The sequence below is a fragment of the Phyllostomus hastatus genome, unplaced genomic scaffold (genome assembly GCF_019186645.2).
Source record: "Phyllostomus hastatus isolate PE091 unplaced genomic scaffold, TTU_PhHast_1.1 phas_contig_37, whole genome shotgun sequence".
Lineage (NCBI taxonomy): Eukaryota > Metazoa > Chordata > Mammalia > Chiroptera > Phyllostomidae > Phyllostomus > Phyllostomus hastatus.
In genome coordinates this window covers 6870534-6942622 of record NW_025333867.1, presented here as the reverse complement: position 1 = coordinate 6942622, position 72089 = coordinate 6870534, and positions in this window count along the sequence as shown.

Sequence of the window (72089 nt, the reverse complement as noted above, 5' to 3'; positions counted from 1 at the left end):
AACAGGTCACCTGCTGAAACATCCCCAGGTGCCTTTCAGTAAGATAAAGTGCAAATTAAATAGATATTTCCTGCTGCCTTGTCATTACAAGGATCGGGTGGGATAGAATACAGAAACTATGTGTTTGTTTTTTTCCCCCTGGTGACATTCTTTTGTTGAAGCTTCTAGAAAAGAGCATGCACCACTGAAAAAAGACTGAAGATATGAAAAATGGTATTCAGATCTCTCTTTTGGAAATGCTACAGTCTTGACAATCTGATAAAAAAAAAAACAACTAAGAAGAGGGGAAGACAGAAGAGAAGGAGAGAAAGAAGTAAGGGCAGCAGTACTCTGAATTTAGAAACCTGGCCTTGTTATCTGGATTTGATTTGGCCCGAGAATGCAAGCATCAGATAAAAATATCAAGTCACACAGTATAGGACAGATCCACGGCTTCTCCCCTGCCCCGGGCTGCACATGCGTAGTGCGGGCCTCTTTGGTCTGGAAGCGTAGAGAGCAGCATTCCCCAGCAGAAGGCCAGAGTGAGAAAGGGCCTGTGTTTGATGTATGAGCTTTGGCTTGCCATTGTGAGTCACCCCAGAACTAGCTGCAGGCAAAACAAAAATCTTTTGTGATTAATTAGAAAAACTGGACAATTATGAATTGACTGCACACAGCCAGGGTATGGGAGTATAAATAGTAATGACTCTGGTGGAGCCTGATGAGCACTGCATGTTTATGTGAGATCACTGGAGAAAAGCTAAATTTCAGCATGTTATCTGCTTCAGTAGGATGGTGTCTGACTTTGACAATTTGGGGGTCTTGATCAAGATTCTGGTTGACACCTTCCAAAGGGATTCTAGTTCAGCTTTGTTCAATACCCCTCAAAACACTGATCTCTGTGCCAAATTGATTGTTCTTTTTTTTTTAATCGACCCCAAACATATCCTTTCAGCAGCTGTGTGAAATTGCTCACATCTTTTGTTAACCTCCCTGCTAGCACAGTTGTTGGCTGGTTATTTTGCCCTTCTGGGACGTTTGCCTGCACCATTACACCTTCAGAGGATTTGAACACAGATACCATTTTTATTCTGAGGCCCTTGTAAGTTTTATCTTCAAGGAAAAAAAGGGCTGCTATGAATGAGCCGTTTTATCACAGAAAGAAGAGATCAGAATATTATAGTGCATTTTTGGGTTAATGATTTATTCTGTTTGGGGAAGGTAAAGTGGGAGGGTTTACACACCATGAAGTTGATAAGACGTTAAGAAACCTCTGCGTGTAAACACTATATATTTTAGTAAGACATAATGTTGCTTTATTCCTCACAACACACTGAATGACCACATTTGGTGGAGCTAGAAAAGATTATTTCTTTTAAAGGAAGTTCACAATGAAAAATAATTAAACCCTGACAGTGCCTGCAAATGTCAAAATACAAATTTCCTCCAGTGATCATTTTTTAACTACCAGGGTAAGCAACTTTCCCTTTGTCCTGGGGCAACAGTGTGTAGCACAACAAAATGCCATCTTGCTGTTCTCTCCCCAGCACCTACCACACTTTGATAAAACATCTTCCAGACCTTTGAAATTTGGTTTCTGCCAGGCAATTAACTGTCTTAACGTGCATTCTTCACATCCAAGTGCCTTTTCTGGCTCTCTGTTTGCACTCGCCAGCATTCACATTGTTTTCTATTATTATTCAAGCAGTGCCGCCTCAGTAGTAAACCCATTGACCATTCAATCAGTGCAGTAGCTGCTGCGGATAATTAAAAGTTCCCAACCTCTTGCCCCAAGGCCAGGCTAGAGCCAGTCAGAGAGGAGCCAGGTCTTGGCTGCTCGGGGACCAATCGATCAGCTGATTAACCCTTCTTAGTGATTGGTTAGAGCTGATTGCATCTCCAGGAAAGAAATCTCCTCTGGCCCTCAGGCACAAAAGGCTGCTATACAGTCAGGGGGGCTGAGAGAGCAGCCTCAGCAGTCAGTGTCCACATACAAAGTAGGGGGAAGGAAAGAGAGCTCCTAATACACCATTTTCAAGATTTTATCTCCCCACCACTGTTTTCTCCTGGACTATCTCTGATTTTATTTCTAGAGAGGAAAGCTGTTTCAGTTCCAGGAATGATGGAAAAGATTCCCAACATAGTGGTTACTACTATTTAGCTCTCAAAAAGGTGATTCTTTTCAATCACAGTGTCCCAAGTGTCTCCTTGCAAAGTGCATGAGGTCAGAAAACACTGAAGACACACCCATAATAAATGGGACTCTCTCTCTTAGAAGATTACTTTGGGGCCAGTGAACTCTGGCAGGGTTTGTATATGACCGCTAGTAAATATTTACCTTTGAGTATGGATATATAATCTGTTTTCAATTGTGCTTGCCACTTGGCACAGTGAGTAAAAGATACTGTATGGGAACAGAGGCATTCAAAAAAAATGACTGCCCTGTGTTGTCTTTGAAGGGAGTAGCTCAGATGCTATCAGACAGGTGTGGTGGACAGGACCATAATGAATGAGCAGCTCCCCTGGTCCCAGTTTCCTTAAAGACTGATTTATGCAGATTGGTAGGAGAGCCCTGTAAGGAGAATCTACTGCGAAAGCACTGGCTCTACAGGTCCCAGGCTTATCATCCTATCTGTGGCAGAGCAGAGAAAAGCTGAATTTTGCAAGCAGACAAGGCAAATACTATCTTTGCCCCCATCTTCAAGAAGGCCAAGCTCTACTGACGTCAAAGGCAGGTGGCATGTGGGCTCAGGCCATATGTCAGATGCTTTAGTGGAAAATGTGGTGGTCAGGTTGAGAAACAAATGTTTTCCAGAATGCTCACGATTTGCCCTTATTTGGGGATACTTATCGGTAGAACAGCAAGAACAGAAACTGTTGAGATATTTCCAGGAATCCAAACATCGTTCACCTTACAGTGAAGTGGTGGTAACATATGGTGGATTCTAAGGGGGCCAGTTATATGAGAGGTGGCTTTGTTCCATGAGCCCTTCTCACAGTTGGGATTAGGGACTAGCCCTTGGTAAGCTGTCATGGGCACTGTGGACAGTGAGCTCTCCACCTTGAGGGGGTCAGCCTCTTCACAGAGGCTGAGGGTGAGCAGGTGGAAATAAAATAGAAAAGAGCTTCAAGTTCCTGAAAGGAAGGAAAAATATTGTAGAAACACCAGGAATGATAGTTATATATACATCACTCTCAGAAGGACCAAAATAATCAATAATGATATAATCCTGGATATATTTATTAACATCTCAATGGCCTCAGTTTTCTTGTCTTAAAGTAAGTTTATTAGATCTCTCTTTCTCTCTCACACACACAGTTTTGAAAAATTGACTAACAGCTATTTATTCTTAAAAAACACACACTTCTGAAATCAAAGCAGAATTTGCAAAACTTATGTGTAAACCAGAGCTGTATGCCGTTAGAGGAAAAGAAAACACTAGCAAACCTAGGAGGCATGGGACAATAGCATGGGCCCTGTTAATGCATTCATTATTGGGTAAAAACTTGTTACATGACACTTCTAAATATAATATGGAAAATAATACAAATGCCTACTCTTGGTCTGCTGGAAGCTTCCAGTCTGACTTGTATAATTAATATTACTTATTAAAATGCCCATGAGGGTACTTGAAATTTAAAAGGTTTTGAATAAAGTGTTTCTACTTGAAATAATTTATAGTTTTCTACATAAGATTTCTGCACACAGAGAGGAAAGGTATAAAATAGGTCTTAGAAGAGAAATGAGCAAGGCAGTACTCATTAATTTTTTGTGGTTGGATAAAATGAACTATATTTGGGAAACTGGGTCATTTATGATACATAGTGTAACTTAAAATCCATTGACATACCTCTATGGTTTTGATATTATTGTTCAGAAATTCCCCCATGGCAGTGTTCATTGTGCATGATTTTTGCATTATTCCATAAGGGAATATAGGATTACATACTATAAAAGCAAAATGTAAAACTGGATTTCAATCAGGACACGCAATACTTAAGTGGATGGTTATTTGGTGCCCTCCCATCTTGAGGAAGTTAAACACAGCATGCAGTGGTTTCTGAGTTCCGAAGTCAGGTCTCAAACAGTGTCCATAGTGAGTGCACATTGAGTATCAGACTAAAAACAGGTAGGATTCCTGGGGTGGAAGCACTGTAACTGGAAACTCAGATTAGCCATTTTCTCTGTGGTGAAACGGAGACCACAAAATACAACTACTCATGCATTAGATTGCCTCACAGCCCCATCTTTTTTTCAGGATATGTTCACTTTTCAAAGACAGCTGACAAAAATCACTGATTATATTTGGGCTATTAAGTGAATGCAATAGATTTTCTTTTAGTGATTCTGCTTATAATTTTTTATTTTGACTTTTGATTAGAAATGCCCTAAAGGTTAGTAACTTGTCTATGGATATTGGAGGAGTTTTTAAACATGTGCAACAGACACAAGTTCAGCCTGCCTTGCCTCATTCTTTCTTTTTTTCTCTTTTTGAGAGATTTATAGAGCACCTAAGAATCAGCACAACCAAATATCAAAGTTCACCTTATACGGAAATCTGTGAAAACAAAAAAGCTTACTTGCTTATCTTTTTTCAGTGCCAAGTTTATGCTCACATTGATTAATTCAATAGACAAGAAATGCAACCAGTCAAGTGACTGATGTTTGTTAGGAAACTACACACTGTTATCCAATGAAAAATTTTCAAAGCTTCGGAGATGAGACATTGAAAAGAAAGAGTGTACCCTGTGTACATGTTTTCTCTAACACAGGCTGCTTTGGCTTTTGCTGTGTCAGGCTGCTTAGGCATTCCTAATGAGTAAACCATAGTGTTTAACAGTAAAATATGGTTATGGCTCTTAAATGCAGGCTACATTTAACAACCATATATTGATTTTTCTTGTAATTTTATTTCCAAGAACATTTCTGGTTTCTTAATTAGTAGCCCTTTAGAGAGAGATTAAATATTCTCTTTATCAGAGGATTTGACTTTCAATGATACAACTTCTCAGGATAGAGAAAGTTCTAGATTTTTAGTGAGGGTGGAGAGGGAGAGGGTCAGCACTCTGTGCGTGCATTTACCGATGCACACGGACGTGCAGCCCTCCCTCCCTTACTTGGCAACACAATTAAGACAAAATAGTGTTGGTGAACCCGGTGACAAAACTTAACAATTTCCAATTGCACACTAACTCTGTAACGGGAAAGAACTGCTTACCCCATGTTCCTTATTAAACTGAAGTATTTTATTTAATGAGCATGACTCATGCAAGGTGTTCCCATAAATCATCGGCTGGTTTACAAACTCAATAACTAGGCTTCCTGCTCTAACTAGGCTGTGCACACCTTAAATTATTAACACGCCAAGGCCTTAAGGCAGATCTTTGATGATGATGATATAAACACTGTGAAGACAAGGTGCTCTCTCAGCAAAAGATTATTGACTCTAATTACCATTTACCACAGGAAAAAGAAAAGAAAAGACAATAAAATATGAGGAAGAATTGAAATCTAAGATTTAATTTTATGAGGAGCTTTAAACGCCTCCCCCCACAACTTTTCCCCCCTTTTCCTTTCTTTTTTACTTTTTGTTTGTTGCTGTTGTTCCGACCTTACCACACTGCTGCTGTATAACGATAACCCATGGTTGGCTAACCTCAAAAGGATGACAGTTGTTAAGAGGAAAGGAAGGAGGGACGAGAATGGAAGCAGGAGAGACTCTGCAGTTGATACTATGTACATTCTTTGCAATGTGACAGAAAAAGGCCAGGAGGAAGAGACAATTATAATATGCTGGAAAAAATCTCAGCTTTAATTGTTTTTAGGTATATAGGTAGTAAAAGGGATGAAGGACTAATATGCATGACTCCAGTCATTTTGGTTTAGTAAACTAGAACTTCAGGTCAGCTTTTTAAAAGGAGTCATTTGCTCGTATCATGCACTTTGGTTTTTACTGCACCCTCATCATATAGTTGTTGGAAGGATGCAAAGAAATTAAAATGAAAGAGGCTTAAGGGTAAAGACAGCTTGTTAAAAAATAAAAGTCCAGCAAAATGACACATATTTTGTAGTCACATGAATAATATATGTTTCATTTCTGGGTATTTGGAAAGTGGACATATCAGTGGGGAGTGGAAAAAGGGTCTCAGAGAACCTAGAGGAGTGGCTAGGACAGAAAGAGGGATGGAAAAAAGAGAGGCTCAATTTAGTTTCATACTGTCAATGGCTTATTTTTTTGTCTTACCTTGTGGTTTTGCATATTTCTCATTTCAAAGACTGACTGTCTGCTGAGGTAGGCCAAATTGTTGGCTCAGATTTCCCCTTCATTTAATATTTATTTATGGAATCATAGAATGTTGGAGCTGAAAAGGACTTAGAAATTACCAATGCCTTTAATTTACAGATGTGAAAATTTCAGCTGAGATAGGTGAAGTGATTTGGCCAATAATCTTTCTCTCAGGTCTGTAGAGGTCTGAATGAAGGTGGGAACCAACTAGCTCCTCACTCTGTCATAAAGTGGTATCCATTGGAATGTATCTCAGATTCATAGAAATGTGGTGAATAATTGGAAAATTTCCTATTAGTCTTATTCATAAAGTAGATGATACTGATTACTGTACTGGTTACTTTATTTGCCTGGGGGATATCTAAGGCAGGTCTCATAATCCAATAAACATGTTAAAATATGACCAGAATATGGTGGGGAAATTCTGTGATAGATGTTTACAATCTTATTATTTGAAAAACTTTCCTAGGAATTTTAGGATTGTCAGAGTTTTGTTATAGGCTAGATTTGGGGCCACAGAAATTCGTTCCCAAGCACTACTTTCTGTAGTATTTCTTGGAGGTCATGCATTCATCTCATCCACCCATAGAGGCATTCTTAAATTCTTAAGGGTCACCAGTAAAGAAGGCACAAGGAGAAGCCTTCTTCAAAAGGTCTTTTGGTGCACCAGTGCCTGGTTCCCCATCTGTCACAAAGGTGTGTGTTTAGGCTGTCTTACCCTGGGATCAGATCCCACTCCAGAGCAACACTCCGGGGACAAGTCCATCATGCCCTCCTTTTTTGGAGAGAGCAACATGTGAGTCTATGTGTAAAATGAAGGACATGTAATACCTTTTAATAACTGGGGAAAATACCCACAGAGTTACTTCTCTCTCTGGTCATTTTGTCCCCATCAGAGCAGGATCAACCACTGGGGATTGGAAACCAAAGCTCTGATACTCACGATCATCAGGACTACTCCAGGCATTTCCCAGGAGCCAGGGTGGCCTGCTTAAATTCCAATTGGGATTAATTGTCTTCAGGATCTTATTGGAGGCTTCCTAAACCTTTATCAAATAGTGTGTTTTTTTTCCTTGTCAGGAGAAATGTCATGTAAATTTGCCCTTTTTCATTAAATAATGGCTTATCTTCACCCTCCCAGTTGTATTCTACCAGAGTTCTGGAGGTAAGCACGTAAATGTTGACTGTATCCTATGTATAGTGTGTGTATATATATATATATATATATATATATATATACAGTCTTGTAAAAACCTAGGTTTTTTTTTCTTTAGATGACCATGAAATAAATAAAATCCAGACAGAATATCTAAAATGATGTGTGCATATACATATAAAATGTTAGTGTCAATATTCATTGTTAAATGTGAAATTTACACATCAAGACCATTTCATGCTCTTTGCTTTGGGCAGATTATTATGCAAAGAGCCACAATGAAAGCCTGCTTTTAAGGAGGCCTGCCCTGGGGTGGATGCAGGAGGCTCTGCCCAGACTGAGCGTCTGGGCTTTTTGCAGAGAGAGAGTGCCTGGGGCAGAGCCCCTGCTGATTGCTCTCACTGGCCTCACTCCCAGGGGTCGACCCAGGGTTTAGTAGCTTGACTCATCAATCTAACCTGGAGAAGGGGAACTAACAGAGGAATGTGTGTGTGTGTGTGTGTGTGTGTGTGTGTGTGTGTGTACATGAATGAGTGAGCAGGGTTGATTCTGTCTGGAAGCCCAGGAGGGTAGGAGCAGAAGTGGCAGAGTGAGTTTCAGAGTTCAGGAGCCACTGCCACAGAACTCCAGAATAATGTCTCCATACTTCAGGATTGGAGATGAAGCCCAGGCTGCTCCATCTGAAGGTGACAGAATTCTGTGTAAATAAATTTTATTTCATTATTTAACTATTTAAAAATTACATTTATTTCAAAAGCAATGCATACTTCTGCAGTACTGTTCTATGCATATATATGCAGATCATTCTTCAAAGAAAACACCAATTGTGATTATGGTCTACATTCTGTTTTTCCTTTTTTTCTTTGTTTTAAAAAACTTTTTATACAATGGAACATTCAAGCATATACAAAATAAGACAAATAATATACGATCAACTTCCATGTACCCACTGCACAGCTTAAACAATTAGAAACTGATGGCAAACTTTTTTTTGTGTATGTCCAACTCATTCCTGCACCACTATTGTTTTGAGGCAATTCCCAGAGAGCATATCATCACCTTCTACAGTTTTCTATTGCATTCTCTTTCATTAGAAAATACACGTAAAATTTACCATTTTAATCACTTTTAAGTGTACAGTTCAGTGGCATTAAGTACCACTTAATGTGGCTGTGCAATCATTATCACTATCCATCCACAGAACTTTTTCATCTTCCCAAACTGAAACTCTACCCATTACACTTTAATATCCTATTTCCCTCCCCCAGCCCCTGGCAACCACCTACTACTTTCTGTCTCTCCGAATTTGACTCCTCTAGGAGCCTCACATGGGTGGAGTCTTACAGTACTTGTCCTTTGTGGTTGGCTTATTTCCTTTAGCATAATGTCATGAAGTTCATCCATGCTGTTGCATGTGACAGAATTTCCTTCCTTTTTAAGTCCATGAATTCCGTTTTATAACCTGTTTGTTTATTTAGTAAGGAAGCACTGAGAATTTTTTTAACCCTCTTGTTTAAATATCTCCCCCTAATAGGTATTACTGTTTGCTTTTGACTTGTTTGTTTGGGAGGATATAAAATAACTGATTCCAGAAGAGAAAGTCTTCTTTTCTTCTGCCAAAGACATGGGTCACAGAGGGAAGAATGTTAGTGAGTGCTGTGTCCTCAGTAGCTTAAGATCAAAAGCAAAAGATGCTTATCTTTAATGTGTTAATTTGTGGAGTTTTGCATCTACATGTTGCATATACTTTGACTTGCCTCTCTGATATTCTAAATGCATTCTGAGATCAGACATTTTTTATAATACTTCATGATATGTTTCTGTAAGTGTCAGAGATAGACAACCTGAGGATTTAAGGGCACATGATATAGCTAGTATGATCATACTCATAACCTAAAAGAATATTTTTCTTAAGACCCCAAGTTCTGTTAGAATTACCTAATTTATCTTCAAAATACCTCAGAAAGGTTGTGAAGCATGAATCACTTTCCCTGGCTGACAAATAAAGAGGTTATATATTAGCAAAATCAATCAACACCTACAAAATATGAAGCAAAGCATGGCAAGACCCTTCTTTTGGCTCTGAGGGTGCTACATCTATTACCTTAAGGCCTGTTCTGTTCTGGGCATGATCTCTTTCATAAGAGCTAAGACACAAAGAAAACTGTCCTGTGCCTGTCACACAGTAGGCTCTTCCTATTTGTTGAAGGAAAATTAAGAATGAATTAGTCTAAATCATGTGGCAGAGGCATAGACACCATAGAGTGTTCTGAGCCTCTCCAAGCCTGTTTCTTCAGTTTCCCTGTTCTGGTCTCCTTTCCCTTGGTGGCTTGGTGTGTGGGTGAGCTGGCCTACCTTCTTGCCTGTGGGGAGAATGCTGTGGGTGGTGGTGGTGAGGAGCAAAGGGTGGAGTGGCTTTCTGAACCTACACTCATCTTTGCTCTAGTCGCCTTCTTACCAACAGTAGGAACCAGCCTCAGGCTTGATCCTTTTATACAGTTCTGGCTCTGGGCTATAGTAGTGGTGGTATTTATTTATTTATTTATTTATTCAATAAAGTAACTCCCCCCCATCTTTTAAAAAAGATTTTATTTATTGATTTTTTAGAGAGAGGGAAAGAGAAGGAGAAAAGAGAAATATCAATGTGTGGTTGCCTCTCACCTGCCCAATACTGGGGACCTTGCCCACAATCCACACATGTGCCTGACTGGGAATCAAATTGGTGACCCTTTGGTTCTCAGGTTGGCACTCAATCCACTGGGCCACCCCAGCCAGGGCAGTATGTGGGTTCTTGATTTTGTGCAGGAAAAATTTCACAACACAGGTCTAGGTGACTATGAGGGTATGTTTATTAAAGTTGGTGATAGTGAAACATGAAAGGACCTAGGGTAGAAAAAGCAACAAGAGAGCCTAGGCTGGGCTCCCTTAACTCACTTGGAAGTCTGAGAAAAGGGGGCCTTGAGGATGAGTTCAAGGGATTATCCTGGGAGGAGCTGCTGCAGCCCATTGCTTCCCTGGTTGCAAGTCTTGGTGTAGCTTAGAGTTTAGGAGATGAATGCTTGTGGGGGAAAAAGAGAGGGAAGACGATGGGAAAAGGAATGGCGGGGGAGGCTCCCAAGAGGGAGAGTGCAAGCTGGGTCCTTTGTCTTGAGGCTTTTATCTCTCTATTGCAGGCAGGAATTTTAGGGGAGGTCTGGGGTGGGGGTGGGGTTGTGTGGATAAAGGGTTAGGGGAGAGTGTTTCAGCCAAATATTCAACTTTCCAGGTGTAGTCTTTCAAGGTCATAGTCTCCACTGATTGGTCAGTGCCTAGGCATGAGGTTCATTAGTCATTGTAGCTGGTTCTGGCATCATTCACCTGGTTTTGCTGTTTTCTGGGCCTGGAGCTGAAATACAATTGATGCCTAAATGTAATCTTCAGGGAGGTGACCTTCTATATGTGGCTGTAAATTGCTTGGACACTTTGTTCAGCTCTCTGTCTCAGTTTCCCCATCCACTTGTCGTGACTTACAGGTCTGTCTCATTATATCACCATTATATCACACAGAGGTGGAAGTAAGAGGGAGAGTGGGGCTTTGCCCTTCCCAGCTAGCATGGGATTGTAACTGCCCCAAGAGAATGCAAATCCGATGTGGCCCACAAATTGCACCACATCAATGGTGCTCCATGCTCCTGTTGAAGTTACCATTAGAGGGAAAAGCCATAAGGATTGGCCATATCCTCTGAAGTTCTTATCTGGAATACTCAGCTGTTGACCAAATGAATATTTGGTTTTATGGTTTCATTGCCCATATTTAATTTTTGTATAAGAGCCATATCTTACTTACAGTCTCTTTCTAGACTGCTTAACACTTAGCTTAGGAATGCTAATGATTGTATTAAAAAGGGTTTGAGAACACTGACATTCTAAGTTGGAGAAGAAGTTGCATGGCATAAGTAGCTAAGATATTATTTAAGATAGCTGACAAACTAGCAATCTTATTTGCTAAATGTCTCTCACTGAAGCATGCCCAGTAGGCCATAAACTAGACATGATAACTGAGGTTGTTTTTTTTTTTTAAATATCACCAGAGAAGCTTAATCTGAATGTAGCAGTACATAAAACATTTCTGTAATGAGAAATTTGCAACTTAAAGTACAATGCTTTTGTAACTCTGGACCTCTTGGGGGAAAAAAATAAAATGAGTCATTAAGTCCACAGAAGACAATATATACATTCAGCTTTAAATGTGTCCACTAAACAGGCTCTTTTCTCATTGATGTGAATCTTTTCCTTTATCAGAAGAGCATAATCATTCTACTGTAGGAGAGATTATTAAATTGGGGAGTAGGGGGAATCAGTACATACCTGTTTCTGTCTATTTCTATACTGGAAATAATATTTGTGTATTTGCAATATAGTTTACGTGCTCATGCTGTACATATGAATGTATAGGGTATGTCACTGCAGAGATAAAATTTGCTTCTTGAACTTCAGGCTGATTATTGGCTTATAAAAATCAAAGAAAGGCAAGAACGCCAACTCCCACCTTCCCTCCACTAGGTTACATTTATGGGGATTAACTACATTATTCAATGTATTTCTTAAGAATTAAATTAATTATAATGCATTTGGATTCCCTGAGCATTCTCACAATTAATTTGTGCTATTGAGTTATCAAATATCCCTTTCTTAAGGGATTAGCTCATTTCTGATGTTTTGTACTGGTATCCCGAGAAGTAATTTTGGATTAAAAAAATTGAATCTTTTTTTCCAAGGATTTGTTTTTAATCTCCAAAGGAATTCTTGGAACACAGGAATAAAACAGTATAACAGTGGTTAAACCCTTAAGTAAGGATTTCTGATCACCCAATAACGCAAATTTATGAAAATAGGCACAAAGGAAATGCTCTCCTCATCTTGTCTGTGCATACTAAGCACCAAGACAGTGCCTGTTTGAAATTCATAGTTTCTGGTTTACTCTAGACCTATTAAATTCAATTTTTAAAAAATTGTGTTCGGATATCCCTGAAAATACACTGAATTTTTAAAATATCTCAGTTTGAGTTTTAAAAATTCTTTCTATAGTGCCACTTAAGTTTCTTTCTAAAATCAAACCAAATCTTTCAAAGGTGGCATGTGGCAAAGACTTTTATTTAAGGCAAATGGTGAGATTGTTGACCCTTTTAAAAATATTAGTTTCTTGTATTAAAGATTAAAATAAAGTACCATGCTAGATAACTTGTTTACACATATTTATGTACTTATGGTAATCTAGTCAAGGCCTCATTTGCTTGTTAGGATTTGAAGGCCAGTTATTAGAGCTGTGATGTCATTAGCAGGAAACAGTTCATAGCTGAGAAAAATGTAGTTATGGATTAGTTTCAAGAGAACGACAAACCTAGAGAAATGTTTATAGTATTTTAACCAGAAAGATCAGATGATGTGAAAACAATAGTTTGGATCAGTTTTGAGAAAATTGGATTTATATATATATATTTTAAAAATATATTTTATTGATTATGCTATTACAGTTGTCCCATTTCCCCCCTTCACTCCTCTTCACCCTGCACACCCCCTCCCACTCACACCCCCCCTCCCACCTTTAGTTCATGTCCATGGATCATACATATTAGTTCTTTGGCTTCTACTTTTCCTATACTATTCTTACCCCACTATCCCCCACCCTCATCTATTTTCTACCTACCATCTATGCTACTTATTTTCTGTACCTTTTCCCCCTCTGTCCCCCTTCCACTCCCTTGTTGATAACCCTCCATGTCACCTCCATTCCTGTGGTTCTGTTCCTGTTCTGGTTGTTTGCTTAGTTTGTTTTTGTTTTAGGTGTGGTTGTTAATATCTGTGAGTTTACTGTCATTTTAATATACATGGTTTTTATCTTCTTTTTCTTAGATAAGTCCCTTTAACGTTTCATGTAATAATAAGGGCTTGGTGATGGTGAACTCCTTTAACTTGACCTTATCTGAGAAGCACTTTCTCTGTCCTTCCATTCTAAATGAAAGCTTAGCTGGATAGAGCAGTCTTGGATGTAGGTCCTTGCCTTTCATGACTTGGAATACTTCTTTCCAGCCCCTTCTTGACTGTAAGGTCTCTTTTAAGAAATCAGCTGACAGTCTTATGGGCACTCCTTTGTAGGTAACTGTCTCCTTTTGTCTTGTTGCTTTTAAGATTCTCTCATTTTAAATCTTGGGTAATGTAATTATGGTGTGCCTTAGTGTGTTCCTCCTTGGGTCCAACTTCTTTGGGACTCTCTGAGCTTCCTGGACTTCCTGGAAGTCTATTTCCTTTGCCAGATTGGGGAAGTTCTCCTTCATTGTTTGTTCAAATAAGTTTTCAGTTTGTTGCTCTTCCTCTTCTCCTTCTGATACCCCTATAATTTGGATGTTTGAACGTTTAAAGATGTCTTGGAGGTTCCTAGTCTTCTCTTCGTTTTTTTGAATTCTTGTTTCTTCATTCTGTTGTGGTTGAATGTTTCTTTCTTCCTTCTGGTCCACACCGTTGATTTGAGTCCCAGTTTCCTTCCCATCACTATTGGTTCCCTGTACATTTTCCTTTCTTTCACTTAGTATAGCCTTCATTTTTTCATCTAATTTGTGACCAAATTTAACCAATTCTGTGAGCATCCTGATCACCAGTGTTTTGAACTGTGTATCTGATAGGTTGGCTACCTCTTCGTCACTTAGTTGTATTTTTTCTGGGACTTTGATCTGTTCTTTCATTTAGGCCTTTTGGTCTCGGTGCACCTGCTATGTAGTTTGGGGTGGAGTCTTAGGTATTCACCAGGACGGGGTAAGCCATGTCACTGTGTTGTGATGCTGTATGTGGGGAGGTGGTCCAAGAGGGAACAATGGCGCTTGCTGTGCTCTCTGCGGGATTTCAGTCACTTCCTCTGCTACCCACAAGCAAAGTGGGCCCTTCTGGTGCTGCTTCCTGAGTGGGTGGGTTTGTGTACATTCTAGGATCCTGTGGGTCTCTCCTACAAACTCTCCTGTGAGGCTGGGAGTTTCTCCCGGCACCTCAACCCCCACAGGTGTTTTCAGTCAATGGTTTGCGACTTTATTTCCCTGCGCTGGGACCCTGGGTTGCTTGGTCTGTCTTGCTACCCACTTTCGCCTGGTTTATCTACACGCCAATATGGGACTGCCCAGTCCACCAGCTGCTGCTTCGTGGCGAGCCCGCTCGGCCCCGGCTGCCGCTCATCTCCGCCCCTCCTACTGGTCTGGATGAATGATTCTTCTTTAACTTCTTGATTGTCAGACTTCCATAAAGTTTGATTTTCTGTGAGTTCTGGTTGTTTTTCGTTTTTAAATTGTTGTTGTCTTTCTTTTGGTTGTGTGAGGAGGCACAGTGTGTCTACCTACGCCTCCATCTTGGCCAAAAGTGATCTGGATTTATATTTTGATAATTGCACCACTAACTGAAAGTGAACTAAAATTATTATAAAATCAAGTCAAATTTAAATGTTTCAATAAAACATTATTCTGTACTTGGAAACTGTGCATTTATAAAGAGATGATTTTTAATGCAATATATTTCTTTATGTTAAAAAGCACACCTAAATTAAAGGACACTCTTGATATATTGAGAAAAGAGAAGATTTCTTGTTTTTAATCTTTTCAAATTTTATTTTTCAATTCCAGTTGACATACAATATTATATTTTTTCAGGTATACAACATAGTGTTTAGATATTTTTATAGCTTATGAAATGATTATCCTGATAAGTCTAGTATCCATCTGAGACCATACTCTGTTGTTACAATATTATTGTTATCATTATTAAAGGTTTTTTAAAGACTTTTATTTATTTATTTTTAGAGAGAGGGGGAGGGAAGGAGAAAGACAGGGAGAGAAACATTAATGTGTCGTTGCCTGTTGCATGCCCCCAACTGGGGACCTGGCCTGTAACCCAGGCATGTGCCCAGACTGGGAATCAAACCATCAACCCTTTGGTTCACAGGCTGGCACTCAACCCACACCAGCCAGGGGTAGCTATTAAAATATTATTGACTATATTCCCTATGCTAGGTCCTGATAACTACTTTTATAACTGGCATTTTTTTTGGAATTTTTAAATTAAAAAGTTATTTTTCAGTTATAGACAACATCAATATTATTTTGTATTACTTTCAGGTGTGCAGCATAGTGGTTAGACAATTATATACTTTACAAAGTGTACCCCCTGAAATTTCTAGTATTCACCTGTCACCATACATAGTAATAATATCAATTCCCTCCTGTCTGGCAACCACTAATTTGTTCCCTGTGTGTATGAGAGAGTTTCTTTTTCATGCATTTTACTGGGTAATATTTGAAAAGGATATCATTTAATATTCAATTCAATGTGCATTGATTACCATCACAATATAGCAATACATATGTAACACGGGTTTTTTAACATGTGGGCCCACAACAAACTTCAATTATCCATTTTTTTTTTTTGCTTGTTTTAGCTTCCATTTGTCACTACTCTCCTTTCTCACCCAGTGGAGAAGAGCAGTAACTTCTTCTTCTTTTTTTTTAAAGATTTTATTTATTTATTTTTAGAGAGGGAAGGGAGGGGGAAAGAGAGAGAGAGAGAAACATCAATGTGCAGTTGCTGGGGGCCGTGGCCTGCAACCCAAGCATGTGCCCTGACTGGGAATCGAAGCTGCGATGCTTTGGTTCAAGCATTAACTTCTTAGGAGAACAAAAATGCAACCAAATTATGAGTAATTCTTTCATGAACTGACATTCCTATGAATGTTACAGTAAAAGAAATTTAAAATCCCACTAATTTGACCCGAGGCAAGTTGGAGCTGTAAGTTAAAGAGTGGTCCACACTTTCAAGATACTGAAGTGGTTCTTCAACTGTTTTTGTTTTGTGGACATCCATTGTTAGGGGTACACTCTGTCCCATATTATCTGCCCTTCCTCCCAACCTTTTAACAGCTCACTTCCTTCTCTACCTCTTTATGCCCACTGCTATTCCTTCTGTTTTTGATTAGAGTGAAACAGTTCAGAAAAGCTGCCGGCTGGCCTCTGCTGAGAGACTTCCAGGTTTATGTATTGTTACTGAAGGAATGCATGCCTCAATGTTGCTGCAGTTCTTTCACCTGCAAAATGGGCAAAGAAGTGGCTCCTACTTCACAGGGTTAACAAATCTGCTAATATGTGGAAAACTATGAGTAGGACTCAAATTTCAGCAACAGGCCAGAGCAAGCACTCAATTTATTTATTTAATAATTATTTAAGAGTGTACTAAATATTAGGTGTTGCTTGTGGCACTTGGGACCCATCAGTGAGTGACAGAGATGAAGAGTCCTGCCCTTGTGGAGCCAACATTTCAGTGGGTGAAACTGATCATGAACTGTGAACATAATATGAAGTATGTTAGTAGATTATAAGAGTAATGGGGGAAATATGTAGAGTAGAATAAGGAGGATGGAGAGGGCCTCGGTGTGTGGGTGCAGGTTGCAATTTTTTAAATAGGATGGCAGTGGAAGTCCTCGAAGAAGGTCATGTTTGGCAAAGACATGATAGAGATGAGGAATTTAACTATGTGGATATATGAAAAGATACTTTTCTAGGTAGGAAGAGCAGGTAATGTGAAGGCTCTAATGCACAGGTGGCAACCACAAGGCCCGCAGGCTGAATCCGGCCTGGCATCTTGTTTCTACCTGGTGGCACTGCCGAGCTCCTTGCTCCTAGTTAAGGCACAGTTACATTTTTACAGTCCTAAAATTACATTCGGCCCTTTGAAGGCAACTGCAAGGCTGATGTGGCCCCTGGTGAAAATGAGTTTGCCACCCCTGCTCAAATGCCTGATGTTTGGAGAACAGCAAATCACTTGGGCACCTTCCGTGTCAGTTCCATATCTGATTTCATCTCCCACAGTCAGAGGTGGGTGAGCCAGGAGGGGAGCTGTAGCAGATGAAGTCTAAACGTAAGGAAGCCAGATCATATAGGGCCTTGTGAACAACTGTAAGGACTTTGACTTTCACTTTGCAGGGTCTACACAAAAGAATTCCAGGTTTTAAATCACATTTAAAAAAGATTCCTCTGAATACAGTGTTGAAACTAGATTAAGGATTATTATTGCTCATTGCTGCAGCCTTTGATTCTAGGAAAATGGCTCTCCAGGAATAGGGAGCACATAAATATTAAATGAATCGGATAGCAGTTTATTTAGAATAGGTTGTTTCCCCAGTCCACCTATTGCTATAGCTTTGCCTTGGAACATCTAGGTTTTTTCCCCTTTTTCACATTTTTTTACTTTTTCTCACTAGGGTCTTCTAGTCACCCAGTTTCCTTGAATGAAAGGAGGAAACCTCAGTTGTCTTTAGTCAATGCAGTTGACATAAATATGCATATCACTTGGGTAAGAATGGAGAGGAGTGGGGCTGTGGTAATGGGAGATGTGTGCTCTGTCTAAAAGAATACACAGTGAAACTTAAAAAATGCTTAAATCAAAATACATCTGTGGCTGAACAGAGTCAAGCTATATGTTCCTAATGGCTGTTTAATGGCATTTCACCATAGAGGTGCCTGGAAACAAAAGCAGACTGTGGGATAGTCTTCAACTCTGCATAACAAGCATCACAAAAAGTGACCTTGTCTTCTAGTGAACCTTTGTGCCATTTAGAAAAGGCTGCCCTCTCTGGGTCATTGCTGCCCTGAGTCAGTGCTTGGCTTCGGGGGTGGAGAGCAAGCTGTATTTCCATTCTTGCTTACACCTTGGCCAGAGGTTCTTGTGCAGTGCCCAACCTGCCCAGCCCATCATTCAGGACACAACAAAGCTCTAGCAAAACTGCCAGGTTTGTTTTTCTCTCTGCAGCAGCCATGTCTCCTCTTTGCACGGGTGACCTTCTACTTGGTGTACTCAGCTGCTTTATTTCTCTCTGATTCTCCTCTCCTGTCATCAAGGACTTAGCAATTCTCTCTCTGTCTCTAGTCCAAACTCCTTGAAAGAGAATTTTGTTGGTTTGGTTTGTTACCTATTTATACAGATCGTGTTTAGGGCAGCTTGTTAGCTCTTATAAGTCAGGAGCCCATGCTAAACCAATCAGCCCCGTCCAGGGCATGAATGTCACAAATTCTAGCAGAGAATATGCATACCCTGCTGAATAGTACCCTGAATAATGTAATCTTCAAGAGCAGTGTTTTGTTCTGGATTACATCTTGAGTAAAGGGACTTAATTTATAGGAAAATACCTAATAATATTACAGTAGAATTTTCTCTTTGTATACACTAAAAAGGAAACTAAAATGCATAATAATCTAATATAAATAGTGCTTGCATTCACCAGAAGGAAGTCATTTACTGTACAGCTTAATAGTGAATAAATGCAACCAATCAATGGACTCCTTGTGTCATGCCTAGTACTAATTTACTTAGTCACCTTATTTTAGGTCAGTCCCATATCAACTTACTTTGCAAATGTATGTTTCTGTATTTCCATTCTTGCTGTCATTCACATGTCATTATCATCTGTTGTTAAAGTTACCATCATAACTTTCTTACTGGTATCCCAGTTGGAAACTTCCCTCTTTTTAAAACATCTCTGTCACCACCACAATGATATTTCCAGAATACAAATCTGATCACTTGTCACATCACTCTGACTTAAATTCTTTTATTCTTTTATTTTATTTTAATTGTTGTTGTAGTACAATTTTCTGTCTTTTACTCCCATCCCAACCCACCCATCCCGCCTTCCCCTCCTCCCTCCCATTTCCACCTACCCCTAGTTTTTATCCATGTGTCCTTTTACTTGTTCTGGTAAACCCTTCCTCTTTTCCCCTGAACTTCCCCTGAAATTCCCTCTCCCCTCTGAACAGTGTCAGTCTGTTCTCTATTTCAGTGTCTTTGGTTATATTTTGCTTGTGTCTTTGTTTTGTTGTTTAGGTTCCTGTTAAAGGTGAGATCATATGGTATTTGTCTTTCATTGCCTGGCTTATTTTGCTTAGCATAATGCTTTCAAGTTCCATCCATGCTGTTGCAAAGGGTAGGAGCTCCTTCTTTCTTTATGCTGCATAGAATTCCATTGTGTAAAGGTAACATAGTTTTTTGATCCATTCATTTACTGATGGGCATCTAGGTTCCTTCCAACACTTGGCTATTGTAAATTGTGTTGCTATGAACATTGGGGCACATAGGTTCTTTTGGATTGGTGTTTCAGGGTTCTTAGGATATAGTCCCAGCAGTGGAATTGCTGGGTCAAAAGGCAGATCCATTTTTAGTTTTCTGAGAAAATTCCATACTGTTTTCCATAGTGGTTGTACCAGTCTGCAGTCCCACCAACAGTGCACTGGGGTTCCCTTTTCTCCACAACCTCTCTCCAACACTTGTTGTTTGTTGCTTTGTTTATGATGGCCATTCTGACTGGTGTAAAGGGGTATCTCATTGTGGTTTTAGCTTGCATTTCTCTGATAGCTAGCGATATAGAGCATCTTTTCCTGTGTCTCTGGATCCTCTGTGTGTCCTCCTTGGAGAAGTGTCTGTTCAAGTCCTTTGCCCATTTTTTAATTGGGTTGCTTGTCTTCTTAGAGTGGAGTCATGTAAGTTCTTTATGTATTTTGGAGATTAAACCCTTGTCTGAGGTATCATTGGCAAATATGTTTTCCCATACAGTTAGTTCTCTTTTTATTTTAATACTGTTTTTTTTTTAGCTGCGCAGAAGTTTTTTATTTTGTTGAGATCCCATTTGTTTATTCTTTCCTTTATGTCCCTTGTTCTGGGGGACGTATCAATAAAAATGTTGCTGCATGAAATATTTGAGATTTTCCTGCCTATGTTCTCCTCTAGGACTTTAATGGTGACATGGCTTATATTTAAATCTTTTATCCACCTTGAATTTATTTTTGTGTATGGTATAAGTTGGTGCTCAAGTTTCATTTTTTTGCACGTGACTGTCCAGTTCTCCCAACACCATTTGTTGAAGAGACTGTTTTTACTCCATTTTATGTTGCTGCCCCTTTGTCAAATATTAATTAACTGTAGTGACTTAAATTCTTTAGTAACTTTGCTACCTTCAAGGTGAAACCTCAGCCCTGTAGTCTGGTATTCAAGGAGCTTTTCATAATTTAGCCCCTTCTTGACATTCAAGGGTTAATGCTGCTATAATCCTGAGTCTTGGTTAATACCACACATTTCCTTAAACCTCTTAGCCTTGTGATATGATAGCAAGACTTTTCTTTATTTGGCCAACTTGACATAAAATTGCAGTCTTCAGGAAGCAGTCCTTATAAAGTTAGGGGCTCTCTTGTGGGTGCTTTTAGTGTTTCATGTTTCCCTGCATTAAAAACATAACGTGGCTGTGTGGTAATTCTTGGTTTCCATGCTTGTGTCACCATATTGTGGGCTTCTTATTCTCTTTCCGCATTCAAATTTTTTCTTATTACAAGTACTTTAAAAATTTTATTTTTCAATTATAGTTTACAGTCAATATTATTTTGTATTTGTTTCAGATGTACACATAGTAGTTAGACAACCACATACTTTACAATGTGTTCGCCTGTATATTTCAAGTACTTACCTGTCACCATGCATAGTTATTATAATATTATTGACTATATTCCCTGTGCTGTACTTTATATCCCTGGGACTATTTTGTGACTACCAATTTGTAGTTATTAATCCTTCACCTTTTTCTTCCAGCCTCCCAACTCCCCTCCCTTCTGGCAACTATCATTCTGTCTTCTGTGTCTATGAATCTGTTTCTATTTTGTTTGTTTATTTTACTCTTTAGATTCTACATATAAGTGAAATCATATGGTATTTATCTTTCTCTGTCTGACTTATTTCACTTAGCATAGTACCCTCTAGGTCCATCAGTGTTGCAAATGGTAAGATTTTATTCTTTTCTTTTCTTTTTAAAAATATTTAATTTACTTTTTAGAGAAAGGAAGGGAGAGAGAAAGAGAGGAAGAGAAACGTCAATGTGTGATTGTCTCTTGGATGCCACTGACTGGGAACCTGGCTGGCAACATAGGCATGTGCCCTAGACTGGGAATCGAACTGGTGACCCTTTGAGTTCACAGGCTGGACCTCAACCACTGACCCACATGATCCAGGGTGGATTTTACTATTTTCTATGGCCAAGTAATAGTCCATCGTGTAAATGTACCACAGCTTTTACCCACTCATCTACTGATGAGCACTTGGATTGCTTCCATGAGTATTGTGGGCTTCATGAAGACAATGACTCAGAGTACCCACCTCTGTAAATCCTGGATCTTCCATCATGCCTGATGCATAATTGCTGCTCAAATGTAATTTTATTTATGTGTTTATGTATTTCCCTTTTTAATTCTTGTTTATTCAGTTGTCCCAATATTTCCCCCTTTGCCCTCCTTCACCCAGCCCACTCAACTATAACTTTAAATGGAAGTGAATGGAGTAGATCTTGTTCTTAAAGGTTTCTCTCCAAAAAACACTTGAACATTTTGAGTAAAGTTTTTTCCTTTCCACTTTACCTCCAAACCTCTATTTAAGGAAAAAGGGAACACTATTTCTTCCTTTCTCCTCCCTTATCTTACTCTATGAATTGTGTTCTTTAGAGATTTTCTTAATGTTAATTACAAAACCTGATCTGATGATTGAGAACCATTGAAATCTGTGGAAATTTAATAACACAGGTGATTTTTCTTTTCAGTGCTATAGTCTCTCAAGTTTGATTGATCTCAGATCTTAGATATTGAACTTGCTTTAACTTTTTGAAGGAAATTATGTTTGTGAAGTGCTGTTTAGTTTGGCTGAGAGTTAGGGAAGCCTTAACAGCTTTTAGGCCAGGGAGAGAGCCCTGGTTGTGGCCTGGAAGCAGCAGTCGCATCCAGATGGTTCTTGCGCTTTGATCATACTTCCAAGTATGGCCTATCACCTGAATGGAAGAGAGGTTTTGTTTTCCTCTCAGTTGTGTTTTTTAATTTTTTCATTATATCTCCCACACTAACTTTACATGGTTGATTATCTAAACCTTCCCTGTGGTCCTATTTCCTTTTTCTCCCTTCAACAAGCAAATCCTCTCTCATATTAATACTTTAAAGTGTCTACAAGGCTTTCTCTATAATTCAGTTCAAGGCCACCTACTCTGAAGAACTGATGAGCTGTTTGGTCTGATCAGCAGTGTTTCTCTCTTTTCCATACCTCTTAAGAAAGTATTCTACTGATGTGTCACCAATCTAAGATGCTCATTTGTTATTTTACTTTAAGCAGACTCCACATTATAATTTAATGGCAAAGGGATCCCTATTCTACTTGACAAACACTGTGGTGCAAATGATTTAATTTACTAGCTCTAGCATTAGTCTACATATTATTGTACTGATCAGTCATCGCATACTAAAATCACTCATCCTTAATGTAATGATTTGGTATCCCTACAGAGAATTCCAGTCATCAGAATGTCATTAGATACAGTAAAAAATGAAAATTACTATTACACAGCAGTAAACACTATTAACTGTTAGTTAAAATAGCATTTAATTTAGTCATGAAAGAGTTTACAAATTTCCATAGTTTACTTGGTCCTCGAATAATTATCACTGCAAAGTTAATGACACTCCTGCCAATGAAATGAAAGAATGAGGAGGGAGCAGTGATGAACTGGTGTTTTTATATGACAGATCCATGAGGTGACAGTGCAGAGCTCTTGGCTATCTGGGACATTTCAGTGATAAGATAGAGAAGTGTGCTGGTGTCCTAAAAATATGAAGCAGAATGGAAGAATTTGTATGCCTCCAAAGTGCAGGGGAACATTTAGCATAGTTGAGAGGTGGGCAAAATGATTTCTTCCAGGCTGCCTTCCTCTTTCTCCATCAGCGCTGGCATCCCAGAGATCTGCAGCAGTGCTGATAAACTGGGGATGCCATCAAAGTTCTACAAATGTCCCTTGCTGGAGGATCCATTAGTGTTAGGAGTTATGGGCTTGGCTGGAAAGCATGTATTTTTGCACAAGGCTCACCGACCCCAGGCTTACAAATAGCATTAACCTAAGTTGCAAAACATGCATTTGCCTTGAAATGGCCTTTCCCTGTTGCAGCCTGAGTCCAGCATTCCCCAGCTTTAAATATAATCAGCAGCAACATTGACCATGCCTGTAAATGTGGGCATTCTGTGGGTTACTTGGCTCCCGAGCTCTGTCTTCATCCAAGCTGTTGTGATTCATTTTCTTGTTTATTCTATAACTGCATATTACTGAATTTGAGTTCTGTGCCCAAAATATTGAACTTAGATATGGAAAGGGACACCAGGGATCTCTTTGTGTATGTGGAAGGCAATAAAAACAAAATAACAGACAGCACCACTTCCTGCTTTGCTTATGCTTCTCATGCCAACCCAACAGGGAAAATGATAGTTGGAAATGACCAGCCCTGGTAGGACAATGTTCGAGGGAAATGGTGCCCTGTTTACAGGATCTTGAAGGAGAACGCTAATGAGTGTCAATCCTAAATCAATGAAGTGGTAGTGTCGCGGCAGGATGTGTACCTGTGGACAGTGTTTCACCTTGTAGTATGGTGCTGAGGGACACTTTTCATCAGAAATATGCAATGGAGCCCTGGCTGTGTGGCTCAGTTTGTTGGAATGTTGTCCGTAAACTGAAAGTTTGAGGGTTTGATTCTCAGTCAGAACACGTACCTAGGTTGTGGGTTTGGTCCCCAGTTGGGGTGCATGTGAGAGGCAAACTAATTGATGTTTCTCTCTCACATTTATGTAACTCTCCCTCTCTCTCTTCCACCCTTCCCCTCTCTCTAAAATTAATAAGCATGTCCTTGGGTAATGATAAAAAAAAAAGAATATGCAGTGGAGCTCTGGCTGGGTGGGTCAGTTGGTTGGAGCTATACACCAAAAGTTTGTGGGTTCCACCTCCTGTCAGGGCACATACCTAGTTGTGGGCTTGATCCCTGGTTGAGGCACATATTGGAGGCTACCAACTGATGTTTCTCTCTCTTTCTCTGTTTTTTTTTTTCTCTTTCTCTCCCTCTTCCTCTCTCCCTAAAAATCAATGAACATATCCTTTGGTGAGGATTAAAAAAAAAAAGAATTTCCTCTGGAAAATTGCCTGGAAATGGATTCTTTATTACCAATGTCATGGCACAATGGAAATACTTGGCAGGAGACAGTGAGTAAGGTGACAGTTGTCCAGGGGCTTGGGTGGTACATTTGGGTCCTGTAATCATCCACAAATTACACATAGAGTCCCATCAGGGCAGGCCCTGAATGAAATGCTATCATTCAGAGTGATTGCATCTTTTACCTTGAAAAGAACCTTGAGGAGATGCAAATAAAAGTCATTGTCACATTTTGAGAAAAAAGGACACACATTTGCCACCTCTATCTGACTCAGAGAATACCTGTGTTAATATTTCAAGATGCATGTGACTAGACCCTGGGATGACAGGATTCTTTGTTTCCCACTGCCAGTACAAGAGATCAAGTGCAGATGATTCATCTGTAAATGGATATTTCTGGGTTATTTTTGGGTCAAAAGTCTCTGAAACCATCCTCCTAAAAGTGTCACAGTATGCAGGGCTCCTGAATTCTTTCCGGTTACAATTGCCTTCATCCAGCTTGTTTAGAAAATTAACAAAATAGGAATGTGTGGCAATTACATTAATTGCAACATCTCAACCTGCTAGTAATGCTGAGTAGGACCCTGCATGTGTCAGCCTTGGCCCTGTGCTCTTCTCCCTCCTCTGGGGCAGCTTGCCTGGGACTAAGGGGCCAGCAGTATGGTTGGAACAACAACTCATTCCACTGCACTTTCGGAAGCCGGTTAGTCTAGCCTGCCAGACTCCTGGGGTGTATGTGTATGTGTGTGTTTGTGCGATCTGCAGGGTTGTGGCACTCACCTTTCCATTTTTGTTCCTTTGTGTTCCTTGTCTTTGGTTAGCTTTTGACATAAAACACATGGGAATGCCATTGTTGGAATGTCCCTAACTGAGCATTTCTGTCCTGAGTTGAATACTCATCAGAAGTAGGCAAATCCAGTGATTCAGCCCAGGACCAATTTATCTATATGGAATGTTAGGAAGTGGACTGAAGATGGAGAGGAACTATGTATTAGCCAAGATTTTCCAGAGAAACAGAAACAATAAGGATTGCCTCACATGATTATGGAAGCCAAGAAGTTGTATGGTCTGCTGTTTGCAAGCTGGAGAACCAGAAAAGCAGGTGGTGTAATTCAATTTGAGTCTGAAAGCCTGATAACCAGAGGGTCTGGTGGTTTAAGTCCCAATCCAAGTCCAAAAACCCAGAAGCCAGGAACATTGATGTCTAAGGGCAGGAGAAGGATTTCCCAGCTTGATTAGAAAGCAAATTCTCCCTTCCTCCCACTTTTGTTCTATTTAGGCCCTCAGTGGAGTGGGTGATGCCTACTTGCGTTGGGGACGATGATCTGCTTTACTCACTCTACTTATTGAAGTACTATTTTCTTTCAGAGACCCTCATAGACACACCAGGAAATAATGTTTTGCTAGCTATCTGGGCATCCTTTAGCCCAGTCAAACCAACACATAAAATTAACCATCACAACCTTTAAATCAAACAACCAGTTAATCCTTAGTAATTGGTTTTCTTCACTGTAAGATATAATGACTTATTCTATTTTTTGTTTGTTAAAGAACACTGCTTTACACTATAAATATGGAGTGGGGCAAAAGTAGGTTTATAGTTGTGAGTACATGAAACACAGAGTTTATTCTCATTATTATTTATTAATTATTGTATTATTTTCCATATGAACAACTGTAAATCTACTTTTGCTCCACCATGTATGGAGAGAAATTAAGCAATGCATCTACAAAGATTCTTAACCACAGAAGGGAGCACAGACTTGAAAGATGTATAGGCTTGGGGAAACTGTGCTATTCAAAGTTTCCACCTATTGATCCCACCCTGCTTTCCCTTGTTATTTTCTTTTACAGTTACCACTCAGGTGTGCTGTCTCCTTACAGTCCCATAAGCCTACCTGGCTTTTTCTGTTCCAGCTTCTATAATCAATTCCTGTACCTTAAATGCCCTTCTTTCTTCTCTCTGTTTATCCAAATTTCACTTATCATAGGAGGCCTAGCTTAAGTGTTTCCTCTTTCATAAAATCTTGCTTGTTTATTAATTCATTCCATCAATATGTACTGACATCCATTGTGTGCTCACCTGTGTAAGGGACACAGGAATGAATCAGGTGGGACATCTATTAAGGGAGAATAGTAATAGTTGACACTACAATTGACTATAACACTTTCTCTAATAATACAGCATCTATCATAAGGCAGGCATAATTTAAACTGCTATACAGATATTAACTCATAAGATCTTTGAAATAAACCTTTGTTTACCTTCATTTTATAAATTAAGAAAAAGGTCTGTGGAAGTTAAGTGACTTGCCTTTAGTCACACAGCTTTTAGATAGAAGAATTGGGACCTAAAACTTGGCAATCCGCAGAAAGAGCAAGAAAAATGGAGACAAATTTGTCTAAGTTTCAGAATGTAAGTGCCAAATAGTTAAAAGGTTTTTATAGGGTCTGGTGTATGGGGAAAATGGCCTGTATACACATGGGCTTGCTGGACCTTGAGGAGACAGAAAGCGGAAGAGTGCAGTAGTTTAGCTCCCAGTTGGCAGGAGGCCCAAATTTGAATCCTAGCTCCATGCTCATTAGTTATGTAAATTTGGCCTGATTAATTAATATTTCTCTGCCTCAGTTTCCCAACTGTTAAATGTGGATAATGATGATGATGATAATGCGAATGTCCTCATTGTAAGAATTAAATTAGAGGGTGTATTTAATAAAAACGTAGAATGAAAAGTGCTCGTGTGTGTAATAAATACTAGAACTGGAGTCATGTGAAGTATTTCTGTATGTGATGTATGTAAGCCTGTGCCTCAAGGAGTCTGAATGTCCTGTGCTGGAATAGTCGTATGGATGGACCTCTTAGATATGTCCTGGTGAGGCTCTAAAGTTACCTTGTAGCTCAATACTGTTTTTAATTGCAATGTAAACTCATCAAACTGTATTTTCATATTTGATGCTCAGTCAGTTGACTATTTTATACCATTATCACACAGATTTATCTGAGTACACCCAGGGAACATCTGTTCCCAGCAATTTCAGTACTTGACTCAGCTTATTCTTTAAGTCAGACCCTCTCCCATGACTCCTGTGATCTTGGTTAACATAGGACAAACTAGTCATGTTCACAGCTGTCTATACAACCACAGCCAGGAGAGTTGGTAATTTTACTGATGTACTGCATGAGCAGATTTGAGCTCAGCAAATGCTTAGGGTAAATAAAACAAACCCAATTTTTCCAAAAATATCCTAAGAAGACTCAATCTATGTAAGAAATGATTAAATATTTAGGGTATAATAGGCCTCTCATCTACCTTTTATCTTTTTTTAAAAAATGTATTTTATTGATTATGCTATTACAGTTCCAATTTTTCCTCCTTTGTCCCCTTCTACCTGGTACCCCCATTCCCTCCAGGAGTCCCCCCTTAGTTCATGTCCATGGGTCATGCAAATAAGCTCTTTGATTACTCTACTTCCTATACTGTTCTTAACATTCCCCTGTCTATTCTGTACCTACCAATTTGTACTGCTTAATCCCTGCATCATTTCTCCAATTCTCCCTCTTCCCCCTCCCAAATGATAACCCTCCACATGATCCCCATAACTATGATTCTGTTTCTGTTCTGATTGTTTGCTCAGTTTGTTTTTTAGGTTCATTTGTTGATAGTGGTGAATTTATTGCTATTTTAATGTTCATAGTTTTGATTTTTTTCTTAAATAAATCCCTTTAACATTTCCTGTAAAAATGGCTTGATGATGACAAGCTCATTTAGTTTTACCTTATCTGTGAAGCACTTTATCTGCCCTTCCATTCTAAATGATAGCTTTGCTGGACAGTGTAATCTAGGTTGTAAGTCCTTGTTTTTCATCACTTTTAATATTTCTTGTGATTTCCTTCTTGCCTGCAAAGTTTCTTTTGAGAAATTAGCTGATTGTCTTATAGGCACTCCTTTGTAGGTAGTACTCTGCTTTTCTCTTGCTACTTTTAAGATTCTCTTTTCATCTTTAACCTGAGGCATTTTATTTATTTATTTTAAAATATATCTGCCTTAGGATTTTAAAAAAGATTTAATTTATTTATTTTTTAGAGAGAAGGGAAGGGAGATAGAAAGAGAGGGAGAGAAACATCAATGTGTGAGGGATACATCAATCAATTGCCTCTTGCTTATCCTCAACTGGGGACCTGTCCTGCAACCCAGGCATGTGCCCTGACTGGAAATTAAACCAGAGACCTTCCCGTTCACAGGCTGGCACTCAACCCACTGAGCCATACCAGCCAGGGCTAACCTTTGGCACTTTAATTATGCTGTGTCTTGGTGTGGTCCTCTTTGTGTCCATCTTGTTTGGGACTTTCTGTGCTACCTAGACTTGTTTGTCTATTTCCTTCACCAAATTAGGGAAGTTTTCTTATATTTTCCAAATAGTTTTTCAATATCTTGTACTTTCTCTTCGCCTTCTGGCACCACTATGATTTGAATGTTGGTATGTTTGAAGATGCCCCAGAAGCTCCTTAGCCTACCATCATTTTTTTGGATTTTTCCCCCTCTTCCTGTTCTGATGGAATGTTTTTTCTTCCTTATGTTCCAAATCATCGATTTGATTCTCAGCTTCATCCTCTCCACTGTTGGTTCCCCAGAAATTTTTCTTTATTTTACTTAGTGTAAACTTTGTTTCTGCCTGGGTTTTGTTTTTTTTTAATACTATTGAAGTGCCCAATGAGTTCCTTGAGCATCCTAATAACCATTGTTTTTAACTCTGCATCTGATAGATTGCTTATCTCCATTCATTTTATTTTATTTATTTATTTTTTTCTGGAGTTTTGTTCTATTCTTTTATTTGGGCCATATTTTTTGTCTCCTCATTTTGGCAGCCTCCCCATGTTTGTTTCTTTTTTTAAAAGATTTTATTTATTTATTTTTAAAGACGGGGCAGGAGAAAGAGAAGAAGAGAAACCTTTGTGTGTGGTTGTCTCTCAGACGTGCCCTACTAAGGACCTGGCCTGCAACCCAGGCATGTGCCCTGACTAGGAATCAAACCAGTGAGCCTTTGGTTCACAGACCGGGTTCATAGCATTCAATCCACCGAGCCACAATAGCCTGGGCCCATGTTTGTTTCTGTGTATTAAGTAGAGCTGCTTTGACTCCCTCTCTCAGTAGCATGGCCTATTATAGAACAGCGTACAGATGTTGGATAGGGTAGAACCTTAGATAATTGCTGGGATGGGGCAACCTGTGTGAATCAGGTTAATGCTGTCTTCCATATGGTGCCTCCACTCTGTGGCTCAGTGTTGGGGAGGGCTCAGAAATGGGACAATGCTGCTGCCTGACCTCTGGAGTTTTGTCCAGGAGGAAGCTCTTCCCTAGCATGCACCCTGATGCCAGACACTTCCGTTACGCCCCATATGCCACTGGTCCCCTTCCAGCTGCTTCCCCTGTGCTAGAGACAGAGGGAGTGAATCTTCATAAGTCCTAAGTCCACTGTAGGCCCTTTAAGGGGAGATGCCTGAGAATCCTGCAGTTTCTTCTGCCACCCCAAACCCCACTGATTATAGCCAGAAGTTATGGGGACTTATCTTCCTGGCATTGGAACCCTGGGATAGGTTGTCTGGTGAGGGGCTGGGATCCCATTCTCCCAGGTATCTGTCCTGGGTGGATTTTTATCCACCACATGTGGATGTGGGTTTGCCCCTTCCACATCTGCACATCTCTACACCTCTCTGTGTATCGCCACATATCTGCCCCTCCTACCCATCTGGATGAATGTGACTTCTTTAATTCCTTTGTTGTCAGACTTCCATATAGCTCAATTTTCTGATGATTCTGTGTGAAAGTTGTTTTGTAGTCTGGATGTAATTTTTGCTGTGGTTTAATGAGGAGGTGAGCCATGTTTACCTACACCTCCATCTGGGCCAGAAATCTTTTTTTGTTATTTTAAATGTTCTAGAATTTTGTGTTGGGCTGTAGTTCAGGTACTTAGAAACAGTTTGATCCTTTTGAGGCTAATTTTTAAACTTTGCAGGTGGGATAGCCTTTAGTCTGAGACCAGTTTTTTTCTTCCCACTGACATGATACTTTTCTTAGTACTGCTACCCAGTGCTTCACTTGGTGAGTGGGAACTTGAACTATTCTAGGTACTGTTTGAGCTCCAAGGATAGTTCTGCCTGTTTATTTTGGGTGGTTCTGTCCTGACCTCTGGCAATTTCCTCATAGTCATGCTGTTATTAATACTTAGCTGGGGATTCAATGTGGACCTGCTACAGAGACCCAGAACTCTCTCTGCAAACTCTGGCTTTGTGGCTTTGTTGATCTCCCTGAGCTCCCAATTCTCAGCTCAGGGACATTGCTAAGGTGCTTCTGAATTTTCCTTGCCTATGCTGTGCCTAGGAACTTTCTCCAGGTAGATTACTGGACAGCTATAGGGCTCACCTAAGTATTTCCCTTCACTTAGGGATGTAATATTTGAGATCTATTGTTTCATGTATTTTTCATATATTTTGTCCTTTATCTTAGCTGTTTAAAGCAAGAGGGTAAATCCAGTTTCTATTACTCTGTAATGACAGACAGAAAGTGAGTATCCTTAAGTATTATTTCCATGCCCATTTTAAGGATGAACAAAGAGATTGGGAGAATAGCTCATCCAGAACCCAGCCTGTTGTGGAGGTCTACTGCCTACACAGCCTATGTGCCCAACAGTCACCAAACACTGACTCCTAAGATTTTTGGTCCTTATTATAAGGCTAGAATTGTAAGTTCACATATTCACTCTTTTGCCTTCTCCTATATCTGAAACAGTAATTAGTTTGGAGGATTAAGACTATTTAATTCAAAACCTGTGAATAGTTTTTCAATAACTGAATGGTGCCATATCTTTACATCTCTAAGGGCAAACACAGATTTTGATGATTATTCACCCTCAGTTTTTCATATGTAAAGGAGTTTTTAAATTTTCCTTGCCATTTTCTTATTAAATATTTAACTGCAGAAGAAATTTTAAATTTAAAATACACTTAAAGAAAACAGAATTACCACTTACAATTACAGGAATTAAGAATTATAGGTTAAGAATTACAACAAATCAATAATTGGGATTTGCTAAAATGATTATGGCATGTAGATGGCAGCTGAGATAGAGAAAAATAAACTTAGTATTATGCACAATTTTCTTGCTAGCAGTAATTTTACCCCTTTCTCTCCATTCAAAGAAGCATCACACCAAAAAAAAATGACATTATAATGTGGATAACACAGAACCTTCTCTAGTTTATAAGTTAAAAAAAGTCAGTCCTCCGGTTCTTAAATTCTGACAACACATCATCAGCGTGTTGCTCTGACAAGGGTGGACTGTGTGATAAAGATCTCAGTTCAGTCACTATTAGTCTTCAGGACAGCCACAACAAGATGACACATTGGGTAGCTTAATCAACTGAAACTTCCTTTCTCATAGTCCTAGAGGCTAGAAGGCAGAGATTAAGGTGTGTTTCTTCCAAGGCAGGGGCGTCAAACTCATTTTCATTGGGGGCCACATCAGCCTCACAGTTCCTTTCAAAGGGCTGAATGTAAGTTTAGGACTGTATAAATATAACTACTACTTAACAGTTAAGCGAGAGCTCAGTACTACCACTGGGTAGAAACAAGGTGTCAGGCTGTATAAAACAAGGTGGAAGGCCGGACTCGGTCCGCAGGCCTTATGCTTACCACCTGTGATTGCCATCTGTATTCCAAGGCCTTTCTTTCTAACCTACGGAAGCTGCCTTCTCGCAGCGACCTCACATGGTCTTCCCTCTGTGCATGTCTGTGTCCTAATCCCCTCTTCTTAAAGGCACACCAGTTCTATGGGATTAGGGTTCACCCTAATAACCTCATTCCATAATTAGCTATTTAAAGACCCTTCCTTCAAAAACAGTCACATTAGAGGGACCACAAGTTAGGACTTCAACATGAATTTTGGAGGGACACAATTCAGACCCTAACAGCCACTAATGCCTGGAAAAATTCTACTGTCTATTTAAACTCTGTTCTTCAACCTGCCCCTATAGTCAACACTGCTGCTTTATGCAGAGCTGACTTGCATGTCTGGGGTATCTGGATTTCTGAAGAACTGGGTTGGCTAGTTCAGGCCATTACAGATACTTTATCACTCTTATGGCTGCTTCTCTGGTTAGTGAACAGGTATTTCTGCTGCTTTTCCAAGTGAGTGAATCAATTCTTCCTGGGTGTTGAGGCCCCACTTAACCAATGGATTCTGTTAGTGTACTCAGCAATACTGTGGTACTTGGAAAATATTCATCCTTCAGAAGTCAGGGAGTGACTTGCTCTCAGCCATTTACTTAGATCAGCCTGACTAACTTGCTAGTTTCTGAGCATGCAAAGGGCTTTGCAGGGAAACTTCAGCATCCTCTTGCTATCTTCCCTCTCCCTGCTGCAGGGCTCAGCAGGGTCAGCACCCAGATCTGAAAGGGCATGAGACTGGAGAGGCTACTTCAGTGCTTGTCTCAGATGTGACCTGATACCACAACCAGCAGTGCAGAGCAGGATGGTGTGGAAGCCTTTCTTATCAAGGCATCTCACATTTTGGGGGGCCAGGGAGAAAAGGAGGCACATATTCTTTGACAGAATTATGTATGTCTTCCATTTCTAGTAGGCAGTTTTCTTTTTGAATCTGCATATCTTATTTATTTCTGAAATGTATATCTGTATTTGAATCCTTACTTTATTACTTAAAAAATTTATAGTAATCCTAATTCCTGGTTGTGTTTTATTTAACTCAGTCTACAAATGTAGCTCATAAACATCAATGGAGATGAATTTACATTCTAAAATCTATTAATCTAACCCTACTGGTTATATAAGTAAACCAATAAATAGAAAATAAATCAAACTATGTGAAACAAGAAAACAAATTACCCAGTATCATTTAAATAATTGCTACCACTAACAGTCATAACAAAGTCTAACAAATGAACACTTTAAGGGGGTTCTCATTTTAATTCCATCCTTACTTAAATAGCATCAGACTTCAAATGGATCTTGGAAACCACGTGAGGAGACAATTGGAAATCAAGGGGCTGAGTTTTTTCTCTCCAGTGGGTGTTTCAATTTGGACCATTTCTAAAGGAAAGCCAAGCTCCTTGGCTCCAGCCATGACAACCCTGAATTACTCTCTCTTTCCCAGTTTTTAAGGGACAGTATACCTCAAGGCCAAAGCCACACGTCCTCTTACAAGGTCATTTTCTGCTCTCAGGAGAAGATGGACAGTGCAGCAATGTGGGTGGGGAGGGGACGTCAGGTTTTGCTACTTTGTTTGGCTATGTCCCAGCAGTATAGCTTTAACTTATGCAGGCCTCATTTTCTTCATTTGTAATATTGAGATATTGATGGAATTTATCTGAAAATGACCAAATGAGATAATGAATATAAAGCACTCACAGGTGGCTATTGTGTGCTGAGTCAATGCCACTTCCATTACTACCGCTACCACCACTTCCCTGAAGTGTCTGTTTCCTTCCCTTCTCCACTGCATTATGCTTCTTTTAAGGATTTTTTTTAACTTCCTACTTTGCTCTTGAGACATAGAGATAGTTGTGTGCATATGTGTGTATGCATTTTGATATTTTGGTGCATTTCTATGGTTGATATAGAAATGGGAGGAAAAACAATTCTAATTAATCTCTGACTTCCTATCAAAAAGAAACACAGGATCTATCAAAGATTTTCTACTCTCACCTCCTCCTAGTGCCTTCCCCTATTTTATTTTTTAGTTTAGTTTTTATTTAACAAATACTCACATACACCACTGTGTATCAGTCACAGTTATGACTTTTTTTTAAGCTAAACTTTTATTTGAACACAATTGATTAACATGTAGTTATAAGAAAGAGGACAGATACTCCATGTACCCTCATCCCAGTTTCCCTCAGTGGCACCATCTGACACAAGTGTAGTACATGCTCACAACCGGGATAGTGACAGAGTCAACATGCAGAAGGTTTCTCTCTCTCCGAGGATCTCTCATTTGCCTTTTTGCAGCCATACCCACTTCATTCCCATGCCTTTCCCTCTGTAACCATTGGCACTCACCTCCATTTGTATTATTCTGACAAAATTGTAATTAATCAGGTCTTACAGTTTATATCTTTTGAGATTTTCCCCCTACTCTGCATAATTCTTTGGAGGTTGCTGCGTGTATCAACACACATAATCATATTTACATATATGCATATGTATGGATAGTCTTCTGTGGTATGAACTTACCTCTGTTTATTTAATCATTAATCTGTGAAGGACACCTGTCCCCCCCTCCCCCCACTGTTTTTGCCCAAAATGAATAAAACTGCTATAAGCATTTGTGCATAGATTCTTTTTCTTCATTTATCCAGGATAAATGTTTAGAGTTCAATCACTAAGTCATGTGGTATTTGCATGTTTAATTTTTTTAAGAAACTGCTAAATTAGCTTTTCAGAGTGGCTATACCATTTCATCCAGCAATGTATGAGTGATTGAGTTTCTCTACATCATTGTCGGCATTTGCTGTTGTCACTATTTTTTAAGCCATTTTAAGCCACACCAATAGGTGTGTATTGATGTTTAATTATGGTGTTAGGTTGCATTTCCCTAATCGCAGTGATGGTGAATATCTTTCCATGTGCTTATTTGCCATCTGTATATTCTCTTTGGTGGAATGTTTTTGCATGTTTTTCTGCCCATTTTCTAATTGGATTGTTAGTTTTTTAATGTTGTTTTGAGAGTTTTTAAAAATTATTCTAGATACTAGGCTATTGTCAGATATGTGGTTTGCAAGTATTTCCTCCCAGTCTTTGCTTGTATTTCACAGAGCAAATGTTCTAAATTTTGATGAAATCTAATTTATTACTATTTTTTTTTATGGATTGGGCTTTTGGTATCAAGTCTAAGAACTCTTTGCCTAACCCTAAAGATTTTCTTTTTTTTCCCTAAAAGGTTGATAGTATGGTATTTTACATATGAGCCTATATCCATTTTGAGTTAATTTAGATATAAGGTGGGAGGGTTTGATTAGGTTCATGTTTTTCCTATGGGGGGATATATTCTTGTTCCAGGACTATTTGTTGAAAGGCTATGTTGCCTCCACAGAGTTGCTGTTACAACTTTGTCAAGAATCACTTGGGCATATTTGTGTGAGTCTTTCTGGGTGTTCTCTTCAGCCCCACTGATCCATGTATTTGTGCCCCCACCGATACTGTACAATGTTGATTCCTATAGCTGTACAATACACCTTGAAGTCAGCTAGAATGATTTCTCTGGCTTTATTGTTTGTGTAAAATTTAGTTTAAATGGTTCTAGTTCCTGTGCCTTTTCATATAAATTTTAACATATAAATTTTATATAAATTTCATATAAATTTTAACATATAAATTTTATATAAATTTCATATAAATTTTAACATAATCTTGCCTATATAAAAAATCTTTCTGGTATTTTGATAGGAATTGAGTAAACTTTGTTGTGGGTTAAATAGTGTCTTTTAAAATTCATGTCCACTTGCAACATCAGAATGTGATCTTATTTAAAAATAGGATCTTTGCATATATAATTAGTTAAAGATACTGGATTAGGAGCAACCCTAAATCCAATGACTGGCATCCTTATAATATGAGGAGAGGACACAAGGAGACAGGGACACACAGGGAAGAAGACTGTGTGAAGATAAAGTAAGAGATTAAAGTTCTATTATCACAAGCTAAGAAATGCAAAGGATTACTGGAAACCACTAGAAGTTGAGAGAGAGGCATGTAACAGTTTCACTTTGGGGATGCCAGAAGGCATCAACTTTGCCAACCCCTTTATTTTGGACCTCCAGCCTCCAAAACTGTGACAGAAAACACTTCTCTCATTTTAAACCTCTCAGTTTGTGGAAATTTGTTACAGTAACCTTAGGAAACTAACACAAACTTGTATATCAGTTGGGGAAGAATTAATATCTTTATTATGTTGAGATTTCCAATTCATGGACACCATAAGTCTCTCCAGTTATTTGTGTCTTCTTTGAGTTCTTTCATCAGTGTTTTGTAGTTTTCTACATACAAGTCCTGTAAATGTTGTGTTAGAATTGCTCCTAGGTATTTTATTTTATTTATAAAATAATATAAATGATATTATTATTGTTAATTTTGATGTTCATGTGTTTACTGCTAGTGTTCATTGCAATTGATATTTGTAGATCAATTTGTATATCAATGATCTCATGTGTTTATTGCAATTGACATTTGCATATTTATCTTGCATTCTGTGACTTGTTGAACTCATTTATGAGCTCCATGAGCTCTTCATAGATTCCTTAGGATGTAATACAGCAATAATCATGTTATCTGCAAGTTTTATTCTGTGGTTTTTTTCTCCTTCCTTTTGACTTGTATATCTTTATTTCCTGTTATTGCCTTACTGCATTGACTAGACCTTTCAGAATTATGTTGAGTAAGATGAGAGTGCACATCATTGCCCTACTCCAGCTTTTAGGAGGAAAGCATGGTGTTCCACCTTCAAGTACAATGTGTTAGCTCTTGGCTTTTTTTGGAATATGCTCTGTCAATATGAGCAAATTCTACTGTACTCCTATTTTTCTGAGAGTTTTTTTCATAAATGGGTTTTTAATTTTGTGAAAGGCTTTTATGCATCAATTTATATGATAATACACTTTTTCCTCCTTAGCCTGTTAATATGATGAATTGATTTTTAATATTGAACCAGCCTTGTATCTCTGGAGTAAAATCCATTGGTCATATAATTTTTTTTATATATTGCTGAATTCTATTTGCTAATATTTTGTTAACAATTTTTGCATTTACATGCATGAGGGCTGTTCTGTAGGATTTTAAAATAGTCTTTCTCTGGCTTTGGTATCAGCATAAATACCAGCTTCCTAAAATGAATTGAAAAGGTTTCCCTCTTCTTCTTCTTCCTGGAAGTAATTTGTAGAATTGGTATTAATTTTTCATTAAATATCTAGTAGAATTCACCAGTAAAATAATTTAAGCCAGGAAGTTCCTTTTTTGGAGAGCTTTAAATTATACATTCAATTTTTAAAATAGTTATAAATCTATTCAAATGATCTGTTTCATATCAGGTGAATTTTAGTAGTTTGTACTTTTAAAGAATTGGTCCATTTTCACCTAATTTGCCAAATTTATGTGTGTAAAATTGTTGGTAATATTGTGTTCTTATAACTTTGACGTCTATAGGGTTTTCAGTGATAGCTCCTCTTTCATTCCTGATATTGATAATTTGTATCTTTTTTCTTTATCAGTCTTTCCAGAATTTGTCAATTTTATCAATGTTTTTAAAGAATCAGTCCTCTAATCAATTTTCTCTGTTGTTTTTCTATTTTTAATTTTACTGATTTTTGCTCGTTATGATTTCTGCCCTTTCTTTGGGTTTATTTTGCCTTTTTCCTCCCTAGATTTTTGAGGTAGAAGCTTAAAAAATTCAGTTGAGACTTTTCTCTTTTCTAATGTATGTGTTCAGTGCTATAAATTTCCTTCTCAGTACCTCTTTAGCTGTATTACACAACATTTTGATATATTTTATATTTATTCAGTTCAATTAAAAATTTCCTTGAGACATCCTCTTTGACTTATGAATTATTTAGAAGTGTGTTGTTCATGAATGTACACTGTATGATTTCAGTTGTGATCAAGCCTGCTAAGGTGTATTTTATGGCCCAGGATATGGTCCATTTTGGTGTTGGTTTCATGGGCACTGGAAAAGTATGATTTCTCCTGTTGTTGGGTGTAATGTTCCATCAACGTTGATAAGAGCCTATTGTTTGATTGTGTCATTGAGCTTTCTATATCCTTTTTGACTTTTTGTGTAGTTGCCCTATCCATTGTCAAGTGAAGGGTGTTAATATATCCAATTACAATTGTGGATTTATTTCTCCTTTCAGTTTTATTAGTTTTTGTTTCACATATATTGCAGCTCTGTTATTTGGGACATAGGCACTTAGGATTGCCATGTCTTGTTGATGAAATGATTTCTTGCCATTATATAATGTCCCTCATCTTTGATAATTTTGTTTGTTGTCCAATCTACTTTGTTGTCAATACAGGCATTTCTGCTTTCTTTTGATTAATGTTTGCATATCTATCTTTACTTCAAACTTGCTTATATTGCTATATTTGAAGTTCCTTTTTTAAAATATATTTTATTGATTATGCTATTATAGTTGTTCCAGTTTCCCCCCTTTAATCTCCTCCACCCTGCACACCCCCTCCCACTCCCACTCCCCACTCCCACCTTTAGTTCATGTCCATGGATCATACATATAAATTCTTTGGCTTCTACTTTTCCTATACTATTCTTACCCTTCCCCTGTCTATTTTCTACCTACCATTTATCCTACTTATTCTCTGTACCTTATCCCCCTCTCTCCCTCTCCTACTGCCCTGTTGCTAACCCTCCATGTGATATCCATTTCTTTGCTTCTGTTTGCTTCTGTTTTTGGTGTGGTTGTTAATATCTGTGAGTTTACTGTCATTTTAATGTTCATAGTTTTGATCTTCCTTTTCTTAGATAAGTCCTTTTAACATTTCATATAATAAAGGCTTGGTGACGATGAACTCCTTTAACTTGACCTTATCTGAGAAGCACTTTATTTGCCCTTCCATTCTAAATGAAAGCTTTGCTAGATAGAGCAGTCTTGGATGTAGGTCCTTGTCTTTCATGACTTGGAATACTTCTTTCCAGCCCCTTCTTGCCTGTGAGGTCTCTTTTGAGAAATCTTATGACAGTCTTGACAGTCTTATGGGCACCCCTTTGTAGGTAACTGTCTCCTTTTGTCTTGTTGCTTTTAAGATTCTCTCCTTATTTTTAATCTTGGGTAATGGAATTATGGTGTGCCTTCATTGTGTTCCTCCTTGGGTCCAACTTCTTTGGGACTCTCTGAGCTTCCTGGACTTCCTGGAAGTCTATTTCCTTTGTCAGATTAGGGAAGTTCTCCTTCATTGTTTGTTCAAATAAATTTTCAGTTTGTTGCTCTCCCTCTTCTTCTAGTATCCCTATAATCTGGATGTTGGAATGTTTAAAGATGTCCTGGAGTTCCCTAAGCCTCTCTTCATTTTTTTGAATTCTTGTTTCTTCATTCTGTTGTGGTTGAATGCTTCTTTCTTCCTTCTGGTTTACACCATTGATTTGAGTCCCAGTTTCCTTCCCATCACTATTGGTTCCCTGTACATTTTCCTTTATTTCACTTAGTATAGCCTTCATTTTTTCATCTAATTTGCGATGAAATTCAACCAATTCTATGAGCATCCTGATTACCAGTGTTTTGAACTGTGTATCTGATAGGTTGGCTACCTCTTCGTCACTTAGTTGTATTTTTTCTGGGACTTTGATCTGTTCTTTCATTTGGGCCTTTTTTTTTGTCTTGGTGCACCTGCTATGTAGTTTGGGGTGGAGTCTTAGGTATTCACCAGGACGGGGTAAGCCATGTCACTGTGTTGTGATGCTGTATGTGGGGAGGTGGTCCAAGAGGGAACAATGGCGCTTGTTGTGCTCTCTGCGGGATTTCAGTCACTTCCTCTGCTACCCACAAGCAAAGTGGGCCCTTCTGGTGCTGCTTCCTGAGTGGGTGGGCTTGTGTACTTTCTAGGATCCTGTGGGTCTCTCCTACAAACTCTCCTGTAAGGCTGGGAGTTTCTCCCGGCACCTCAACCGCAACGGGTGTTTTCAATCAGTGGCTTGAGGCTTTATTTCCCTGAACTGGAGAACTGGGGAACCAGACAGAACTGGAGAACTGGGGAACCAGACGGACCGAGTGCTTTATGTCCCTGAACTGGAGCTCTGGGTCACTCGGTCTGCCTGGTTCCCCAGTTGATCTTCCTGGTTTATCTGCACGTGACTGTGGGACCTCTGGCTCCACTAGCTGCTGCTTTGTTGGCTAGCTGCCACCTTGTGCACCCTGGTTGTCCACCCACTGCCTTGCCATGAGTCCTCTCAGCCCGCCTGTGCAACTCCAACCCTCCTAATGGTCTGGATGAATGTGTCTTCTTTAACTTCTTTGTTGTTGGACTTCCATACAGTTCAATTTTCTGTCAGTTCTCATTGTTTTTTGTTTTTAAATTGTTGTTGTCCTTCTTTTGGTTGAGCAAGGAGGCACAGTGTGTCTACCTATGCCTCCATCTCGCCTGGAAGTCCTTGAAGTAAGTTTCTTGTAGATAGCATCTAATTGGGTCATATCTTTGATCTACTTTGTCAATCATTTTCTTTTAATTAGCAAAATTCAATGTAATTATTATAATAATTAAATTGTGTAAATTCAATGTAATTATTGATATGTTAAAGCTTATGTCATTCATTTTATTTTTTTCAGTTTGTTTTCTCTATCTTTTGTTTGTTTTCTTTTTTCTGTCTTCCTCCACATTACCTGAACATTTTTTGAAGTTCTATTTTGATTTATCTATAGTGTTTTTGAGTGGACATGTCAGTATGCTTTACAGTGGTTTCTCTGGATATTGTATTATATATAAATAACTTATTGTAGTCTACTGATGCTGTCATTTTACTGGTTTGAGTAAACTGTAGAAAACTTGTGATTCTTTACATCTCAACACTCCCCTTTTATATTATAATTTTCTCAAATATTTCCTCTGTATCATACAGTGTTTGCTTCAACAGTCAAACAAAATTTAGAAGGCTCAAGAGGAGGAGGAAAGTGTATTTTATTTACCCATAGTGTTGCTTACTATATTTTTTATTTCCTTTAAATTAATTAATTAATTAAATCTGGACCCAAGGACATACTTATTGATTTTAGAGAGAGGGGAGGGCAGGGAGAGAAAGAAATAAATATTGACAGAAACATCAACTGGTTGCAGGTTCGGTCCTGTCCTGTGCATGCCCAAAAAGGGGACCAAACCCATAACCCAGGAATGTACTTGTACCCACTGGTAATCGCACCTATGACTTTTTAGTTTACAAGATGACATTCCAACCATCTGAGCCACACCAGCCAGAGATGTTTGTTCCCTTTCTGCTTATAGAACACCCTTTAGCCATATTTTGAGAATAGTTTTGCTGGTGATATATTCCCTTGGTATTTCTTTAATTGAGAATTCCTTTATTTCTTCATTTCTGAAGGATAGTTTTGTCAAATATAAGGTTTGACTGAGTGTTCTTTTCTTCTAGTGCTTGCAAAATGTTCTGTTTTTGGCTTCCATGATTTCTGATGAATAATTGACTGTAGTTCAAATTGTTTGTTCCCCAAAGGTAAGGTGGTATTTCTCTGTTGCTGCTTTCAAGATTTTTATTTGCTTTTAGTTTTCTGAAGTTTGACTTTAATGTGTCATGGTGTGAATTTCTTTGAGTTTATCCTATTTTAGGGATTCACTGCACTTTTTAAACCTGTATGTCTTTTGCAAAGTTTGAGAAATTTGTATTTTTGAGTTCTAAAATTTCCTTTTGGATTTGCTTTATATCTTTCATTTGTTTGCTGAGAATTTCTGTTACTTATTTATTTAATTTATTTATCTATTATTATGTGTTTATTTATTATCATTTTATATTGTTGTTTGAACTGCTTTTTTCCCAATCTGAAACTTTCTGTTTTATTTTGTTCCAACTGTGTTTGTTTGTAATTACTTTTTAGAACATTTGAATAATTGTATCTTTAAAATTCTAACATTTCTGTTACATCAGTGTTGCTATCCATTGATTGTCCTTTTTGAAAAAAAAGTTTAGTTATTTTCAGAGAAAGGGGAAGGGAGGGAGGAAGAGAGATAGAGAAACAGATGTGTGAGAGAAGCATTGATTGGTTGCCTCTCACAAGCACCTCAATCAAAGACTGGCCTGCAACCTAGGCATGTGCCCTGACTAGAATTGAGCTGGTGACCTTTGGCTTTGCAAGATGACCCCCAACCAACTGAGCTACACCAGTCAGGAATCTATTGATTGTTTTTTTAAATTCATATTTGAGATCTTCAAAGTTCTTGGTCTGATGAATGCTTTTAATTGAAATCTGCACATTTGTGGTATTATGTTAAAAGATTCTGGATCTTATTTAAACCTTCTGCTTTAACTGGCTTTTTTTGATGCTCTGTGGCAGTAGAAGAGGGTTGGTATATCCTCATTACTGTCAGATAGGAGTAGAAGTCCAAGGGACTCCTCATTAGTGCAGAAAGGGGCTGGAAGTTCAGCTATTTGCCAAGCCTCTACTGATAGCTCTGTGGCTGGGAGGGTAGGAGTGCCTCATTACTGTTCTTTTTGTGACCTCCACTGACACATCTCCTGGTGTGGATGAAAGTTCCAACTCCTTGTTTGGCTTTCTTTGAGGCCTACCAGTCATGTGGGTGTGTCTGTGCATGTGTTATAACCTTGCAGAAAAAAGTTTAGATCTTCCACTTGGTCTTTGTTGCTGTGAGTGTGGGTGGGACTATAGTTTTCTTTTTTCGATAGTTTTTCTAGAGAAGAAGAGTTATTATATGAAAGTTTTTCAGTCTTGCTAGGCTGCCCCTTTTTTGGTGCTCTTGTTTTTATTTGTTTTTGCTGTGCTTGGAGTTTCCAGATTGACTTCTTAGCTATAAATCTTGAATATATGAAGCAAAAGGAAAACTCACAGAACTCATTACTTTGTGTTGTGAGGTCCAAAGCTGGCCTGCTTTTTTCTTTCCACCCTTGAAAGTCATGTTTGTTTTATATATAATGCCCAGGGTCTTTAGTAGTATTTAGCAGAAGAAATAGGGAAAAGTACACTTCTTCATCTTCCCAGAAGTGGAAGTCCTAATTGACTCCTCCTATTTTAAGGAGAACATTGAGTCCATCAAAGTTTTTATTTTTCCACTTCAGTATTTCTCTTCATTAAGACTGTAACAGAGGATGCAATTCTACTGTTTTTCTGGGGTTATAGTCTACCTTTATGGCTCCCAGGCCATCACATTTCCTCTTGTCTGCTCTGAAAACTTGTTCCACCAATTATTCCTTCCTGCTTGTGTCTTATTTGGTAAACACCCTTTTTCAGTTTGAGGCACACTTGCCTTAAAGAAACTGACCTTCGACCTGTTCTTTCCTAAGATAGTCTTTTATTTTTCTTTCCCTTAAATGGAAGTCTTTTTGAAAGCATTATCTCTACCCTCTGCTTCCACTGATTTGCCACCCTCTCCACCCTTAATTCTTTGCAATCTGTCTACTGACCTCACCAGTCCAATGGCCTTTCTTTAGTGTACATCTACTTTCATGGCTCTACAGCATTTGGCACCACAAACATTTGGAAATACTTCCCTCTTTGGGCGTCATGGCTTTGAGTCATCCTCTTCCTTTCTTGGCTCCCTTTCTTTCTCCCACACTTGTCTTCAAGGTTCTAGCCTCACTTTTTGCTTTCATTCAATTCTATGCCTTTAGCCCCATGGACAATTCCAAAACAGTATGTGGAAGATTTTAATTTTTTTTAACTCTGATTTTGACTTCTCTTTTGGGCTTCAGTTTGAGATTTCTAAATATCTTTTATTTGCCATCAGATGTCCAACCAACCCTTCAAAAGTTTGTCAAAAACCAAAATCTTCATCGTCTGTACTCCAAATACTTCTGTTTCATGCTTCCAAATACTGTGAGTAGAACCAGCACCTTCCCTGCCAGAAAGCATTGAGACTTCAGTGTGGTGTTTGACATGGCCCAGTTCTCACTTGACAGTTTCTGTTAGAAATTCACCAACCAGCCTTGCTTTTCTTCCACACTGCCCTTATCCAGTTTGAGAGAACTTTAACTTTTGCCTGGACTATTCTAGTAGCTGCTTAATTGGTATCTCTGCTTCTAGTCTGATCAGCTTTATATGTGGTAGCTAGATTAATCTCCCTTTATAGGCTTTTCTTTCTGAACTTACTTTTCTTTGGCAGGCATTCAAGACTTCTGTGCTCTAGCCTCGATCTACCTTTGCAGCATTTTCCCAGCATTATTCTCACAGAAATGCCAGACTTTTCCAAAATTTAAGTACCTATTGTTCTATCATCCTAATTCTCTCCTCCCCCTCCAGCACTTAAAATGGGGGTATTATATCCATTCTTCCTTTGTACTTCATGCATATCTTTTGTAGATTACTTATAAATTTAGAAGTTGTTATATATATATATATAAATATATATAACAATATCTTGTTCAATATATATATATATATATATATATATATATAGTCTGTCCCAAAAAAGTCCAACCATTGTTAATATAATGAGAATGTTTTGCATGACATTGATGTAGCCAGGCAGCCAAGGAGAGTGGACCAGAATGTGCATGCCTCAACAATGATGACTTCACTGTACTAGTCAGTGGGGGCTGGTAGATGCTGCTGAGTGAGCAAGTGTATTGTGTGGCCATTGCATTAAAAATGACTAAGCAAGTAGAGCAACAAAATCTGCATCACATTTTGTGTTAAACTTGAACATTCCTCTGCGGAAACTATTGGGGTGATTCAGAAGGCTGCAACTATGGCCAGCTGGTGGTCGGCAGTTTCATCACAACAATGTGCCCACTCATGCATAATGTCTCATGCAGAGTTTTTTGGTGAAACATCAAATCATCCAGATGACTGAGCCCCCTTATAGCCCAGATTTGGTGCCCTGCAACTTCTGGCTTTTCCCCAAACTAAAACCACCTTTGAAAAGGAAGAGATTTCAAACTGTCAATGAGATTAAGGAAAATATGATGGGGCAATTGGGAGAACTATGTGAGGTTCCAGGGTGCCTACTTTGAAGGAAACTGAAGTGTCATTGTCCTATGTATGATGTTTCTCATATCTTGTTCAGTAAATGTCTCTATTTTTCATATTACATGGCTAGATACCTTCTGGACAAACTACATATCCGCCGCGCCCCCCCTCCCCCCATACACACACTGACTGTACTTCTACTAGACTGTCAGCTTATGGTGAGGTTGGTTGATCATTGATTAAGTCATTTATTGTTTTATTCAACAGATTTTTAAGGCATGTCAGGCTCTGTGCAAGGAACTGGGGATGTGACAGTGAAGAAAGCACCTCATGTTACTTATAGACTCTGGTTCTTATTCTTTGCTGTGGTTAGTTTTTCTTCTACTGCAAAGAATGCTTAGTCTTAGATCAATGTCTGGCATATCTATTAGGTATTACTTATTAAATAAATGAATGAACTCCTTATTAAATAAATGAATGAATGAGAAAGTATGTAGGATAAGATTACTAAAGTTGCACAATGACTTTGTTTTTTAAACTTACTGGTATTTAACCATTTCTGATGAAAGAGAAAATAAAAATTAAGCAGCATGTAAAAATTTATTAGAAATAAATGTAAATGCAGTAATATATTATCTGGATCTTTGGATTAAAGCTGTGCTATGGAAGACATTTTCAACCAGTTTTACAAATGATAGCAATATTTAAAGAACATCAGTCTCAAAAGATGTATTTTTGTAAGAATGAATGAAAACTCTGACTAAGGGAACTGTCTATTCTAACTAGCTCTCCACACTTAATTTGAAACTTCTTAGCATAATAAGACATTTGTTCTCTTTGTATTTGAAACAGGGATTTCATTTTATTTCCTATTGAGCTTTCCAGTGTGAATTTTCTGTTGCAGATTGCCCCACTTATAAAGTGTGTCTTTTCAATCTCAGCTCTCTGGGAGCTTAAACAAAAGAATTGCTGGGAAAATAATACAGCATAACAGAAAAATGAGAAGCTTCTGTGAATTCCTGCACTTTGTAGAGAGTCTGCAGAATATTGGAATGTTAGCCAGATCTTACTCTTGCTTTTCACTCCTTGTATCTTAGCAATGTTGTTACAAAGTCAAGTACAGAACTGTGGGGCTTAGACAACTGTTTTTCTACTCCCCAAACAACACCCTCCTAATATTTCTTCTGCCCCTTAAAACACACATTTTATTATCAATGGCCAGTAAGAATAAAACAAATTTATTCTAAGTACTTCATTTTCCCTCATGCTTTTCATTAAATTCTTAAGTCCCTGGATGTTTCGTTAGTTTAAAATATATTCTTAGAAAACTCCTTTCAAATACATTTATAGTTTCAGAGTCACTAGCTGGTCTCATTCTCACAGTAATATCTAAACTGTGCCAAGACTTTGGAGCTTGGATAAATTTATGGTAAGTGGCATCTCAGACTGTATGCTCTGTCACACGTTCATCTGCTTGGGCTATACACATGAAGTAGCTTGGAAAGTTAAAGATATTTCAACTATTTTTGTCCAATGGGAAATTGAAGACTACTTGCTCTATTTTCCTAGGTGTTTCACCTGAAATCTATATATATATATATCGAGATGAGTGTTGGGACACCTGTGAATCAGGTTAGCATGCGGTTTATGTGTGAACAGACCCTTCCCTGCTGTGTCAGGTTCTTAGCCATTTTTAGACTTGGGCTTGATATTTGCTACTATATAAGGACAGAGGGTCCACTTTTCTTACCTTCCCACTTCCTCAAAGAACTGCCTCTCAGTCCCAAAGAAGAGCAGTGGCCAAACTTGGTGGCATAGAGTTCTTCGAAGTGGCACAGTTAATACTATTCGTACAATTCCAATAACAGACTGAGGAAGACAAGGGTGGGGGCAGAGAGCACCATCTAATATGCAAATTTAGTCCCTATATTGATTTATTCATATTTTAATGTTAGAAAAAGGGAAGTGATGCTAAAATGAAGCTTTAGAGAACACAGGAAGTGGGGAAGTTGGTTAGTTAACACTACATAGTAGAACAACTTTTGTACAAAACAAAAATGGCAGCTGGTTCTGGGATTTCATGAACACATAACAACTCAAATGCCAAAAAAACAAAAAAAATCTATTTAAGCAAATTTTTCCCTCTTTATAGGAACTGAGGCTGTCAGCAGCATAAACACTTGCAATCCTGCACTTCCTAGGATGCATGTGCTATCGAAAAGGGAGGTGTTAATTGCTGTGCTAATTACAACATGATTGCTTTGCACTTGTTTTGCACTTGTAGGTGATTAAATTTTTAACGAAGCATATTACTTGGCACTGTTAGCACAGTTAACACATTTCTCTCTCTCTCTCTTTTTTTTATGCCTTGGGAGAAGTCCCACGCCACAGACCCTTCCCTGGCTGTGAAGTGCTGTTGTGTTTGGAACCAGCCTCTGTTTAAGCTGTTGGTGACAGGACTCCAGCTTCCTGCTTGGGAAGGAGCAGCAGCCTATTATAATCATACTCAGCATGATGGCACTGGCCAGATGCGCACACAGAACCCACAAAGGTATTAGCTAAAAATTAGGCAGTGCTGCCAATGCCAGTCTCCAGCCTTCATTGAAAAACTACAGTGACTCCAGCCAGTCAAGCGGTAGCGTTGGAGGGTTTAGCAGGAAGATAGGGAGATGACAGCAAGTTCCATGTGATTTACTTCTGCTTTACAGCCCGCGTTCCCAGCTGAAACGGAGCACCAGAAACTTGCATCTGTTACATGGGCAGCCTTGTATCTCCCGGTTCTCACTGTGCAGCAGGCTGCAGTACTCAGTGGAAGCCAGATTTTGCATTTGTGTGCCTGTGTATGTACCCTCCCTTCTCTCTAGGCCTTTGCATTCACGAGTGCCTGGGAAAACAAGTCTGGTTCTAGGAGAAGAGCTGGACAAGTGTGGCAGTTCACAACCTGGGGTAGAGGTCAGAGAAATGTCACACAGCTGAACTGCCATTAATGTTGCATATCAGCAAACAAACAAACACGCCTATAAAACCAGAGAAGACAAGCTTTCAACTTTTTTTGACTCAACTCTCCTCACTAGCAGGGTTTTTTTTTTTTTTCCCAGCAAGGACCCTGGGATGATGGTCTTCAAACTGAGTGAACAAAGGAAGTAAATCAGCCAGATTGCATGAGAAGTGCCTGCTCACCGGAGCAGTTTCCACTGGCCACTTTGTGTTCTCATTCATCCAGCCTGGGCTGCATAGGGCAAGGTGGCAAAACAAGTTCCCAAAGGAACATAAATTCCTTAAAGCTGGAATTAAAATTTAGTTTCTAAGTCTGAATAAAAGTCTCCAGAACATTTTATAAACTTTATCAGTTCAGAGGAAAAACATTGTACCTATTCTATGCAGTGTGTAGATATCTTTCAGGGGACCAGCATGGTGAAGGAATGCACAAACCAAGAGTGAACAGATAAAAGGACCCAATGAAAATATTTAGGATTTTATGCCTTGTGACAGGACCAAGGATTTGAAAGTGATTTCTGTATTGGTGCTCTCTAGTCAGGGCTATTAGCTCTGATATAAAAATTAATTAATTTTTAACCATCAGTATCATGATGTCTTTATTTAAAAATATATTTTATTGATATGCTATTACAGTTGTCCCAATTTCTTTCCTTTACCCTCCTCCGCCTGGTTCCCCTCTTCCCTCCAGAATCCCCCTCCTCTTAGTTCATGTCCATGGATTGTACATGTAAGTTCCTGGGCTTCTCCATTTCCTATACTGTTCATAACATCCCTCTGTCTATTTTGCACCTATGAAATTATGCTTCTAAATCCCTATGCTTTTCCCTCCATTCTCCCCCTTCCCTCTCCCAGCTGATACCCTCCAAATGATCTCCATATCTATGATTCTGGTCCTGTTCTAGTTGTTTGCTTAGTTTTTTTTTTTTTTTTTTATTTTTAGATATAGTTATTAGTGGTTGTAAGTTTGTTGTCTTTTTAATATTCATAGTTTTGACCTTCTTCTTCTTCCTAAATAAGTTACTCTAACATTTCATATAATAAGGACTTGGTAGTGATGAACTCCTTTAGCTTGACTTTGCCTGGGAAGCACCTTATCTGCCCTTCCATTCTAAATGATAGCCTTGCTGGATAGAGAAATCTTGTTTATACGTTTTTGCTTTTCATCACTTTGTATAGTTCTTGCCATTTCCTTCTTGCCTGCAAAGTTTCTTTTGAGATATCAGCTAATAGTCTTATGGGAACTCCTTTGTAGTAGCTCTCTGCTTTCTCTTGGAGCTTTTAAGATTCTCTCTTCATCTCTAACCTTTTGCATTTTAACTATGATGTGTCTTGGTGTGGATCTCTTTGCCTGGGACTCTCTGTGCTTCCTGGACCTATATGTCTATTTCCTTTGCTAAATTAGGACGTTATCCTTCATTATTTTTTCAAATAAGTTTTCAATGTCTTGCTCTTATCTTCTCCTTCTGGCATCCCTATGATTCAGATATTGGCCCTTTTGGAGATGTCCCAGAGTCATCTTAAACTCTCCTCATTTTTCTGAATTCTTGTTTCTTCATTTTGTTCTGGTTGAATGTTTATTTCTTCCTTATGTTCCAAATCATTGATATGAGTCCCAGCTTCCTTCCCTTCACTGTTGGGTTCCTGTGGATTTTTCTTTATTTCCCTTAGTAGAGCCTCCATTTCTTCCCTTATGCTTTTGCCATATTCAATGAGCACTCTGACCACCAGTGTTTTGAACTCTGTGTCTGATAGGTTGGCTGTCTCCATGTCACTTAGTTCTTTTTCTGTGGTTCTGTTCTGTTCTTTCATTTGAGCCATATTTCTTTATCTCCTGATTTTGTCAGCCTCCCTGTGTCTGTGTACTAGGTGCAGGCAGAGCCACTTTGATGCTCTTTTAGTGCATTTGTTAAGTCATATGGGGTGTAGCCTTGGGTGTTTACTTGGGCTGGGCAGCTGTGGCTCCATGTGTAGGGGAGGGGTTGAAGAGGGGACAGTGCCATTGCTGGCTGACTTCTAGGGGCTTGCCTGACCCTTGCTCCCTTTCCAGTAACTTTACCCACTTTTTGTATGTGACTGGAGCCCCTTCAGCTGCTATCTTGGTTGTGGTTCCCAGGGTAAATGGGTTTGCATATGTACTGGCAGTTTCTTCTGCCACCCCAGCACTCACTGGGTTTATAGCCAGAAGTTAAGTGGCTTTCTTTTCTCTGCACTGAAGCCCTGAGCTACATGGTCTGGACTAGGGCTGGGCTCACTCCCTTACAAGGTGTCCCTCTGATTTTTATCCACCACACATGAATGTGGGGCTGCCTGTTCTGCTGCCGCTGCCACCTCACTGCCTCTTTGCCCCAACTTCCTGTCTCTGCCCCTCCTACCTATCTGGATGAATATAGCTTCTTTAAATTCTTGGTTGTCGGGCCTCTGTACAGTTCTGGGTGTTTTTCTGGGTGAATTTCTGGCAGTCCTGTATGTTTTTTGTTTTTAAGTTAGTCGTGTTCCTTCTTATGGTTGTGCAATGAGGCGAGGTGTATCTACCTATGCCTCCATCTTGACCACAAGCCTCATCAGTTTCATGATGTCTTTCTATGAAGAAAAACCTTTTGTATTCTAAAGAACTATTGGCTGGATTTTCTTTTTCTCTGCTTTTGACTAATGAGTTCAATTAAGTTGATTTGCAAATTGTACTCTTCTCATCTACTTTGTATTTTTGATGACAATAGATTATTAATCTATAAACTTTTCAGTGACTATTTCCTTTCCCAAATCCACTTTCACTGCACTCATTCTCCTTTCTCTCTTCCTCCCCATCCCCATCCTCTCCCGTTTCCCCTTCTGCTCACTCAGCTGCCCCTCCTGCTGCCATTCTCAGGTTGGCCACCTGAAAGGCTCCCACAGGCCTGAGCATGGGGACTCCAGGCTGAATGGGGGCTCAGCACAATTTGCCCCATTGCTATGAAAATGTCAAGATTCTGTTGTTTTAGCAACAATCAAGCTTTCTTTCCTTTTTTCCACTTTTGTAATAAACTCTTACATTTATTGTGAAATGTACTTTTACAAGGAGACAGGGTATGATCCTCCTTAACTAAGCCCAGATTCAACACTTACTGAGGGTTTGGATACTTGTTTAATCTTATTTCTTCCTTTTCCTTTTTCCTTTCCCTATTCCTTTTCCCTTCCCTGCCCTGCCCTGACCTTCCCTTCCCTTTTTCCTTTCCTTTCCTTCTTTCCTTTTTTTTGAGGCAAATTAGTTGGAAACTAATTGCAAATGCTAAGCCCCCAAACCTTTTTTGTTTTTGTTTTTGATGGACCTGCTGAACCCCATGTTCTCTTTGACTGTTGAGAAGAGAAATTGCATGAGGCCCAATTTCTTTGTTTTCTGAGTGGATGCACACACATAATTTCTAACCACTCATAGTTGTGGGCAGGATATGGCATTCATTCCCTATGTGAATACAAATGAATCAATTCTATTCTATCTCAAGAGAACTGCTTGAAAATACCTTATAGACATGTTGAATTCATAGGTTAAAGTGGTGGAGTATTCAGAGAAATACCGGCCATTTGTTGCGAATGTAGTATGTGTGGAATCATTCCTTAGGAATTGCCACTGTGGTTTTTTAGTCTTTCTCTAGAAGCACTCTTCCATGCTTTTTGTCTTGGCATACCCAGCTCTTCTCATCTCATTCTCACATTCCACACTAATTTCCCTCAAGACTTTGATTAAACATTTTCTTCTCTGAAGCCTCAGAAAGGGTAAGTTACCCTCTGCTCTGTGCATGCACAATATTCTGTGGAAATATCATAGGACTGAGTTCAGCTTTGCCATTTATTAGGTGTGTAATTGTAAGATTAGTGCTATGGTAATTAGTAAAGTTTTAATACATGCCCACTACTATCACTATAACATTATATTCTAACTGATTTACAAACTTTTATTATAAAATATTCTAAACACAAAAAAGTACAGAAAGCAGATGATGACTCCCTAAGTCCCAGAACACCAGACTACTCCTCAAAATATTATGTTCTTTTTAAGAGGAGGGCAGCAGGTCAATGTTGAATTGAGTTTCTGTACTCTGGGAACTTGTATATACAGGGCACAAGCAACGGGATGTGCATTCTTGCATATCATATAAAATGGGGAAAAGAGGTCTTTGCATTTGTTGCTGTTGTAATGCAAAACTCTAGGTGTGAGAGGTAAAGCTAATATATTAGAATTCTCCATGGATTCTGTCCCATGGCCCCTTTTCTATCCTATTCTAAGCTACAGGCAGGCATGGATTTCTCACTTACATGAAACTTAAACCTTTACTTCCTCATCTGAGAAATGGTCCAAGTAATAGTACTAGCCTCAGAAGCTTATTTTGAGAATAAGTGATAGCAGGTATATAGAGTACTTTGTATATACTATTTTTAATTGATTCTAAGATTTGCACATTTTCCACACTTTGGCATCTCTAAAATATGTCTTACAATCAATAATGTCATAATTTATTTGGTAGCATTTTCTTTCTTTCTTGGTGGATGAAAAAATAATAGAGTTTTATGATTGATAAAATCTTAGATTCCATGAAATATTATAGCCAAGTGCTTAATGAATATTTGCAATCAAGATAATGGTAATTGTAGAGATTGCTTAATCTACCCAAATTACAACTCATGTCATAGAAACTTTGCTTTATGCAAAAGGAAGGCATTAATTTTCCTGAGTGTAATAGTGGATTTATCTATTTCTTTTTGTAGTTCTATTGTTTTTTTGTCCCATGTCATATTGAAACTTTGTTGTTAGGTGCATGCACATTAAAGATTATTAATCTTTTTGGAGTATTGATCCCTTTATCATGATGTAATGCCCCTCTTCATCCCTGCTTGCTTTTCTTGCTCTGAAAGTTATATAGCTCTCTTTGAAATGAATATAGCTACTCCCACTTTCTTTTGATTAGTGTTAACATATTTCTCCATCACTTTACTTTTAAACTCCATGTGTCTTTGTATTTAAGGTGGGTTTCTTGTAGACATTATATAGTTCAGGTCTTGTTTTTCGATTTATTCTGACAATTTCTGTCATTTTTCTATGCATTTAAATAGTTGATGTTTAAGGTGATTATTGATATAGTTGAATTAATAAGAGGGGGGACCTCTAAAACTGAATTTATTTATAAAAAATTGTGTAGTTATTCTTACATGTTTCAACTTTAGTCACCTACAAAGTACTCTCCATCTGATGCAATATACTTATGAAAAAGTTTTATCCACTGCTCAAAACAGTTTTTGAACTTGCTAATTTTGATGCCTTTTAGTGCTTCTGCTGGTTTTTGTTTCACCTCTTCCACATTGGCAACACATTTCCCCCTGAGGATTTTTTTCATATGGGGAAACAACCAAAGGTCGCTTGGTTAAGATCAGGTGAATAGGGAAGGTGGGGCATGGGTGTCATGCTATTTTTGGTCAAAAACTGCTGAACACTTAATGCAGTGTAGTCAGGTGCACTCATGAATTACCCAATATGAAATGGGAAAATGCATTAAAAGAGTCTTCAAAAAAATTTATTGAAGCCAAATGCAGCCTCTCATAATAACACCAGCTGGTACACTGATACAGATGGGTTCCTAGAACACTCACCTAGCTGGGGAAGCCTGTACTACAAAGGGCCCACCCTCCAGAAGATAATTCCTGTTTTTTGGGGGGATCACCCCTTGTGTCTGCAATACCATAGTTGTTAGCTGTTTTCTATTTGTTGCCCTTGTTCTTTCTTTTGTCTTCTACTCTTTTTCTGCTTTTTGTTTTAATTGAGCATTTTATATAATTTCATTTTCTCTCCTTTCTTTGTTTCACAGGCCAGTGCTCAATCCACTAAGAGACACCAGCCAGGACTACTCTCCTTTCTTATATATCAATTTTACCTCTCTTTTTATTATTTTTAATGGTTGCCCTGGAGTTTGCAATGCACATTTACAACTAATCCAAGTCAACTTTCAGATAATACTATACCACTTCATGGGTAGTGCAGGTACCTTATAATAACAAAATATTCCTAACTTCTCCTTTCTTTTTTTAAATATATTTTATTGATTATGCTATTACAGTTGTCCCATTTTCCTGCTTTACTCCCCTCCACCCTGTACACCCTCTCCCACCCATATCCCCCCTTTAGTTCATGTCCATGTGTCATACTTATGAGTTATTTAGCTTCTACATTTCCCATACTATTCTTACCCTCCCCCTATCTATTTTCAACCTACATTCTATGCTACTGATTCTCTGTACCTTTTCCCCCTCTCTCCTCCTCCCATTCCCCTGTTGCTAACCCTCCATGTGATCTTCATTCCCTTGGTTCTGTTCTTGTTCTAGTTGTTGGCTTAGTTTCTTTTGGTTTTGCTTTAGGTGTGGTTGTTAATAATTGTGAGTTTGCTGTCCTTTTACTATACATGTTTTTTCTTTATCTTCTTTTCTTAGATAAGTCCCTTTAACATTTCATAAAATAAGGGCTTGGTGGTGATGAATTCCTTTAACTTGACCTTATCTGAGAAGCACTTTATCTGCCCTTCCATTCTAAATGAGAGCTTTGCTGGATAGAGCAATCTGAGATGTAGGTCCTTGTCTTTCATGACTTGGAATATTTCTTTCCAGCCCCTTCTTGCCTGTAAGGTCTCTTTTGAGAAATCAGCTGACAGTCTGATGGGAACTCCTTTGTAGGTTACTGTCCCCTTATCTCTTGTGCTTCTAGGATTCTCTCCTTCATTTTTACCTTGGCTACTGTAATTATGATGTGCCTTGGTGTGTTTCTTCTTGGGTCCAACTTCTTTGGGGCTCTCTGTGCTTCCTGGACTTCCTGGAAGTCTATTCCCTTTGCCAGATTGGGGAAGTTCTCCTTTATTATTTGTTCAAATAACTTTTCCATGTGTTGCTCTTCCTCTTCTCCTTCTAGTACCCCTATAATTTGGATGTTGGAATGTTTAAAGATGTCCTGGAGGCTCCTAAGCTTCTCCTCGTTTTTTTGAATTCTTATTTCTTCATGTTTTCCTGCTTGGTTGTTTTTTGCTTCCTTCTGGTCCACTCTATTGTTTTGAGACCCAGTTTCCTTCCATTCACTATTGGCTCTCCTTGCATCTTCCTTCATCTCTTTTATGGTAACCTGCATTTTTTCATCCAATTTGCACCCAAAATCAACCAATTCTGTGAGCTTCCTGATAACTAGTGTTTTGAACTGTGCATCTGATAGATTGGCTATTTCTTGGTTGCTCAAAAGGATGAGTCCTGGGGGACTGATCTGTTCTTCTGTTGGAGACATGTCTCTCTCTGTCTCTCCTTTTTTTTCCCCCTGTCTGGTTGCTCTTGTTACAATGAGGGGCAGAGCCTTAGGTGTTTACCTGGGCTGGGCACCCCAGTTGCTAGATTGTGATGTTGTATGTGGGGACGGGTGTGGGGCCGGGGGCGGGAGCGGGAGGGAACAATGGTGGTAGTTCCGTTCTCCTGGGATCACAGTCCCTTCTCTGGGATCCTGGGTTGCGTGCTCTGTCCTGGTCCACAATCGCTGCTTCACTGTGTCTGCCAGCCGCTGCTTGCGTACTCAGGGTCCACTGCTGTGATCTTGTGCGCTGGATGGCTTACGCCCTGGGTTCGTGCCGAGTTTGCACTGAGTTCTCCCCAATCACCACGTGCCGATGGCGACCTGCATCCACCCGGTTCTGCTCCCACCCAGTTCCGCTCCTCCTACCGGTCTGGATGAATGGGTCTACTTCAACTTCTTGGCTCTCCGACATCCATTCAGATAAATTCTCTATCAGTTCTGGGTGTTATTCTGGCTCTAAATTGTTGTTGTTTTAATCTTGGTTGTGCATGGAGGTATGGTGCGTCCACCTATGCCTCCATCTTGCCGGAAGTCCTAACTTCCCCTTTCCATCTCTTGTATCATTATTGTCATTCATTGTAATTATATGGAAGTGTACATGTATATACCCATAAGCATATACTTATATGTAAGCATACATATTTGAATATTGCTGATATTATTTTGAATAAACTTACCTGTTACATCAATAAGAATAAGAAAAATATTTTATTCTATTTTCACTTTTTCATTCTCTGATGCTCTTCCTTTCTTACATAGATCTGATTTTCTGACCTATATAATTTTTTTAGTCCCTGAAAAACTTCTTTTAACATTTATTGCAAGGTAGGTCTACTGGCAACAAATTATTTTGGTTTTTGTTTGTCTGAGAAAATCTTTAATTTGTTGGGTAATTTTACAGGTTATAGAATTCTAAGTTGGTGGTTTTCTTTAGCTCCTTAAATATTTCATTCCTCTCTTTTCTTGCTTGCATATTTCTGAAAAGACTGATATAGTTCTTATCTTTGCTCCTCTACAGGTAAGGTGTTTTTTCCCTCTGGTTTCTTTCAAGAATTTTCTATCTATTTAATTTCTGTAGTATAAATATTCTGTGCCTAGGTGTAGTGTTTTATTTTAAAAATATTATTGTTACTGTTATTTGCATTTATTCTGCTTGGTGCTCTCTGAGCTTCCTGGATCTGGGGTTTTGTCTGACATTAATTTGGGAAAATTCTCAGTTGTTATTGCCTCAAATATTGCTTCTGTTCCTTCTCTCTTTTCTGGTATTCCTATTACATGAATATTACATCATTTGTAGTTCTTCTCTAATTCTTTTATATTTTCTTTTATTTTTTGTCTTTGTTTTTCAGTTTTGGAAGTTTCTATTGTCATATTTTTTTTCATTGGCACAAATATCTTTCTCTAATATTTTATTGATTGTGCTATTACAGTTGTCCCAATATTTTTCTCCTTTGCCTCCCTCCACCCGGTATCCTCCTTCCCTCCAGCAATCCCCACCCTTAGTTCATGTCTATGGGTTGTGAGTATAAGTTCTTTTCCTTCCCCATTTCCTATGCTATCTTCACTTCCCCCTCTCTATTTTGTTCCTACCATTTATTCTTCTTAATCCCTGCACTTTTTCCCCATTTTCTCCCTCCCCCTCCCAGCTAGCAACCCACCAAATGATCACCATGCACATGATCTGTTCCTGTTCTTGTTGTTTGCTTAGTTGTTTTTTTTTTCAGAATCAGTTGTTGATAGTTGTCGATTTGTTGCCTTTCTAATGTTGATGGTTTTGATCTTCTTTTTCTTAAATAAGTCCCTTTAATATTTCCTGTAATAATAGCTTGGTGGTGATGAACTCCTTTAGCTTTATTTTGTCTGGGAACATCTTATCCACCCTTCCATTCTAAATAATAGTTTTGCACGATAGAGTAATCTTGGACATAGGTCCTTGCCTTTCATGACTTTGAATACTTTCCGGCCTCCTCTTGGCTGTAAGGTTTCTTTTGAGAAGCCTCCTGATAGTCTTATGGGAACTCCTTTGTAGGTTACTCTCTGCTTTGCTCTTGCTGCTTTTAAGTTTCTCTCTTTATCTTTAACCTTTTGCATTTTAATTATGGTGTGTCTTGGTGTGGTCTTCTTTGGGTTCAACTTGTTTGGTACTCTCTGTGCTTCTTGGACTCACATGTCTGTTTCCCTCACCAAAATTAGGAAAGTTTTCTGTCATTATTTTTTCAAATAACTTTCCAATATTTTGCTCTTTCTCTTCTCCTTTTGGCATCCCTATGTTTCACATGTTGGCACATTTGGAGATGCCCCAGAGGTTCCTAAGCCACTCCTCACTTTTCTAAATTCTTATTTCTTCATTTTGTTCTGGTTGAATGTTTATTTCTTCCTTATGTTCCAAATTGTTGGTTAGAATCCAGGCTTACTTCCCTTTTCTGTTGGTATTTTGTTTATTATTCTTTATTTCATTTAGTGTGACCTCCATTTCTTCCTTTATTTTTTTTGCCATACTCAAGGAGTTCTCTGAGCATCCTGATCACCAGTGTTTTGAACTCTGCATCTGATAGCTTGGTTATTTTTGTTTTGCTTAGTTCTTTTTCTGGGGGTTTTGTTCTGTTCTTTCATTTGGACTATATTTCTTTGCCTCCTCAATTTAGCAGCCTCCCTGTGTTTGTTCCTGTGTATTAAGTAGAGCTGCTTTGACTCCCTGTGTAAGTAGTATGGCCTATTGTAGAAAAGGCACCTGCAGTGTAGGGTGGAGCCTTAGGTAATTGCCAGGCATGGCAACATGCTTCACCACTTTGTGGCTGTGTCGGGAGGGCTCGTAGAGAGGACAGTGCTGCTTCCTGGTTTTTGGTGGTTTGCCCAGCACTTACTCTCTTTCTAGTCACTTCACTCCTTTCCTGTGTGGAACTGGTGCCCTTCCAGCTGCTGCCTCAATGAATCCTGGAGTGTGTGCATTTGCATATGTTCTTGGACTGTGCTGCTTTTTAGGTGGTAAAAATCCAGCAGTTTCTTCTGCCACTCCAAACCCTACTGGTTTTTACAGCCAGAGAAAATGAGGATCTACCTTCTCAGTGCTGGAACCCTGGGTTGTGTGGTCTGGCCTGGGGTGGTAATCACTGGCTTCCAAGGTTTCCCTCCTGTCCGTTCCCCTAATGCTGCTGCTGCTGCTGCAGCTGCTTTTCTGCACCACACCTCCTCTCTGCCCATCTCTTTGACTCTGCCCCTCCTACCCATATGGATGAATGTGTCTTCTTTAATCCTTGGTTTTTGGGCTTCCATACACCTTGATTTTCTGATGGTTCTGGGTGTTATTAGTTTTGAGATCAGGTTGTAATTCTTTCTATAGTTGCATGAGGAGGCAAAGTGTATCTACCTACACCTCCATCTTGACCAGAAGTCTTATTGTTATATTCTTAAGCTCAGAGTTTCTTTCCTCAGCTGTGTTTAGTCTACCACTGAGGCCTTGAATGACATTATTCATTTCTGTTACAGTATTTTGGATCTCTTGTATTTTTTAAATATATTTTTTAGAATTCCCGTTTCTCTACCTACATTATCTATTTGTTCTTGAATGTTATCTACTTTTTTCATCAAAACTCTTAGTATATTAATCACAGTTCTAAAAAATTCCTGGTATGATAATTTCAATATTCTGTAATTCTAACACCTGTTCAATCTCTTCCAACTGTGTTTTTTCCTTTTAGTACGTTACCTTTAGTACGTTTAGTACGTTTTTTCCTTTTAGTACAGTTCCTTTTAGTACGCTTTGTAATTTTTTTGTTGACAGGCATACACGGTAACCCGGGTAAAAGGAACTGTGGTAAGTTGGGCTTTAGTAATGTAGAATTAAGGTCTACAGAAAGGGAAGAATTCTATAGTCCTATGATTAGGTGTTAGTCTTTTGGTGAGCCTGTGTCCCTGGACTGTGAACTTCACGGGCACTTCTCCATTTTTTTTTCTCCTCTGTGAACTGTTAGGACCAGATGATTGGAGGGTGCTGGACTTGTGTATTTCCTATCCCACAAGGAAGGCTAGAACTGAGTGGAGTTGTGTATTTTCCTCCCCCTGGGTAGGTTAGACTCTGGTAAAATAACCTCTCCCTAGGGCAGGCTTTGCTAAGAAAAACAGAATAATCTGTTTTTCTCAAAACAGCTCCTTTTCTCTCCCCCTTCTGGAAACAAGAAAGTATTTTTCTCCAATATTACACTGTGAGGACCTGTAATATTCCTGTAGAGTTCCTGAAGGTAAAACTCATGAAAGTGTGGGCTTCCCCATGATGGGGTCCCCATGAGGTTTTTATCTTTCACAGTTGTCTACACTGAACCTTCAGAAATTCTTCAATCACAATTCCAGTTTTCCTCCTCTAACACTGTTTAGTGTTGTATCTTCTCCTTAGTTAAGTTATGGTCCCTGTATTCTGTATTTGCCTGTCTTTCCCTCTCCCCTCACTTCACTGGTCATGTTACTGAACAGCAATTGGGGTCCTGCTGCCTGCTGCCGCTCTCTAGGCAAAATTCCAGAGGTAAAGTTTTAGTGATAAAAGAAAGGAGCCTTTATTCAAAAGCTTCCCAATTTTGGAATAACAGTTTTCCACATGAATTTGTCACTTAGGTCTATCCATTAAGGCTACTCCTTAACTCTTTAGTTACAGCTTTAGTCACTTAAGCCTATCATTTAAAGCTAATCTCTAAGACCTGAGTTCTCCTGTCATTCCCCCTATTAGTTTTAATTATCTTATTTCTCTAGGGTTAGTTTATAAATTAAAACAACATAAGATACAGAAACTACACAATTTTGGAAGAATGGCAGTTTCCTGCCTCAGAGGTCATCCCCTCTAGAACACCCAAAGAAGAATAACCCTGCCACCCTCTGCCAGACCAGCCCAATCCTGGGCTGTCCCCAGAGTTCATTCCCATTCAAAATACTGTCCACTGAAAAATGCAGGCAGCTGCAGCACAATCACCCAGACATCCTTGAGGAAGAAAGAGAGGCAGTGAATGAGTGAGCCTGAGAGCCCTTCTTTTATTCCATATCTTCTCACCCATAATTCCATGTGCTCTGGAGGCATTCAGCTTCTCAGCCAATCCCATCCAGGTTGTTTACCATTGTCTTGGGCAACCTCCCCCTACGGCCCCTTCCTACTCCTCCCCAGAGATCTGATCAGATTTCTCTATATCAGGAGATCTAAGCATAATTGTGTGTGTGTTGCATTTTTAAAAAAAATTTTTTAGAGAGAGAGTGAAACATCAGATGATTTCCTCTTGTATGTGCCCTGATCGGGGACCAAACCCATAATCTAGGCATGTGTCCTGACCAGGAATTGAACCAGTGACCTTTTGTTTTGTGGGATGATGCTCGAACAATTGAGCTGCATAAACCAGGGCTAAGTATAATTGTTTATTTTTTGGTTTGTTTAGTTTTTTACCTTTTGTTAAGACAGAGTGAAGACTTTCAATTTCCTTACCTGCTGGAACAGAAATTAGAAGTTCATGTTTTTTAAAAAATCTTTTTCATAGTATATGTTGTAAAACCTGATACAGATATAAAAATCTCTGCCATATTGATATTGAATTAGAATCAGAGGGAAATTCTCTGGTGGGATTATTGGAAACTTTCAGGTGAGATCCTGTGGAGGAGAACTTGGGGTGGAAGCATAGCCAGCTCCTGATCACCTAGGAGTTTGGTTCTAACTTTAAAGCTTTCCTTTCAAAGTTGTTAATCTAAATATCATGAATGAAATACATTTTTAGTTGAGTTTTATGTGTCCATGAATAATGAAAATGTTGCTACTTGAAGGCCCCTGATGAATCAGTAGGGTTTGAAGTGCAAGAATTAAAAGCCTGATGATACTGTGATGCATTCCTAGGAGCGCCAAAGGTTTTGTAAGTATAATACCTTAACAAATACGTGCAAGTAAAAGCTGGAAAAACTCTGCATTTGCCTTGCTTTTTTCATTGTGTGTACATCAGATGTAATAAGAATATCACTAATTTATGATAAGCTTATACTTGAATTGAGTAGGAATGACTCTGAAATGCTTCCTAACCCAGTGAAGCATCAAAATCCAATAAAGGCCCAGAGAGTATATAAGTTACTAAAAGTTATACTTTTTAAAAGTCTCATAGAAGGTAGTTATTTGAAAAATTATAGAATAATTGATGTAGATAAAAAATTAGTATTATTCTTCCAAATTAGTCTTTGTTATTAGCATATGATAGATGTTTAAATATTTCATGTCTGATAAAAATGTACTCTTTGCTTTGATTTTTAGGTTTATTTTCACATTTTCTTAAGGTAAGAAGTATGATAGAGTGGTCAAGGATATAGCTCAGGAGTGGTTAGAACCCTGCTCTCTCATTTATTATGTGTCTGATCCAGAGTAAGTGACACAGTTTGCTCACCTGTAAAATGGTGATGCTGTATGTCCTCAGGACTATTATGAGGATCCAATGGGAGAGTTCACATAAAGCTCTTAGCATGGCCACTGAAATCCTGTAAATGTTGTAAATCCTGTAAATCCTGTAAGTGAAATCCTGTAATCTCAATAAATGTTAGTTATTTTATTTTAATAAGAAAACATCATTCAAAGGTACACAGTGTTATGAAGAGTATTATGAGTATGGATTGAATATAGAACATTGAAAGATAAGCTCTCAGTATTTACCCAAGAGTGCAGGGGACTTCTTTTCCTAAAATATGTCCACAATACCTTTCATTTCTAAAGAAGGTGGTTAATCTCTCCTTCACATCACCCATCTCCACAGATGGATGCTGTTCTAAGTACACACAGCCTTCCATCCCTAGGCCTAGTGGAATGGAGAGAGGAACCAGGGGAAATTCAAGCAATTTCAAAAAGGGAGAACAAGAAGTAAGAAAAAAGCTGGAAAATCTTGGAGTAAACCTACTCCTCTGACAAAAGGTATAGAGGGGGCTGGCCGAATTCCCTTTTCACCCTTTTTAAAAAAATTTTTTGTATTGTTTAGCTATTACACTTGTCCCAATTTTTCCCCCTTTGGTCCCCTCCCCCAGCACCCCACACTCTCTCAGGCAATCCCCACACCATTGTCCATGTCCACGGGTTGTTCATATATGTTCTTTGGCTAATCCCTTCGTCTTCTTTCAACCAGTGCCCCCAGCCCTACACCCTTACAACTGTCAGTCTGTTCCATATTTCTATGTCTCTGATTCTATTTTGCTTGTTTATTTTGTTTATTAGATTCCACATATAAGTGAGATCATATGGTATTTGTCTTTCTCTGACTGGCTTATTTTACTTAGCATAATAGTCTCCAGATCCATCCATGTTGTCACAAAAGGTAAGCTTTCCTTATATATTTTTTTTTACTGCTGCATAGTATTCCATTGTATAAATGTATGAGAATTCTTTTTCGTGTTTGAAACCAGAGGGCAGCAAACTTTCTCTGTAGAGGGCCAGATAGCAAATGTATTTGGCTTTGCGGATCATGTAGTCTCCATCACAACTACTGAACTTTACCCCTGTAACACAAAAGCAGCCACAGAGGATACACAACAAACTGATCTTGGCTGTGATATAATAAATTTTTACTTGTAAAAATGGTTGGTGAGCCATAGTTTCCTGACAATGATCTAGAATACACTTTAGGGTGATGTAAAGCACTTATTAATTTCTCCATAAATTTGCCTCAGATGAAAATTGGAGGCCTTCCCCCTACTCTCTCCATGTCCTCTTGCTCCAATCATTTTCTATTCTCAGGTCTTAGCCCCATTCTGGTGGTGACCCCATAGGTGAACCTTGGCTCGCCAAAGAGTATGGGCAAAGAGTTTACGCACAGGCTCAGCCCTCCCAGATTCTCAGGATGAAGCTCACCCAAGACAAAGCCTCATGATTATATTGATGAATTTGCATAAGTTTAATATCTTGTTCCATTATAGGGTACTCTCCCTGTCAGGATTAGAGAATGGAACATGAAAAGGTGAGAAATTTAGGAAGTTCCAGAAGGTGGACTTCAATTTAAGTGGCACTACTGGGCATCCCACTCAAAATAATCCTCACCAAATACAAACTTGAATCTTCACAGAGGGTGAGGTCATGTCCCCAGTTTCTTCTGGACTTGAGGGTGAGACCTCAGTCTGCTGAACGTATTCAGTCTTCCTCCTGCCTCCACTGTCCCTGGGTGCTAGAGAAGGATTTCTCTCTCATTTTTTGGTTATAAAGTTTTATTCTGATTGCTTTGGATTTATTTGCTGATCAGTTTTAAAGTCTTTATCATTTCAGCCAAGAATGCTGGGTCTCCTCAGAAACCTGTTATGGGGTTTCAATGTTTATCAGGTGGGCATGAAGAATGGGCTAGATGTTGCTTTGCTACAGGGACAGAGTCTTTTAATATCTTTGGAAGAAGGGCTCATATCCCACCTTCCTTCCTTTATGGCAAGCAGCCCAGTGTTTTTGACTCAGTAAATACTGGTTGATGTTATTTTGAGGTTATGGCATATATGACTGTATCCCCTTGTATATCAGTTTGACTGAGGACTAAGTTTCTAGTTCCAGAGCAGAACGGAAGCAACTGTTTTTTTTTCTTTTGTGAGAATATGTCTTTGCATAGAGACTTAGACTCTCAGAATAAAACAAATCTGTCTTCCTGAGACTTATAGGGGAAGGGTTGGAAGTTGTCAGGAATGTCAAGGGGAGTTCAGAATTACAGTTTCTTTCCATCCTAGGTAAGAGTTGGGTGCAGAAAGGGCCAGCACGTATACATCCCATTGACCTTGGAGAAAGCAGAGTCCTATATTACCCAGTGGAAGGAGAAGTGGCACTTTCAGGAGCTAGTACCTAGTACCTGTACCTGGGGCTCTTGTAGGGAGACAGGCAGAGAGTTCCTCAATGGAATCTGCTGAATGTTATCCTCATTCTTTTTTTTAAAAAAATTTAATTTAATTAATTTATTTTTTTGACAAAGGGGAAGGAAGGGAGAAAGAGAGGGAGAGAAACATCAATGTGTTGTTGCCACTTGCATGCCCCCTGCTTGGGACCTGGCCTGTAATCCAGGCATGTGCCCTGATTGGGAATTGAACCAGCATCCCTTTGGTTCACAGGCTGGCACTCAACACACTGAGCCACACAAGCCAGGGCATGTTATCCTCACTCTTATTAAGAATGCTAGATCACAATAGCTGGTGGCCTTATCATATCAGGGACAACCAGTTTTTTCACTACTAAGTCATCTTTTATATAACCAACCAGGTAGTTACATTTCAAGATTATCACTGGTATCTAAAGAAAATGGCCATAATATAAACAAGTTATATCAGCAAGCTTTATTGCTAAACCCCTAGAGTTTCAAATACTTTATGGGAGAGCTTGATGACCAAAGAAAGTCTAATTTCACAATAGCATTTATTTGGCTGTATGTGCACAATCATGGAAGGTCTCAGGAAGGAAGGAATTTTCCCCAAGAAACTCTAGCCAAGACATGTTAGTAATTTCTTGTTTATTTCACTCTGACATTGCATTTTCTTCTTAAACATTTATTAATTCACTGAAATGTTTCTTGAGTGTCCCCCATGTACCATGAATTATCCTAAGGACATGTAAGTTGATACTACAGTGAAGAAAATATAAAAAAACCTTGCCTTTGTGGAGCTTACATGGAAGAGTCTGACATTAAACAAATAAACAAGTTAAATATGTGAATGTCAGCTACTGATAAGTCAATGGAGAAAAATAGAGCAAGGAAGGAAGTTAGGTAGCTGCAGAGGTATGGACTGGTTGGGGAGGGTTGCTTTAATGAATACAGTGGATGGAGAATATCTCATCATTAACTGTGAGATGCCAAGAGCCCTAAAAGAGTTTAGGGAATGAGACATATAGATATTGCAGGGAAAGGTATTTGAGTCAAAGAGAACAGAAAGTGCAAAGGCCCTAAGGAAGAAATGCTACTTAGTGTGTTTGAAGAGCAGGGGTCCAGTGTGGCTGGAGAAGAGTAAGTGAGGGGAAGAAAGGAAAAAATGATACAAGAGGGGTAGAGGGAGTCCAGGGTATCCCTTAATCACCAGCCATTTGAAGATGATTTATAGAGGCCCTACTACCCATATAGCACTGTGGGCTAGAGGGTTTGTTTGTTTGAATAAGGTGTTTGAAAATATGAACTATGCAAGGGAGAAGGGCAATGTTTTGGGTCTGCTGGGTAGAGAAGATAGAGGGAAATCTAAGAACAGATGTCATCTGTTTTGTTTTAAATACTGGGGAATTCTTGTGGGCTCCAAACTATACATACTGGTGGGAGTCATCAAAAAATTAGGCATTAAACAATTGTTTCAATTTAGCTTTGGAAGACAGCACCTACTTGTTAGAAGAAACTTCTTAACTAGGTTTTGTTAAATTTGTTAAAGCCCATAGCACTTAAACTCATGGTGGCAGGAAATACCATCTTTTGCCATGTAAAATACACACCCATGTTTTTGTGCTCATTATACATGGGATTATTATACCCATTATTATACCAATAGTATGTAATCATTATACCCATGTATAATACACATCCTTATTTTTCCCTCAAAAAGTTTGGCAAAAAGTGTGTGCATTATATACAGCAAAATATGATAGCCTAGAAGTTTGGGAAGGAGGCAAAAATCTTAACAGGAGATAATCCCTAAGTGGATAAATAAGAGGGTCAGTAATAGCACTATGGATTTGCTTAGGCCCTTTTTCTGGATTTTCACATAATTGGTAGGAAATATGATCTTAAATTCTCCTTGCTAGGGTCAAGAATGATTTCATAGCACATTGATATTTGAACAAATTAATTCAACTTAAGGCCAATACTGGATTCATTATTAGAAAGTAAAGTAGACATGTTCTAAATAAGGAATTCTAATCATATTTTATCTTCTCTGTAAAATAGTTACATGTGCCTGCCACTCATTTGATTTTTAAATACTTTCTGCCAGAAAAAGTAAATAAAGTCTTACAACCTTTATTGTGGCATGAAGTGCTTTTCATGCTCTTCCCAAGTTTCTTTGTAGAGTCTTCCTGCTATTTGTGGGTCACACTTATCAAACATTAGCCCTACTGAAAACATGGCTTGCTCCAGAAAATCTCCACACAAAGTTTCCCCTGATAGCAAAAGAGCAGTCCAGCTGCCTGCATGGATAGAATTTCTTCTCTAGTCTAGCGTTTCTGGTGTAGTTGCTTGGCCTTAGTCCTGCCCAGAATTCTAGCCCAGGTGTGGAGAAGGGGCCAGCCACCACCACAACTTCATTATAACATGATTTCCCATAGGACATGATGTTGCCTCCTTTTCACAGCAACTCTGTGAGGCATTCTTTTTTTTTTAAGTATTTTTTATTGATTATGCTATTACAATTTTTCCAATTTCCCCCTTTTATCCCCCCTCCACCCTGCCCCCCCAACCCTCCAGCATTCCCCCACCCCTTAGTTCATGTCCATGGGTTGTACATATAAGTTCTTTGAGTCCTGTTTCCTATACCATTTCTCTTTCCCCATCTATTTTATGCCTACTAATTATGCTTCTTCTTCCCTGTATCTTTTCCCCCCATTCCTCCCTTTCCCCTCCCCACTGAACTCCCTCCATGTGATGTCCATTTCTCTGATTCTGTTCCTGTGCTGGTGGTTTGCTTAGTTTTTGTTTTCATTGTTTTCTTTTAGGTTCATTTGTTGATAGTTGTGAGTTTATTGTCATTTTATTGTTCATATTTTTGATCTTCTTTTTTCTTAGATAAGTTCCTTTAACATTTGATATAGTAAGGGCTTGGTGATGATGAACTCCTTTAACTTGACCTTATCTGGGAAGCACTTTATCTGCCCTTCCATTCTAAATGATAGCTTTCTTGGATGTAGGTCCTTGCCTTTCATGACTTGGAATACTTCTTTCCAGCCCCTTCTTGCCTGTAAGGTTTCTTTTGAGAAATCAGCTGATAGCCTTATGGGAATTCCTTTGTAAGTAACTCTCTCCTTTTCTCTTGCTGCTCTTAGGATTTCCTCTTAGTCTTTAATCTTGGGTAACTTAATGATGATGTGCCTTGGTGTGTTACTCTTTGGGTCCAACTTCTTTGGGACTCTCTGGGCTTCCTGGACTTCCTGGAAGTCTATTTCCTTTGCCAGATTGGGGAAGTTTTCCTTCATTATTTGTTCAAATAAGTTTTTGATTTCTTGCTGTTGTTCTTCTTTCTCTGGTACCCCTTTAATTTGGATATTGGAATGTTTCAGGTTGTCCCAGAGAATCCTCAGCCTTTCTTCAGTTTTTTGGATTCTTGTTTCTTCATTCTGATCCAGTTGGATGTTTATTTCTTCCTTTTGTTCCAGATTGTTGCTTTGAATTCTAGTTTTCTTCCTGTCACTGTTGGTCCCCTGAATATTTTGCTTTATTTCATTTTGGGTATCTTTTATTTCTTCTTTCGTTTTTCAACCAAGCTCAGTCAGTTCTGTGAGCACTTTGATTACCAGGGCTTAAATTCTTCATCAGTTAAGTTGGTAATGTCCGCATCGCTTAGTTCTGAGGTATTGTGTTCTTTCCTTTGGGTCATATTTCTTTGTCTTGGTGCACTTGATAAGTTATAAGGGGTGGGTCCTTAGGTATTCATCAGGGCAGGGTGACACTCTTTGCTGCACTGCCTGTGGGGGAGGGGCCAGAGATGGAGCAATGCAGCTCACCTGCTGTCTCTAGTGCACTTTCCAACAGACTCTTGAGTCAGACTGGAAGTATCTCCCACCATGACAACCCCAGCAGTAGCCCATAGTCAGCTCTGAGTCCCAGTTTCCCCCTTAAGTCAGTCCCTCCCACCCAGCGCTGCCAAGCTCAGCAGTCCACCCAGCCTCTCAGTCACCTTGCTGTGGTTTTTCTGAGCCACTTGCCCCGTGGGTTCCGCCTTACTTGTCTGGTTGTTCTGGTTGTTTTTTTCTTTAATTCCTTGGTTGTTGGAATTCCATGCAGTTTGATTTTCTGGTGCTTCTGGTTGTTTATTGATTTAGATTGGTTGTTATCCTTCTTTTGGTTGTGAGAAGAAGTGAAGGGTTTCTACCTAGACCTCTATCTTGGCTGGAAGTCCCAGTGCGGCATTCTTATCTCTCTTTTGTCGGTGAAGAAACTGCACATGATCAAGTCACAGAGCTAATTCTTCTAAGGCCTGTACTTGAATCTAAGTCTGTGGTTTCAAAATGTGGTTCTAGTAGTGCAGTCTTCTGTATCTTGCATTTCTAATGATAATTAGATAATCTAGTGATAATATAATTTTTAAAAAAATTAATTTATTTTTGTTTATTGAATTTATTGGGATGATATTAGTGAATAAAATTATATAGGCTTCCGGTACAATTCTAGAATACATCGTCTATACATTGTATTGTGTGTTCATCACCCTAAGTAAAACCTCCTTCCAATATCATTTAACGTCCCCTTTACCTTCTTTTACCTCCCCCACCCCCACTTCCCTCTGTTAATCATCATACTGTTGTCTGTGTCTGTGAGTTTTTTATTTTTATTTTTTGCTTAATCCCTTTACCTCTTTCACTCCACAACCCCTCTCTACTCTGACACAGTCTATTCTCTGTATCTATGGGTCTGTTTCTATTTTGGCAGTTTATTTTGTTCATTAAATTCCACATATTAGTGAAATCATGTGGTATTTATCTTTATCTGACTGGCTTATTTCACTTAGCGTAATATTCTGGAGGTCCTTCTGAGCTGCTACAAAAGGTGCGGTTTCCTTCTTTCTTATGGCTGAGTAGTATTCCATTGTATAAATGTACCATGGCTTTTTAAGCCACTCATCTACTTATGGATACTTAGTCTGGTTCAAAATCTTGGCTATTATAAATAATGCTCCAGTGAACTTAAAGGTTCTTATATTCTTTTGAATTAGTGTTTTGGGCTTCTTTGGATATATTTTCAGAAGTGGAATTGCTGGTTTGTAAGGCAGTTCTATTTTTAATTTTTAAGGTAACTCCATCAGATGTGTCATTAGTGAATATGTTCTTCTATTCTGTGTGTTATCTTTTCATTTGTTGATGGTTTCTTTTGCTGTGCAAAAACTTTTTAGTTTGATATAGTCCCATTTGTTTATTTTTTCTTTTGTTTCCCTTGCCTGAGGAGATAGAAAAATATTGCTACGAGTAATATCCAAGATTTTACTGCCTACTGCATATTTTTTCTTCTAATATTTTTATGGTTTTGAGTTTAACATTTAATCTTTAATCCATTTTGAATTTATTCATGTATGGTGTAAGAAGGTGGTCTAGTTTCATGTTTTTGCACATATCTGTCCAATTTTCCCAACACCATTTATTGAGTAAAGTATCTTTACCCCATTGCATGTTCTTGCCTCCTTTGTCAAATATTTATTAGCCATGATAATATAAGTTTTAATGTTACTTTTATAGGCAGCAGAGCAAGAGGGTGGATGACCATATAAGCCACATGGCAAACCATTGAGTGTCTAGGAGCAGCTTACCCTGGCATTCTAGTTTGGAGAACACCATTATTTCCTCCTCAGCCTTTCTTTTCTCCAATCAGAAAACTTCAGGATACTGTGGACTGCTCTATCTTCAGCTGTATGTAATGCTTCTAGAAGCTCAGGGAACACTTTTGGGTTTACTGATTTTTTAACTTTTACTTTTTGCCATCTCTTTCAAGGCCATTTGTCATTGGATTTTTTAAAAAATTTATAGTTCAATGGATCAAAAAACTATGGTACATTTACACGATGGAATTCTATGCAGCAGAAAGAAAGAAGGAGCTCCTACCCTATGCAACAGCGTGGATGGAGCTGGAAAACATTATGCTAAGCGAAACAAGCCAGGCAGTGAAAGACAAATACCATATGATCTCACCTTTAACAGGAACCTAAATAACAAAACAAAGAAACAAGCAAAATGTAACCAAAGACACTGAAATAGAGGACAGGCTGATGGTGACCGGAGGGGAGAGAAGAGGGAATTTAAGGGGGACAGTGGGAAGGGTTCACAGGAACAAACTTAAAGGACACATGGTCATAGACTAAGGGGAGGGTGGTAATGGGAGGGAAGGGGGGCGGGTGGGAGGGGGAACTGGATTGGGAGTAAAAATGAGAAAACTGTATATGAACAATGATTAATAAAAAAAAAAAATTTATAGTTCCTGCTCTGGACAATGGCTGGGTGACTGGGTGATTGATTTTGTAGTTGGCTTCTTTACCAGCAGCATCTCCCTCAAAGTCCACAGTGTTATTATGCTCACCTGGTAAATTTTCCTAGGTTGTGGGATTCCTCTGCTCAGAGGCTTCCTTTTGCTTATTGCCAAAGCTTTCCATTTCTGCATTCAGAATCTTCCCCTGACTTTGGTTGTTGGTTAAGCAAGCCGTACTTATCCTGCCTCAGTTCTTTTGCTTAGGCCTTTGTCCCTGGTCTTCTAACTCTCTGCTGCACCTCAGAGTTTATTTCCCCCAAAACATTTGTCACACTGACATTTGGCTTTTCTGATCCCTTTTAGGACTAATGGTAGGGGGTCTTTGCATATGTTTTTTTCTCCCTAGAATACCAGTCCTTCTGTTTCTGTTAGCTCTCTTTTATAATTCATTCTAAGACTCATAATCTCCAACAAGATCACTCAAGGGTTCTTTCTCTGTGATCCCATAGTTTTTGGTACTATAGCAGAAGACTGTATTGCATTGAGGTGGCTGCTGTCATGGTCTCCCCTTCTGGAAAAACAAAATGTAATAACATAAGAACACAAGCCTTGGCCAGTTCTGTGTCCCAATATGAGTGAATCCTGTTTGTGTGGCAAATCCTATTACTTTTTCTGGTCTACCTCCATATATTTCTTCTTGGCTTCTGGCTTCTTGCCTCATATCCTCACGGTGGCTTCTCAATGTTGGTATCTGGGTTTTGAGATTCTTGTTTTGGACTTGAATTTCTCTGGAGTCTGATCCAATTTCCATGGCCAGTGGGTTTACTTCTAACCTCTCAGGGTAACAATTCAACCTAGTACAGAATCCCCTTGGCTGTTATCTCAGCACCAACTCAAAACACTAACAACATTCAGGCCTGGTTCATCTCAGACTCTGAAAAAGAACTGAAGAATTTACTCAGAAAGCACATGCACTGTAATCAGATCATGGAAAAGAAGGAAAATATGGAAAGGTATAAAATAGACAAAAGCAGGATCATATGTGATGTTGACTTAATTTTATTTTATAGACAACAAGCATGGACTACTGCAGGAAAAACAGATAGCATCCTAGACAGCACTGGCAGGAAGATTAGAAATCCAACTTGAATTGGACTAGGAAGGCTATATAAAGGCTGCTGATATAGAAAATTTCCAAATGTGCTAAAATAATAGTGAGTGGAATGTCGTAATCTGAGGTTGTCTAGTTTGTGTCATAAATACCAGCTCAATATAGTTTTTGGTTTCTGGTAGGAACCATCACTTTATTTGATTTCTTCATTTTGCCTTTATTGCTTCCACCAGGACTGACTGGTGACTTTATTTTGAGGGTCATTTTCACAAAGAAACAAAATTAGCTATAGCAATTAAGAACTTGAGTTCTGGCTTTTCCACTTTACTAACTGGGTGAACTTGAACAGGTTTCTTAACTTATCCATTCATCATTTTCCTTCTCCATTAAATGAAATACTTTC